At 38.0% G+C, this 70,060-nt stretch overlaps 3 protein-coding genes, 1 long non-coding RNA gene and 1 pseudogene across 4 annotated transcripts in view; all 5 read right to left on the bottom strand.

Moving 5' to 3' along the window:
• LOC131308402 (L-type lectin-domain containing receptor kinase IX.1-like) overlaps nucleotides 1–6,815 on the bottom strand; it is a 20,775-nt gene extending 13,960 nt beyond the window's left edge. Inside the window, exon 1 of the mRNA XM_058335330.1 lies at nucleotides 6,625–6,815. Coding sequence (XP_058191313.1) covers nucleotides 6,625–6,747 — 123 coding nt within the window. The 5' untranslated portion in view covers nucleotides 6,748–6,815. The remainder of the gene's footprint in view (nucleotides 1–6,624) is intronic.
• Nucleotides 3,284–5,037, bottom strand: LOC131308411 (L-type lectin-domain containing receptor kinase IX.1-like). The gene has a single exon (XM_058335338.1). It carries the CDS (start codon nucleotides 4,545–4,547, stop codon nucleotides 3,390–3,392), a length of 1,158 nt encoding a protein of 385 aa, XP_058191321.1. The 5' UTR covers nucleotides 4,548–5,037; the 3' UTR covers nucleotides 3,284–3,389.
• A 3,605-nt stretch (nucleotides 6,816–10,420) lies between the features above and the next one.
• LOC131307128 (L-type lectin-domain containing receptor kinase IX.1-like) lies at nucleotides 10,421–36,619 on the bottom strand. The gene is made up of 5 exons (XM_058333539.1): nucleotides 34,548–36,619; nucleotides 12,589–12,657; nucleotides 12,273–12,341; nucleotides 10,813–10,876; nucleotides 10,421–10,711 (listed from the first exon to the last, which is right to left on the bottom strand). The coding sequence occupies exons 1-5, from the start codon at nucleotides 36,602–36,604 to the stop codon at nucleotides 10,421–10,423; spliced, it is 2,550 nt and encodes an 849-aa protein (XP_058189522.1). The 5' UTR covers nucleotides 36,605–36,619.
• Nucleotides 36,620–44,215: 7,596 nt separating this feature from the next.
• LOC131308412 (L-type lectin-domain containing receptor kinase IX.1-like) lies at nucleotides 44,216–46,075 on the bottom strand (annotated as a pseudogene).
• A 4,809-nt stretch (nucleotides 46,076–50,884) lies between these two features.
• Nucleotides 50,885–54,678, bottom strand: LOC131308416 (uncharacterized). Its single transcript, XR_009194426.1, has 3 exons — nucleotides 54,374–54,678; nucleotides 53,190–53,329; nucleotides 50,885–51,386 (listed from the first exon to the last, which is right to left on the bottom strand). It is a non-coding gene; the product is annotated as an uncharacterized LOC131308416 (long non-coding RNA).
• Between the last annotated feature and the right edge of the window lie 15,382 nt (nucleotides 54,679–70,060).

Raw genomic sequence — 70,060 nt, 5'->3', positions numbered from 1 at the left:
CACTATTTTGACCTTTCTATCCAATTGTCTCTCGACCTCAGTAATGTACACCTCAAGGATGTCAACGGCTTGAGACTTTTCATGAATTAAATATACGTAACCATAACGTGAGAAGTCATCTATAAAGGTGATAAAGTATTTTTGTCCAGTAAAACATGGAATAGGACTTTCGCAAATATCAGTGTGGATTATCTCAAGAAGTGCATTGCTTCTAGTGGCACCTTTCTTTGTGTGTTTGGTTTGCTTTCCCTTAATGCAATCCACACAAATTTCAAAATCAGTGAAATTTAGGTCTTCTAAAATCTCATTCTTCACCAATCTATCAATTCTATCCTTGGAGATATGCCCCAATCGTCTATGCCACAGGGTAAATGATTTTTCATCAATTCGACCACGTTTTAAACCAACATCCGAATGCAGGGTCACTAATGATTGTGCAAACTCATGATTCAAGGCAATTTTATATAAACCATCATATAAATCACCAGAACCAACCATTATTGAATTAAACATCAATTTGAGTTTTCGACAACCAAATGAAACTGAATATCCAGAACAATCTAATCTAGATAAAGAAACAAAATTCCTAGAAATAGAGGGAACATAAAAAGTGTCTTCAAGATCTATCTGATGACCCGTCTCTAAAACCAAGTGATAGGTACCAACAGCTACCACTTCAGCCTTGAGACGGTTCCCCATAAAGACAAATCTCTCACTTTCCTCCGGTTTCCGGGTTGAAAGGTATCCCTACAAGGAATTCGTAATGTGAGTTGTAGCACCAGAATCAATCCACCAAGTATTAGAAGGAACTTCAGCAAGATTTGATTCGTAACATACAAAAGAAAGATTATTACCCTCTTTTCGAACCAAGCCTTACACTTGTTGCAGTCCTCCTTCACATGTCCCTTACTGCCACAAAAGTGACCCTTAACAGTGAAACCATTATGAGCCTGACTACTTTTCTCAGATTCATTGACTTTCATTGGTGAATATTTTCTCACTTTACCCTTTTCCTTCATAGCAACTTGAGTCATAGCCAATGCAATGTGACGCCTTTCCTTTTTTAATCTCACTTCCTCATGAACACACAAGTTTATTAGCTCATTCAAACTCCACTCTTTCTTGTGTGCATTATAGTGAATTTTGAATGGGCAAAACTGTGCTGGAAGTGAATTAAGTATAGCTTGAATAAGGAAAGACTCATCCACTTGAATTCCCAAGGTTGCAAGCATTGCAGCTTTATCATACATGTTCAAAATATGCTTTTGAACTCCACGACTACCATCATATTTCATGGTGCTTAAATCAGCCATAATTGTACCTACAAGTGACTTATCAGCAAATTTAAAGCAATCTTCCCCAGCCTTTAGGTATTCTAGTGCAGTGAAATAAGGAACTGTAACATGAAACAAAATAGGACAATACTTAATAAAAGCTTTGAGAATTTTAAACATTTATAATGATGAACTATTGACATCACCTAGGTCTTCCTTTGGGCAAAACCTAAGTATACCTATTGTTCACTCATTAATTAGGTGCAACATAATCACCTAAGTAGGTCTAAATAATTTATAATGCTTATCAAGTTAGTCATGTTATCTTTGGATATCCAATCCTAACCCGCTAAGTTGCATAAATTACTCATCCTACCCAGTTCATAATTATTTAAATGTGACTCACCTTTGGGCCTAGTCTCATTTTTATAATTATGACTACAATCGAGAATATCATTGACTTAATTGTTACCCTTTTAACAAAACTTTAATGTAATTTAATATTCATAAGTTTTACTAACCTAGGCCACTTTGGTGACTACTAAATTAGTAATTCCTATGAAAATTAAACTAACCAATGATATACTCTATTCTTTTATTCGAGTTATGCCGATGTCATTCTTTAATTCAATCACTACTACCGAAAATAAAATATACAATTAAGTATTCTTTTATGTGATTGATTATCCGTTCAATAACATTCAATATAACCATAACTCTCACGTATGTAGGAAAACAGTAATAGAAAAACTTTCCCAGTTAAGTGCTTCAAAACAATCATGCATTATCGCAGAAAACATAATCTGACAAAATAGATTAATTTATTGTCAGCATGTGATCATGATCTTTATTTCTATTACTGACCACATAAAATAAAATCACGTATACATAAAAGATGGGTACATGTATGTGATTTTTCAGTCCTATAATCATGATCAAAAAACGGTAATTTAATCGGCAAAGATCCAATAAATTTAGCATAAATTGGTTAACCCAATCATCATGTAACTAGTAGCACAGACAGAATGTGAACTACCAATTTATGGGCTAAAACCGACATACTAGTCCATCTACCTATATTAACCCACGGTAGTAGGTTTTTCCAAAAGTTACAGAAGCTAACATTTAGTTGTAAACTTGGAAAACTAGTATACTAACACAAATTACCGATTTTTTTTCTTTACCGAAACATTACCAACCAACAAAATGGATTATGCTTACTATATTAACCCGTGAATCAATAACGGCATAAATGGAACGAAAACTATTTGTTTTTCATCCAAACGAAATAGCGACCCAGATCTTCCATCAATTTAATAATGATCATTTACTGGGTTTAACGTAAATATCGAGATTGACTCAGTAATATGTTATACACTGACTATGAAACATGCAATATGTAAACATAAATATAAGCCAGTAACGTCCAACGATTCGTGTCATTAATTAATCAATAAAATTAATTAACGTGGCAGTACGTTCTACTTCATTAATTCCAAGATGTATTGATTCAGAAAACCATGCTCTGATACCAACTGTAAATCTAAATATCTGTATTGAAACTATTATGCGGAAAACAGATATAACAGGATCTTGAATTCAACACATCTCAAGAACAATAAATAGCGTACCTTTGTTGGCCATCGTGATTAGAGAGAACAAACCCTTTAATTAGAAACACCTTAATTCTTGGCTCACCTTCTTTTCTCTGTCTCTACTTTTCTAAAATACCCCAGTACTTTAATTGATGGAAAAACCGTATGAATAAGGGGTGAGTATTCTACCTTTTATAGAGGAGAGAAGAGGGCCATAGAGATAATTATTAAAAGACACCTAGTCCATCAAGGTCTCTTTTATTATCATGAGTTTTCCTTAATCTATAATTCTAATTAGTTATCGTAATGAACCATATCACTTCATTGGCTTATCTGATAATGGAGTCCCATTTGCACAAAACGTGAAGGCTAGTGGGCCACACTAATGGAAAAAAACTAACATAAAAGGCCAATAGGAAGAAAAGTGAACTACTCATACTATTTAAACAAACTTGCAGACTCTCATTATAATCCAAAAATCTACGATCCACAATCCAGAATCGAAAAGTAATTGAGCCAATTACTCTTTATACAAAAGTGATATAGATGGAGACAAAGCAAGAGAAGATGAGGTGAACTTAGAAGAAACTGCTTTGTAAGTATAGCTTGAATAATGGTTTTGGCTGGTGCTAGGACTATTGGGGGTAGTGCTCAATGGAAGTGGAAAAAATGATAGCACGGGTGGTTTTGGTGGGAGAATGGGCAGTGGGGCTTCAAAATTAAGCATATGAATTGTCTGTCTGATTTTAGGCCGAAAATTGTGATCCGGGTGAGCACACCACAGACCAACAATCATCAATCGTTCGGTTTCTTGGTCATCAAAATCCGAGCCTAATTTTGCATCCACTGCTTCTAGTAACCTTCCCACTCCATAGAGGTCCCAAACCCATTCCACTAGTCTCATTTGAGACTCTGGCATGTTCGAATCAAGGGGTTTTCTCCCGCAAGCTATTTCCAACGCCACAATACCAAAGTTGTAGACATCTGATTCCTTACTAGCTTTACCTGTTACCACGCATTCCGGTGCCAAGTACCCCATGCCCCCCCCCAAAAGGGTTGTTTCGAGCTGTTTCTCGTGATCAAAAAATCTAGCTAACCCAAAATCTCCCAATTTGGCATTGAAGTTCGAGTCCAACATCACATTGCTTGATTTTACATCTCTATGCACTACACATTGCTCACATTCTTCATGTAGATAGAGCAATGCTAAGGCCAAACCTTGGGCAATTTTATACCTTGTTCCCCATGTCAACAGGCTTTTCCCTTGGAAGAGATGGAAATCTAAGCTGGCATTTTCCATGAACTCATAAACAAGGAGTAGTTCTTTCTTTTCATGGCACCAACCAATGAGTTGCACCAAATTCCTATGCCTCAACGGGCTGATGATCTTCACTTCCGTTGCGTACTCCTTTATCCCTTGTTTTGACCCCTTTGATATTCTCTTGACAGCAATATAAGAACTCGATTCGCTCAAGAAACCTCTATAAACCCCACTGAACCCTCCCTCTCCAAGCTTTTGTCCCTCCTTAAAATTATTTGTCGCCCGAGATAATTGGTCGTAGGAAAATTTCTTCAGCCCACTACCGGACTCGAATTCGTTTTCCATGGACATCTCAACTTCAAACTCGTCCTCTTCTTTTGCTCTAGTACTTCTCCTCCAAAAGCCAAATCCAAGCATAACAAACCCACCAACTAAAGCAACCGTACCGACAACCAATCCCACTATAGCTCCAATGGAGATTTTTTAAGATCCTGGTTTCACTGGATCTGTAACACTACTGTTAATTTCCAAACTTGTACTAAATTCCCATGATTTTACAGTAGTTTTCGCAGACCACGGCGACCCTGTTGCAGCTGAGAACCCAAATGTCACCCATTCAGGTAAGTAATCGCTCAGATCAATAATTAAATGAATCGTATCTTGCACTCTGGTAGTATTTGTAGAACTAGTAAAAACTACGGTTAAATTGAATGAACTTGAATCATACCTAATCCAAGCCTCATTCTGGATCCCAGCAGGTATGTTAGGGTACCAAACGGCAGTAACCTTTGATACAACAGAATTGACATCGATACCTACATGAGGATCCTGGCCCATAGTGTCCGGGTCCCTATCCTGATTCCAGAACGTATCAAACTCCACAGCAACAAAAGGGGGGGAGGGTTCTCTCCAATTAGTACCTGGTTTAACTGGGAGGCCCATCCGCCCATTCCACCACCACCATCGGAAAGTGACTCTTTTTGAGCGAGAAAGAAGGTGAAACCATCGGTGATATTGTGACGCTCTTCCGAATCAATCACAAAAACGAAATGGGTAGAGAAATCTGTTAAGTTTCGAGTGGAAGTGGAATTATCTCAAAGATGAAGGCGATCGATGTAAGTTGCTTTACCGACTTGGCCCTCCAGGCTGGTGAGTTGGAGGCCTTGGGTTGAGATATAGGCGTCTCCGAATGTTGTTGTTGGTCCAAAAGCAACCCAAGAAGGAAGTGAATTAGGTATCTCAATTATAACGCGGAATTAAAAACTATTTGTAAGATAAAAATAAAGTAAGCCAAAATGCCCAAAGTAAGATTCAAAGATTATCACATAACACAAGCAATATAAATATGCAAAGCGAAAATTAAAGAGAGTAGGGAAGAGAGAATCGAACGCATGGATTTATAGTGGTTCGGTCCGCAACTTCACGGCCTAGTCCACTCCCCAAATGTCCAACTTGGGATTTGCTGCATTATCTTCAATAGTTACAATCCTCTAGCTTCGCGGTTGCTAGACAACCTTTACAACGAGCAATCTATCCCCAATCGCTCCGACTAATTTTGATTCCGGTGCTAGTCACACCTAACCCAACTAGTTTTGACTCCGGTGCTAGAAACACCTAACTACCAAGTGATTTTCTCTCCAAAACCACTCACAAAAAGTAATCACTCACAAGAGTAGAATAAGGATGTACAATCCCTTTAACAATAAAGATCAAAATAAGAGCTCTCTCACACAAGTGTATGAATATCAGGATATAGAATCGTGTATGAATATCAAGATATAGAATCGTGTATGAAGAGGTCGATCACTGTATGCCTTAGAGTATTTCGGTGAGGCGCCCTTCTCTGTCTTTTTTTCTTCCTCAGTCTTGAATATATGCTTCCACAATTGAACGTTAGATGCATCCCCTGATTTTTGGAAAATTATCCAATACATTATGGCCTTGATTGGATAAATCCTTCATAGCAAAATTCCATTCCTTTTTGTCACTAGCTGTTTGAACCATTTTGGAAGCCATATTCTATTTGACTTGTTTTTTTGAACGAAATCAATCTTCCATTTTTTTTTAATGAGCCCATCATTTAACCGTTGGAACCAATTTAGGTAGGTAGCCAATCAACTCTTGTAGTTTCCATTTCTTTGCCACTGAAATGTGCAAGCCATTTGTAACTTGGGAAGTTCCATTAGCCAATGGAAATATAAGATCATGCGACCAATAATTCATCCATTTGAATCAATCTCTAGCCAATTAAGTTAGGAGAAGATTTGTCCTTAATCCTCCTCATTTCAATTTATCTTAGCTATTGAAGATAGTGATTTGGTGTAGCAATGTTTCCAGTGTACTTCAACCAAATCCTACAAAATAAACATGAATTCAAATGAGTACCAAATATCACAGTATTAATTATATTTCTTCTTCAATAAAATATATTTGTTATCATCAAAATCAACAAGGTATTCATAAAAACCTTTGGGCTAACAGTTGTTATGTTGACCTTTTGATCTGGATCGTTAAAGTTTGGCAGGTTGAAGGTCAGTGAATTTGTTTGAGGAAATAGAATGCAGAAGAAGAACATGGAGAGAGAACATAGCAGGATTTTGAAGTTGAAGATAGCCATGGCTGGGAGGGAGTTTGGGTTTTGAATGCATGAATTTTTGGCATTTAAATAACTGAAGAAATGATGAATTAGTCATTGTGTACTGATTCAAATGCAAGAAGTTTTCTTTGCCGGGTGCTTTCTTTTCTCACTAACTCTTGAAGAAGAAGACTTTTGCATGACTTGAATCTAAAATAACATTGACCGGTATACTAGATATGGACCCATTGTTGAAAAAAAGATAAACAAACTAATAAATTGTGGAAACGTCTCATTGAAACTATAAAACATAATTAAGTAAGTAGGAATACTTTTTTCATGGATAGATAAGTAAGTTTTAATGGATCTTTTAATCCCCGATTTTTTTAATCGTTGTATCTGTTCAATGATTAAAAAAAAAAAAAATTTTGATGGAGCTAAAATGAACCAAAAGAGGATAAGCGTGGAAGAGTTGCTCAACGTCAAGTTCCTCAATTTTGATGGAGCTAAAATGAATCAAAAGACGAGAAGTGGAGAAGAGCTGCTCAACGTCAAGTTACTCTTTTTTTCTTGTACAAATGTGTGTCGATCATGTATCTATCAATGTTCGATGAAGCTAATTTTTCACGTGATTGACAAATTCGACGAGCTCTATAAAATGAACGATTGCAGTCATTTTTGTGGGCTCCGGATGGACCCACAAAGGTCAAAATTGGACACACAAAACTGGATAGGAGCCTGCCGACTTCTTTTGGTGGTAATTGCTGGGAAAGACATAGCAAGAGTTGGGCCAAAAAGAAGATAGGAATGTAAATAGTGGTTACCTTATTCATGGAGGGTCCGTAAAAGAGGTTTCCGCATTGCCCCAACTCGTCGTTCATCTCAGTAATCGACGGTTTGAATTTTAAATAAATTATTCGCATGGATAGTTTATTTAAAATCTAGACCGTCCTAAACACTTTTGAACGGATAAGATTGTTCGCCTCCATGAAAACCTTCTTTATGGAACCTCCGTGAAGAAGTTTTTCTCATGTAAATTACTCGTTTCACAACTGTCAGAACCGCATGAATTCACATTCACTTTCAAGCCTAGACAAGTGCGGGTGGCCTTCAAACAATTTTTTTGGCTAAATATTGTGTTGACGGGAGTAGAGTCACTGCAAGAAAATGTGGCTTTAACGGCATTTTTATTACTGGCATGTGTTAAAGTGCAACTAATACTAGTTATTTTTGGCATTAATAGTAATGCCGAAAAATATTAACTTTAAACGGCATTAGTTATACAATGCCGGTAAAAATTACTCAAAAACAGCATTATTGTGGAAAATGCTGTTTTTAGTTTAGTTATGTCAAGTACAGTTCTTTCCCCAAAAACAGAGTGCTGCCACGCGGCTACGCAGGAGGGCAGATGAGCCGAGCTTTCAAACTCGGTTCGTTTATCAAACGATCTTAAAACTCGGGCTTGTGTGTAAATGAGCCGAGCCTGCTTCAATTACTAAACAAGCCCTTTACAAACGACCCGAGCCAAGCTGAACTTTTGAGCGTTGAGCTCAGCTCGTTAATTTACTACAGGAGCCTAAAATTTGAGCTCAAGCTCGGCTCAATTACTAAATAAGTCGAACCATGCCGAGGCTCAGGCTGCTCGTATTAGTATTATGATCTCGGAATGATCAGTCGGCCATTGCATACTTTTCACTCAAAAGGATTTCCCGATGTTATGTTCTAAGTGTTCGCGTGTTTTTCCGGGCACCATAGTTGTTTTGATTGGAAAGTAGACTTTTTTCCGAGAAAATGGACTCTCTCTCTCTCTCTCTCTCAAAGGAGATGTATTTGTGGCTATGGAACAAGTCTTCGCAACTTTTCCGTAGACCATAGTTTTCTTGATTGGAAAGGTAGGATTTTCTCCGAGAAAATGGACACCAAAGAGTAAAATTCCAATTAAGATGTTTTATTATGGGAATGAAGCAGCAACAACAAATGTTTGCCCATGTATAGAAGCACTGAACATTGTTGGGATGCTACTTTTGTGTTGTGATGCTTTCTTCACTCTTGCCTTCTATCTATCAAACATCAATTCATTTCAATAAAATTATTTTCTTTTGCTGTTCAAATACACACACACGCACAACCAATTAAACACCTAAAAAAAACCAAAAATCTCAATCTCATAGTTTTTGATCAAATTTTTATGATCCGAACCGTTCAATGTGTGCAGAATGTGATTTTAAAGGTGCTAAAGAGAAATTAGCAAAAATTATGATCGAAAAGTGCTTGTTTTGAGTAGTTTTTAATTGAATCGTTCATCAAATTTAAGCTAAAAACTGTTCAGATCAAGCTATTCCCGGTCTTTTTTTTTGCTGATTTCAAGCGTGTACCCTTAAAATCACGTTCTAATCACATTGAGCGGCTCGGATCATTAAAATTTGATCGGAAACTATGAGGTATTTTTTAGGTGTCTAATTAGTTATCCCCGGAACCGCTATATATATATCATGTCAGGGCGACCGGATTTTGTGTTAGGTCCGGTCTATGATCTCAGCCGTTGAATTGTGTTTTCAATGGTCTAGATGCACGGACAATTTGTTTGCGCGAACAAATTTTTCGCGGATCTGAACCATTGAAAATACAATTCAACGGCTAAAAGCAAAAGTCCGGACCTAAGCTTCGGTCAGGTCCCCCTAACCTGATCTGGACTATATATATACATATATATATATATACATATAGAGGAATTTTCAAGTGAGGGATTCCTCATTTTGTTAAAATGAGGAACTTTTATTTTCCGATCAAATTTTGAAAATCCGAACCGTTCATTGTGTGCAGAACGTAATTTTAAGGGTCCCCGCGAGAAATCAGCAAAAAAAATGACAGGGAAGGGCGTCATCCGAGCAATTTTTTTGAACCGTTCAATGAAAACTGCTCGGATGAAGCTCTTCCCGGCCATTTTTTTTGCTGATTTCTCACAGAGACCCTTAAAATCACGTTCTGATCACTTTAAGCGGCTCGGATCATCGAAATTCAATAGAGAAGGGGAGTCCCGCATTTTAATAAAATGAGAGATCCCTCACCTGATAATCTTTTTTGGGGCATCAAATTTTGTCGTGTCCGTATGTAGATGTAGTGCTACATAACCACGTGACCGGTAAAGTTGAAAAGTGGCGCAAAATAGGTGATCTAGCTAGCTAATAACAAGAATGGTGATCGATAAAATCATTGTCTTTACCTTCTCCAAGTATTTTAACCCAATTCATTATTAAGAGTTGAAGTTCATAAATACTGATGATTCCCATGACTGTTTTTCGAGACAGCCAAATGAAATCTTTGAGCACTGGTTGCAACAATGAACGTGTTTCCACCAAGATTGTTGGGATGTTCCTTCATGTGTACAATAAATCTGTTCTATAAAAAATGAGATGTATTTTTTTAGCACTCTGCATGTGGGTGGTTTCTCTTTGAGTTTAGCCATGAAATTGCAAGCCAATTACGTTGCCACAGGAATCTCTCTTGGAAGTGTTGGCGGGTTTTTTGCCCATGAAATTCTGTGGAGCTCTCAATCACCGGCTTTGAATCTTGGGCAAAATTTTAATATAAGTCCCTCTTCTTCACAAACGTAGCACTTCCTTTTGTCAACGCCCTGTGACTCATCACCTCGCAAGTTTGAGCGCCTCTTGGCTTGGACCTATATGGCCTTTCGGTCGTCCGCCCTCTAGCTTGACTACGAAAAGATACAACCATGCATGGCGCGCTCCTCCGATATCCCCTCGTTCTCCTTCCTTCGCATCGACTCGTGGGATGAGAGTTTAGCAATGACCTCATCAAGCCCGAGAGTATCTTTTCCGTACATCAATGTAGTCTGGAGATGCTCATACGACGGCGGCAATGAAACCAACAATATGATTGCCTTATCAGGAAGAACATGCAATAAAGTTTCAAAATTAAGAATATAAATTGCTTGTTTAAGTGAAGGCCGAAATCCACATGCTATTCCCACTGCCACCACTAAAAACTGTAAAACAGTTGACACATTATTCAGAAGACAAGTAGCCCATAGTTCCTACCAACACTGTGGTAGGCGACGTTTTTTCGTGATCAACGAGCCTAGCTAACCCAAAAAGCCGCCAACTTAGCATTGCAATTTGAGTCCAGCATCACGTTGCTGGATTTTATGTCCCTATGAACAAAGCATTGTTCATTATAAAAATTAAAAAAAACACAAAAAACAAAGCATTGTTCCATTATCTGAATGATTTTAGAAATGCTGATGCATGCCAAATCTTGGGCAATTTCATACCTCGCTTCCCATTTCAACATGTTTTTTTCTTCTCCTAGAAAAGATGGGAATTAAAGCACCCCTTTTGTGCGAAACAATTCTCTTTTCACAGGCACCATTCGATGAGTTGCTACAAAAAAAAAATTAAAAAAAATAATCCATAACCATATACTCTTTCCTTTTTTTATAGGCAACTAGATTTTATTGAAAACTCGATATGACCATAAACACATACACAAAAACTCACTTACATCAAGTTTGGGGTCTACTCACTCAATGTGTGTTTAGTGTGTGTAGACCCATGTGAGTTTGTGTGATTATGCGTGTAAGATTTTGTAAAGAGATTTTCAGAAGCCTTTCAAAATCTGAAACTCCTGCTATACTTGCATTAATTCTCACAGTTAAATATTGGTTTTTTTTTTGGTCAACATTGTATATCAACAGAGGTTAGTGGATGGTGTTAGAAATTAATATTACAACAAGAAGCCAAGTTTGGGGAGGTCGAGGTTGGCGTTGGGGTTGGAGAGGGAGATTTTGGTGACGTTATCGTCTAAGGAGATGATGGGCCAGTCGTCGGATAGGATGTCGGGATCTCGGCCATGGAAAGAGAAAATGTGAGAGAGAGAGAAAGGAGGAAGAGAGAGGAAGGGAACGCCATGGATGGGCAGATGTCAGATCTAAGAGAGAGAGAGAGAGAGAGAGAGAGAGGGAGAGGGAGAGGGAGAGGGAGAGGGAGAGGGAGAGAGCTGTGAATTGTGTCGTCTTCTTCTTTTGGATTAATAAGAAGGTTGATTATGATCACTTGATGTGGTAGCATTTGTAGTACCAGTGAAAACTATGCTTAAAATTGTATGAACTTGAATCATACCTAATCCTGTTAAGATATTGAATCCCACATTCCTTGGGAGTGGAATGGGTGATCACTTAATAACATCTGGGGACCTCTCCACTCATTGCCAATTGGTCTTGAGTTGGATATAAAGTTTCTACATGGTATCAAAGCAGGGCCCGTTCCACCCTACATTTTATAAAATTCACAATCCACACTCCACGATGACAGACCAGCAAAAAGGCTGCACGATGATAGGACCCAAAAGTGGCAACACGTGACAGACCTCAAACGCGGCTGCACGTGAGGGGGCATGTTAAGATATTGAATCCCACATTCCTTGGGAGTGGAATGGGTGATCACTTAATAACATCTGGGGACCTCTCCACTCATTGCCAATTGGTCTTGAGTTGGATATAAAGTTTCTACAAATCCAACCCTCATTCTCAATCCCATGAGTTATATTACAGTGTCAAACAGTAGTAAAAATTGAATTTGACATTGATTCCTGGACCTGCTAGTACGTACAAAGATTTTCTATAAACAATAAAAAGCAAACGTTACAACAACGGAAGTGCCAGTTAATCCCCTACCTGGAGATTAAAAAGCCAATTTACACAACCTCCAACAATAGAATCCGGAAATCTACAAAACCATCTAGGCCAATTGGAAGAAAAGTCAACTACGATCCACAATCATTATAATCTAAAAAACTACGATCCACATTCCACAACCCAGAATCCAGAATCTAAAAAACTTACATACGCTATTTGAACAAACTTACAGACACTCATTATAATCTAAAAAACTACGATCCACAATCCAGAATCTAAAAGTAATTGAGCCAATTACTCTTTACTCTAAAGTGATAGATGGAGGCGAAGAAACTGTGTTCGAAGTATAGCTTAAATAATGGTTTTGGCTGGTGCTAGAACTATTAGGGGTAGTGTTCAATGGAAGAGAAAAAAATGATAGCACGGGTTGTTTTTGCTGGGAGAGTGGGCAGTGCGGTTTCAAAATTAAGCACATGAATTACCTGTCTGATTTTAGGCCGGGAATTGTGATCCGGGTGAGCACACCAAAGACCAACAATCATCAATCGTTCGGTTTCTTGCTCATCAAAATCCGAGCCTAATTTTGCGTCCACTGCTTCGAGTAATCTTCCCACTCCATAGAGGTCCCAAACCCATTCCACCAGTCTCATTTGAGACTCTGGCACATTCGAATCAAGGGTTTTTCTCCCGCAAGCTATTTCCAATGCCACGATACCAAAGCTGTAGACATCTGATTCTTTACTAACTTTACCTGTTACCACACATTCTGGTGCCAAGTACCCCATGGTCCCCGCCAAAAGAGTTGTTTCGGGCTGTTTCTCGTGATCAACGAATCTAGCTAACCCAAAATCTCCCAATTTGGCATTGAAGTTCCAGTCCAACATCACATTGCTTGATTTTACATCTCTATGCACTACGCATTGCTCCCATTCTTCGTGTAGATAGAGCAACGCTATGGCCAAACCTTGGGCAATTTTATACCTCGTTCCCCATGTTAACAGGCTTTTCCCTTGGAAGAGATGGAAATCTAAGCTGCCGTTTTCCATGAACTCATAAACAAGGAGTAGTTCTTTCTTTTCATGGCACCAACCAAAAAGTTGCACCGAATTCCTATGCCTCAACTGGCTGATGATTTTCACTTCCGTTGCGTACTCCTTAATCCCTTGTTTTGAACCCTTCGATATCCTCTTGACAGCAATATAAGTATTCGATTCGCTCAAGAAACCTCTATAAACCCCACCGAACCCTCCCTCTCCAAGCTTTTGTCCTTCCTCAAAGTTATTTGTTGCCCGAGATAATTGGTGGTAGGAAAATTTCTTCGGCCCACTACCGGACTCGAATTCGTTTTCCATGGACATTTTAACTAGTTCAACCTCATCCTCTTCTTTTGGTCTAGTACTTCTCCTCCAAAAGCCAAATCCAACCAAAACAAGCCCACCAACTAAAACAACCATACCGACAATCAATCCCACCACAGCTCTAATGGAGATTTTTTTCGATCCTGATTTCACTGGATCTGTAACATTCCTGTTAATTTCCAAACTTGTATTAAATTCCCATGATTTTACAGTAGTTTTCGCAGACCACGGCGACCCTGTTGCAGCTGAGAACCCAAATGTCACCCATTCAGGTAAGTAATTGCTCAGATCAATAATTAAATGAATGGTATCTTGCACTCTGGTACGATTTTTAGAACTAGTAAAAACTACGCTTAAATTGAATGAACTCGAATCATACCTAATCCAAGCCTCATTCTGGATCCCAGCAGGTATGTCAGGGTACCAAACGGCTGTAACCTTTGATACAACAGAATTGACATCGATACCTACATGAGGATCCTGGCCCATAGTGTCCGGGTCAGTATATTGATTCCAGAACGTATCAAACTCCACAGCAACAAAAGGGCTAGAGGGTTCTCTCCATTTAGTACCTGGTTTAACTGGGAGGCCCATTGCACCACCACCATCTGAAAGTGACCCATTTGGAGTGAGAAGGAAGGTGAAACCATCGGCGATATTGTGACGCCCTTCCGAATCAATCACAAAAACGAAATGGGTAGAGAAATCTATTAAGTTTCGAGTGGAAGTGGAACTATCCCAAAGGTGAAGGCGATCGATGTAAGTTGCTTTACCGACTTGGCCCTCCAGGCTTGTGAGTTGGAGGCCCTGGGTTGAGATATAGGCTTCTCCGGATGTGGTTATGTTGACCTTTTGATCTGGATCGTTAAAGTTTGTCAGGTTGAAGGTCAGTGAATTCGTTTGAGGAAATAGAATGCAGAAGAAGAACATGGAGAGAGAATATAGCAGGATATTGAAGTTGAAGATAGCCATGGCTGGGAGCGAGTTTGGGTCATAAATAAATGAATTATTGGCATTTAAATAACTGAAGAAATGATGAATTAGTCATTGTGTACTGATTCAAATGCAAAAAGTTTTCTTTGCCGGGTGCTTTCTTTCTCACTAACTCTTGATGAAGAAGACTTTTGCATGAATTGAATCTAAAAAGTACTCCTACTAGATGGACCCATTGTTGAAAAAAAGATAAACAAATTTATAAATTGTGGAAACGTGTCATTGAAACAATAAAATATAACTAAGTAGGTAGGAGTACTTTTTCAATGGATAGATAAGTAATGGATAGATAAACAAATTTATAATCGTTGTATCTCTTCAATTATTAATGAAATCTTTCGTTGCCAAGCCAAAAAAAAAAAAAAATTTGATGGAGCTAAAATGAACCAAAAGAAGAGAAGTGTAGAAGAGCTGCTCAACGTCAAGTTCCTCAATTTTGATGGAGCTAAAATGAATCAAAAGACGAGAAATGGAGAAGGGCTGCTCTTTATTTCTGTCGTCAGGCTTAATTGTCACTTGAACGGGAGTAGCATCTATGTGCAGAATCCAATGCCTTTACGCACGCGGAGTGGTGTTACCAAATTTTCTGTTTTCTATCCAATCGATGGGGAATGGTTTTGTGATTTGCTGGAATGTGGGTATGAAAAGTGGAGTTTGGTTCCTTGCCGTTTTGAGGACTTCTTTAGAAACAAACAATAAAGTGGATGGATTTGTGGAAGAAGAATAATAAAATAGGCTTTATTAAACTTCAAAGTTGAAGAACAATTGACTAAGATAGCCGAGTGAATAATTACAAGTTATAATTACTCCTAAAAAAGAAAAAGATAAAGGCCTGTTGGCGTTATTTTTGTGTATCTTTTACAATGAGGCCTAAAAAGACTATTTATAGGAAAACAAAGATATGTAGGAAATAACTTTCTAACTTCTTCAATACTCTTCATTCTCCCTTGCTTCTACTTGTCCAAATAACTTCCCACTAACATCAAAGTGTGTAGAAGTATGCCAAGTATTCTTTTCAACCTCCAAGTGTGTAGAACAATGCTATGTGTCTTTTTAACCTCCAAGTAAATAGAGATACGCCAAGTGTCCTACACATGTTATTAAAATACAAATACAAATACAAATACTAATAATAATAAAATAGGTTGTATTTCCATAATCGCCATCTTTCGGTCGATCATCAACAGGCGATGAATATAGGGTGTAAACAATGCCCCCCTTATTCATTTCGATGAAGTGCTAATGTAACTCAAGTGAATAATTTAATTAGTTTTAAATCACTCTTCTGTCAATATCGACGGGTGATAATCTTTTACGGAGTAAATATTTATGCCCCCCGTTCATTTGGCAAAACCAAATAAAACCGGTACCAGAAGCCCTGTCCGTTATCGACACAAGGATTTTCCAATCGACGGAGGTCATGGATTTTCCAATCGACGGGGATCATTACCTGGCATCCACGGCCAAACAAATTGATTTCTTTTCCCGTCGATATCCAAACAAATTGGATAAACTTCAGCCTTGGATATCTGGAAAATTCAGAGCAAAAGGCATTAACATATTGGTTACTTTACTGCCATTGGTTGTTGTAAGGCCAATTTCCTTCCAAAACCAACACGTATCAGTACATTGGTCCTTTTGGTGGCCATATTTTTTAACAAATGGCTTAATTTGGCCAAACGAAGTGAATGGGTACTGGATCCATTTATTTTGTTTGTCCTTCTCATTAATCGACAGAGATTTTTTATTTTTTTTTAGAATTGTTCCAAAACTTGGCCAACAAATGGCCGGCCTTCCATTTGATAACCGTTTCTGATACCGTAAAGGAACCATGCATGGCCAACAAATGGACAAAGGAAAGCCATAACAAATGGCCAACAAAAATGACAGACAGCCAACAAAGCCGTGTTGGAACCTTTTTTAATTTTAATTTTTAATTTTGTTCCACATGTAAATCACGCCATGTGGTTTTGCTACAAACAACGGTGATTTGTAGAATCGACAGACAGTCGCTTCTTCTTCTTTTTTTTCCAGAAAATTCAAGAGTTGGCCAACAAATGGCCGTTATTCCATTTCCGCAAAATATTCAAGCCTTACATGCACGCAAGGCTTTCATTTCCACATTTGATTTTTGCCATCACTTCCAATTTAGTGATGATGCGGACAAAACTGTGACCAATTTGGCCACTTATATTTGCCCAAAATTGTAGAAAAGCAATGAACATTATCTACACGTCTTAATCAAAATTGGGCATATTTCAACCAAAACCAATCCTGATACCAATACAGATGGCTTCTGAAAAATCCATACCTCTTACAAATACTGTCGATCAACAATTGAACAAATAATTCTAGGGTCCTTGTGGTTGACATGTAGTGTGCCATAGGAGGCATATATTGGCATTGACTAGTACCAAATCTAGGCAGTACATTGAAACCAATGGGAATGTTTCCATTTTGGCCATTACCATATTGACTTCCAATTCCAATAAGTTCCACTACTATTTGGAACTGGTTGATAAATTAAAATTCGTTGGCCTTGCTGGGTTAGGATTCATATATACCTGTTGAGGATGCTCCCCAGGAATATCTGAAGTTTCTGGAATTTTCCTGTCGTTAGGCAAACCACTAGAAGAAGGAATTTCTCCTTGTACGTAATAGAGCCAAAAATTCTTGGGCAAAGTTATCTTGTGGAATTGCCGAAGTGTGAGCCAAAACCAGAACGAATTGTCTGATTAGGTGTGCCATTACTTCCAAATTAGTAAGAGCCCTTCTTCTAGCGCCAAAATTATTACCAATTTTTCTGTTTTCTATCCAATTGACGGGGAATGGTATTGTGATTTGCTAGAATGTGGGTGTGAAAATTGGAGTTTGGTTCCTTGCCGTTTTCAGGACTTCTTTGGAAACAAACAATGAAGTGGATGGATTTGTGGAAGAAGAATAATAAAACAGGATTTATTAAACTTCAAAGTTGAAGAACAACTGACTAAGATAGCCGAGTGAATAATTACAAGTTATAACTATTCCTAGAAAAGAAAAAGATAAAGGCCTGTTGGCGTTGTTTTTGTGTGTCTTTTACAATGAGGCCTAAAAAGGCTATTTACACGAAAACAAAGATGTGGAGGAAATAACTTCCTTACTTCTTCAATACTCTTCATTCTCCTTTGCTTCCATTTGTCCAAATAACTTCCCACTAGCATCAAAGTATGTAGGAGCATGCCAAGTGTTCTTTTCAACCTCCAAGTGTGTAGGACAATGCCATGTGTCTTTTCAACCTCCAAGTAAATAGAGACACGTCAAGTGTCCTGCACATGTTATTAAAATACAAATACAAATACTAATAATAATAAAATAGGTTGCATTTCCATAATCGCCACATTCGGTTGATCATCGACAGACGGTGAATATATGTTGTAGAAATAATAAAATAGTAAGCATTCTCATAATTGTCACCTTTCGGTCGGTCATCGACAGGCGGTGAAATATGGTGTAAACAAATGGGTAAACACGTACTCCCTCCGTCCCAATTTACTTGTCAATTTTGGAAGTTTGTGTCACTTTTCAATTAATTATATCTTGTAATTAATAATATTTTAGGTGATTTCAAAAACATTGAGTTATAGAACAAATTGAGATCTATCAAACAAGATTCATATTGAATATAAAATTTATTACCACTTTAAAGATATAACTAATTTTTTAATCTAGTTAGAATAGAACTGGAACAAATAAATTGGAACGGAGGGAGTAGTATTTTTGTCGTCTTCCCACCAAAAGTAATTCTAATTCTTTTCATATTAATATAATATTGAGGTTAAAGGTATGTTTGGAACCATGGAAAGTACGAGGAAAGAGGAGGAAAATAAAAAGAATTCCCTTCTCTTGCTTGATTGGTAATGAAAAAGAGAAGAAACATGAAAAAGCATAAAAGAACAAATTAAATTTTCTGTGGAAAGCAATGTTATCGATATCGTTCCGTACCGATCGGTACGTACCGTTTTTACACATAACCAGTACCCTAACCGTCCGGTATTTTGCAGGGCAGGATTATTTTATTTTTTTCCCGTTTCTGGGTAGTTTGCAGACTGGGTAGTTTGAAACAAAGGGACAGGAAAAAAGGAAAAACAAACGTTGTGTATTTTGAAACAAAGGGGCAGGAAAAAAGAAAAAAAAAACGTTGCGTATTTTAGCAAAATGTGGGCTTAACTATATTACGTGCGCGAGACTCATATCTGGGATTTGCACCCCACTACGCGCGAATTACGGGGAAATTCTTGGCCGGTCCCATTTTTTGTTTAGAGTTCCATGCAAACCCTTTTTTATAGAGCTATCCCATTCAGCCCCTTTTTAAATATGCTTTTACTATTTTACCCTTGTCACTTTTCAACAGCCCACAAAATTCACACCCCAAAAATTCACACCTCACAGAATTCACACCCCACAGAATTCACACCCCCACAAATTCACACCCCACCCACAGAATTCACACCCCAAGAATTCACACCTTCAAGATTTCACACCCCACAAAATTCACACTTTCACGAATTCACACCGCTTTTAAGAATTCACACCCTTTTGTACTATTCACACCTCTAGAATTTTTGCCCATTCAAATTACACAAATTCACAACCCTAAATTCAGAATTCACACCCCTCTAAAATAATTCACAAACAAACACTTAATCTGGATAAAAACAAAAACACAGGTAGTACTCAACTTCTCACATCATCGCCTTCATTCACAATATTCTTAAATTACTCCTACATACAAAAAATTCGAGAGGAGGTGTCAAAGAATTCACGGAAAAAATGAGGAAGACAGAATTCACATCCCCAAATGAGGGTTCACACGCTTGAAAAAACAAAATTCAAACGCAAATGAAGAATTCATATCTTCAAAAAAAACATATTTCACATCTTTAAAAAGGACACAATTCACCTCCAAATGAAGAATTCATATTTTCAAAAAAGACAGATTTCACATCTTTAAAAAGACACAATTCACATGTTCAAAAAAGATACAATTCACACTCAAATGAAGAATTCACACATTGAAAAAAAAACAGATTTCACATTCCAACTACACTTTTCACATGTTTGAAAAAGACACAATTAACATCCAAATAAAGAATTCACACCAAAAGACAAAATTTACATCCCATCCATACATTTCACATCCCAAAATTAAGAATTCACACATAAATTCTCTTTGCTTTTAGAGGTCAATAGAACTTGGCCAAACTCTCTCCTCTTCGTCTTTGTCTAAGATACCCAGGAAAAAAAAAAACCAACCATCTGCACAATTTACTCCAGTCTTTAAGCCAATTGCAGGAAAATAATTTTGTTTTAAGTCTCTTACTTTTCTGGCATGGCTCTGTACCGTTGAACGATATGTGACAACGGACGAAGCGTGTTTTTTTCCAAACCGAACAGGAAGTCCGGATTCGTCCCCGCATCCGCCGGCGGCGGCGAAGAAGCATCTAGAGGCTGGATTTGAATGGAGTTCAAGGCATCCACGAACCACCGCCGCTTCGACTTGGTCTTGCTTGTACCGAAACTCGTCGGCAGCTTGTTCGAAGCACATCCAAGATCGCCGGCTTGGTGGAGCCACGGTGTCGATTGGAAGTCGCCGGTGAGCCTCGCATTTCAGATCAGGACTCCCACCTCCATTAATCTGTTCGAGCGGAAGATCGTGAAGCTTGGAAGCGTTCCGGTGCATTGTGTTCATGGGCGAGGCGAGGATATTGGGGATATTTTGCGTACGTTACTTAAAACAGGGCTTAGATGGGTAGGGTTTGACATTGTGTGGGGCTAGACGGGAACAGGAAGACAAAATAGGGCCGGCCTGGAAGAACCCCGCGAATTACCCGTGAGGCACACCCAGTTAATTAGTTTCTGAATTAGTTTTCCAAATTGCCCTCGGCCACGGCTCATTTTCCTGAGCGCGCGAGACCTCTTCTTGGATCCTCATTCACAAGCTCACTAGTGTGCAAATTCATTTAAGATGGAAAATAGTTTTGTAACTAAGCAATGTGGGATAAGAGACAAACACATAAGTATTTTATGATGAATTGCATGGTACGAGGGATTTTTTTGAATTATAATTATATATAATTATTATATATATTGTAGTTGCGGTAAATCTAAAACGATACTCGGCAGTTGACCGGTACCGGTACATAGCGTACCAATAGAAAAATCGGTACCCTGGCCGGTACGGTATTCATAACAGTGAAAAGTAGGAGGAAAGAGGAGGAATTTAAAAGACTCCCTTCCATAGTTTGATTGGTAGTGAAAAAAGAGAAGAAACATGGAAAAGCAGAGAAGAACAAATAAAATTATCTTCCAGCTTTCTCCATCTTTTCCTTCTTTCCTCTCTTTCCTCAATTTTTTAAACAGACCCTCCTAGCCTAAGATTCTCGAACAAGGGAAAGGATCTAATCACTTTCAAAGAACTGAACGAGTAGCAACCGTACGAGGTGAATATTTCATGTGCAGTTTTGCAGAGTGGCACGTAAGGGGGGAAAGCTCTGCGTTTCTTGATTCTCTTATCGTTGGTTCTTCCTAAACTATAAAAATTAAAAATCCTTAGTTAGAACGAAATTCCAACTTCGTACCCCTTGAGTGAGATTCGGTCCGTTCGTATTCACTTTGATGAGTTCAACTGAGATGCGATTGTTGTTAGCTTTAACCGTTCATTTAATAGACTTTGATGAAAGTTATTAGTACTCAAACTAAAACTGGTCGAGATTGATGGTTGAATTTATCTTCAGATAATTTTGTTTAGTCAACAAGTCATCTATTATCTTTGACACATGTTATCCAATCATGTGGCTAACGATATTAGATCAATATATTTCTTTTTTGGATAATTTTTGAATGAACTCTATAATTTGAACTATTTGTATTATGATGGTAAGATCTCGGTGAAGTCCGCTAAACCTCCGTCATGTGTTTGCACATTACACGAGGCCCATGTCCTTGCAAGGCTAAAGTAAGCCCTTAATTTCCAAGGTTTCACAATAATTTTGATAACTCCATAAATCCTTTAATGTGCCCTTATTTTAGGGTCTGTAGTCTGTGTCCTAGCTTAATGCCAATTTTTGTTCCTTAGTCAAAGCTATAATTCTACTGATCAGAAGATAATCTAGTTAAGCACAGTTGACTTTATGCAGTCCCTGTGCAAGTTGGCATGATTTATTAGCTTGAGCTACGGCATCCGCTTTAGGAGTTTCTGTTGCTTCTCCTGATTTTTTCTTTCCTTGTTTTACCTAATGAAAAATAAATTTAGGGCCCGTGTGCCATGACCTGTACCAGTTTCTTGCTCCTGGTATTGTCATCGCCGAATGAAAGATTCACTCTTTCTTGATGGTTAGCCTAATATTTTGTCAGGCTGAAGGTGAGTGAAGTTGTTGGAGGCCGAGTCCCTGCAGTGAGACCAAGTCACTGCAACTTACAGCCACACGAAACGACGCCGTTTTGTGCCAATTTGGTAATTCGTTGAATGGTTTCCCGTGAACACTTCTCTCTCTCTACATGATCTACAAGATCCCTTTGTCCTTTTCTTCAACTTTTCTTCAACTTTTCTTCCTCTATTTCTCTCCCATGGCCCCTCCCTCTACCGTCCACCGTTCTCGCTTCTCCCGCACGATCACCAACTCACTCAATATTTTCCAACCCCGCTTCAGTTTTAATTTCTCAATCCCAAACTTATTCATTATATGTGGAGACCCCTTCATCGGAAATGGTTTCAGTGTAGGTGGGAAAACGATAGCAAACTGGGGCTTTGATTTCGGTAGTGTTCCAATACAATTCAGCTATCCATCTAACTCAATTGTAGAGTTAGAATTGCTCTGTAGAGGGACCAGTTGCAGAAACTACTTTGTCGGCATCCAACTTTTGATGCAACTCGATTAATCAACGACTTGGGTGGACTTGTGAACCAATTTGTAGTTGATGAAAATTTCCTTATCCTCCCCTGAATCTTTACTTCTTGATATCTTTTGTCCCGTTGATGTAAATTAGTTGGTTGATTTTAATGTTGCTTGCCAAATGTGGGATAAATTCGACAGTCGCAGGTCAATGATGGAGGGAAGAGGGTTTGAATCTAAAGGAAATGGTTGTGTGAGTGAGTCGGTGGAGAAGGAGTTGGGTTGTCAAGAGAAGGAAGAGGGTTTTAATCCAATTTACGCAAGTTATCTTGGTTTTAGATCCTTCAATTCACCAACGCAAGTTTTTTTTTTTTGGGAACCAACGATATACTGAAGTTGGAAAAATCTAAGTCTTGCATCGAAGAGTGGACAGCCTTGATGAAAGAGGGGCAAAGTGATTCAATTTCTCACATAAAACAGAGGGGGGGGGGGGGGGGGGTGGCCTTGCTTCAGCAAATTACCATTTTGGCACAAAACGGCGTCGTTTCGTGTGGTTGTAAGTTGCAGTGACTTGGCCTCACTGTAGGGACTCGGCCTCTTTGAGGAAATAGAATGCAGAAGAAGAACATGGGGAGAGAATATAGCAGGATTTGGAAGTTGAAGAAAGGGTGCTCGGATCAAGCACCCTATACACCTTAGATGCCGTGATTCTCGCGTGGACCCCATCGGTTTTTTTTTTTAGAATTTTTGGACGGCTCGGATCGGTCGTCCGGTGGCCGGAGAGGGCCCGCCGGCGGCCGTCGGTACGATTTCCCTCCCCCATGGTCGGTACTCATAGCTTTTTTGTTAATTCACAGGGAGCGTTGGGAAACTTCCCTAGTCAACTTTGTTTTTTTTTTTTTTTTTTTGATTTGTTTAATTCTAGAAGAAGAGACTTTTGCATGGTTTGGTCACGTGAATTGAATCTCAAAGTATCATTGACCGGTTAAAAAATTGGTCTATGATCCACTATAAAGAACTTGTAACCCAGTTAGCCCACTTCTAATGTTTGTAACCCCTCTAAGACATACACAATAAGGCAGTTGATAAGTTTCATTAAATGAGGTCAATTAAACCCCACTATTGTAGAAAGTAGTGAAAGTAGTTAGAATATTGGATGAAGAGTAAAATTTGTTTTGGAGACCAAAATACCCGTTAATTTTTTTTCTCCACTCCATTTTCTACAAGAATAAAAGGGCAATTTTAAAGACTCTGGGCTCTTTAAAATGAACAATAATTTAGATCATTGAAAAAATCAAAACATGGATAAATAAAATGGGACGATGGAGAGAGTAATGGTGTTGCATGAGTGCAAAATTCAAGGGTTTGGTGGTTCAACTAAGTAATGGGCCGCAGGTGCATTTGCTACTAGTAAAGTTGTTCATTAATCTTGATCGGTTGGTTCCAAAAATGCCTTTTCCAAGATATAAAACAAGGAAATCAATAGTTATAATTAATTCATATTTTATGACAAATTTTTACGTGGATGCCAAAAGATAAAAAGGTGAAAGGGCAAAATAAAAAAGGAGGGAAAACAAATTAAATGGAGTGGAGGAAAAATTTAAGGGATAGTTTGGTCTCCAAAACAAATTTTACTCTTCATCTAATATTCCAATTACTTTCATGGCTTTCTACAGTAGTGGGGTTAAATAAACACTATCGAGTGCTTTATCATATGCCTTAGGGGCACACATTAACAAAACTCATATAGTTTAGTAAGACCATAAGTCCATTTCTTTTAAAAATAAAATTAAATCAAGACAAAAATGACCTCCTATATAATTTGTCATATAGAGAGAAATCCTAGACCACAAACAAATCTAGAGCACAGTCTCCTCTCTCTCTCTTGGCTTCATCTTCATCATATCTATCCACTTTGTCTTGTCCTGATCGTACAACTCGTCGCATTCTTCGTCTTCTATATCTATTTCCACTGCATCGGCTTTGCTCTCTTCAAAAACGTAGCACTCCTTTGTACAGTATAAACTCTGGAAAAGTCGTGGATTGTTCGTGGGGTCCGTGGGCGGCCACCCTGCTTAGTGCAGAGATTAGCATTTTCCTTAATAAATCATGGAGACGTCTCATTTTTTTTTATAAGCAACATATTTTATTATAAACTCAACAAATAGTACATTGAGAAGGCCCAAACACAAGTTACAAGAAGGACTTTGAAACAAAAGAGAAGGCCAGGAGGAAAGAAAAACGAAAAGATAACATCCAACGGAAGTTGGAACTAATCACACCAATGACAGGTAGTAACCATGGTCCTATCTGATTCGTGATACCATAACAGCTAGTAACCATGGCCCAACAGCAGCATCAGATTTTTGGTACTCTTAAGTAGTGTCAGAGTATCAAAACCAGCAACAAAAAATCCATCAAGTGCAACAGCAACCGTATCCATATTCATAGTTCGAGATTCAGCATCAGGTTCAGCACATTATAGCAGCAGCATAAACTCATCTAACCAATTCCAGCCTAAAGGCCAACCAGATTCAGCCCGAAGGCCCACCAAAATCATATCCAGTAGTATCAACTAATCTCCGCAGATTGGTAAGTATATTTTTCATGGATTAGCAAGTAAGTTTTTAGTTTTGATGGACCAAATTAAAGAGGAGAAGCGGAGAAGAGGAACGTGAAGCTCCTCCTCTTGCCTCTGTCCGATAAGAGCATCCACATCTGTATTTTCAAATTAATCTGTGGACCAAAGTACAGAGCCAAACCCACCAAAATTGCATTCATCAGACTCGCCTTCTTCTTCCCTTCAAAGTAACTTTGCTACAGTTCCTCGTGGGAAGAAACGAGGAACTGTTCACTCGTGTTGACATATTTTACTAGTTTTATTGTATATTTAGTTCCAACTCTCTTAGGGTGCTCATTGAAAGACTTTAGAGCAAAAAATTCATTGTCAAATTTGGACTACTCATACTATTTGAACCAACTTACAAACTCTCATTATAATCCAAAAATCTACAATCTAAAAAATCCACAATGCAAAATCCAACACTCCAAACACCCTCTTACTCTTTAATCAAAAGTGATATAGATGGAGATGAAGCAGTAGAAGATGAGGTGAACTTATTAAAAGAATCTGTTATGTAAGTACAACTTTATTATTGGTTTTGGCTGGTGCAAGAACTAGTGGTGGAAGTGTTCAATGGAGGAGAAAAAAATGATAGCGCGGGCAGTTTTGGTGGGAGAATTGGCAATATTGGGGCTTCAAAATTAAGTACATGAATTGCCTGTCTAATTTTTGGCCGGAAATTGAGATCCGGGTAAGCCCACCAAAGACTGACAATCATCAATTGTTTTGTTTCTTGCTCATCAAAATCCGAGCATACTTTTGCATCCACTACTTCGAGCAACCTTCCAATTCCATAGAGGTCCGAACCCATTCCACCAGTCTCATTTGAGGCTCTGGCACCTTCTAAATCAAAGGGTTTTCTCCCACAAGCTATTTCCAACACCACAACACAAAAGCTGTAAACATCTGATTCCTTACTAGCTTTACTTGTTATCACACATTCCGGAGCCAAGTACCCCATGGTCCTCGCCAAAGCAGTTGTTTGGGGCTCTTTCTCGTAATCGACAAATCTAGCTAATTCGAAATCTCTCAATTTGGCATTGAAATTCGAGTCCAACATCACATTGCTTGATTTTACATCTCTATGTACTACACATTGCTCCCATTCTTCTTGTAGATAGAGCAACGCCGAGGCCAAACCTAGGGCGATTTTATACCTTGTTCCCCATGTCAACATGTTTTCCCTTTGAAAAGATGGAAATCTAAGCTGGCATTTTCCATGAACTCGTAAACAAGGAGTAGTTCTTTCTTTCGTGGCACCAATCAATGAGTTGCACCAAATTCCTATGCCTCAACCGGCTAATGATATTCACTTCCATTGCGTACTCCCTTATCCCTTGTTTTGACCCCTTTGATATCCTTTTGATAGCAATATTGACAACCAATCCCACCACAGCTCCAAGGGAGATTTTTTTCGATCTTGGTTTCACTGGATCTGTAACATTCCTGTTAATTTCCAAACTTGTACTAAATTCTCATGATTTTACAATATTTTTTGATTTTTTTATCGGTAAGTGGTCATTAGTTTATTGGGTACATTATATCCCCATTATATCCCAATGGCAATTTTGTTTCCATGTAGAGAAGGACTATTTTCGTTGCAACAACATTTTGAAAACCTCACATTTTATCCCATAAACTCAAAAAACAGTTTTTTCATTTGTAAATTGGGCCCAAATATATATTCCTCCAATTTCATCTTTGTTTCCAGCCAAAAAAGGAAGTTGCTTTTTTTAACATCATTTTGAAACCTCACATTATCACAGAAAATCGGAAAAGTGTTTTTGTATTAGAAAATTGGGCCCACAAAATTTAATGAGTACATAAACGGGTGGCTAAATGTATAGAGTGATAAGTTTATGGACCAACTTATATAGTCGATTGGAGCTAATTTCTACACATTCACTAGGTAAAATTTTAACCATTCACTCTATTTAGTAGAGGTGGCAAATGGGCCGGTTGGGTTGGGTTTGGACGGGTTGAAACGGGTCATGGGTTGAATATGTGCGGGTCAAATATGGGTCGAATAATAAACGGGTTGAAACGAGTCGAGTCGAAAACAGGTCAAGTCAAACCCAAACCCGCATGACCCGACCCATTTTTCTTTCCTTTTTTTTGAAAAAATAATAATAATTTCCTTTCCTTCTTTTTCCCCTTTCTTCTCCTCTATTCTTCCCCCGGTATGGGTTGAATATGAGTCCGCTTTGTGAATGCTTCAAAAAGCAACACGGCTAACAAATAGCAATGAGCCGAATTGAAGGTCGAGTTGGCTTGAAATGCCAAAATTCGTAAAAAATATATACTCCTATATACGAGTAGTACATAAGGTTAATCTCAAAGAATCCTAATCTATTTTTCTATCAAAATTTTGAACGGGTGTTGGAATTAGTAAACATGATCTAATCTCTCTTCTCTTTTAAAAAAGCGTCATATGAGTGTAGCCGGATTGGTCGCACTACACGTATAGTGCGGGGGGTGCACTACAGCACCTCCAAATTCCTATTACAAGCCCAAAAATAAAATTTAGCTTCTCTAGCATTATTTTAAGCCCTTTGGCAGCTAAAGCCTGTTCCAGTTTCTTATTAAACCTTCTTTTTAAAAAAAAAATTAATTTCAAGTTCAAAAATTATGTATTTACTTAAATAATTTTTCTATCAATATGGATCTTGTTTTATAGATCTCGTTGAGATCTTTCAAACGGTGAAAAAAAAAAATCAAAAAACTATTTTTTATTTTTATTATATTTAAGTTTGAAATTATCTTCTTTTTGAAAGATAAAGTTTACAAAGAAACTAAAGCACCGCCTAACCCTGTTTCTATAATTTATTTTATTTATCTTTTCGTCAACAATGGGTCCATCTAGTATAGTGGTCAATTATATTTTAATTTGAATTCACTTGCCGAAAACATGAAAAAGACTGCTCTATTAGAATCAAACCAATGAAAGTTAATCCAAAAAAACTGAAAAAAGCAAACGGCAACGCAAATTCTTGCATTTGAATAAGTACACAAGAACTAATTCATCATTTCACATCCTAAGCGCATCTTCAATGGACCCCTATAAAACACTAAATAGTAGAGGTGTCAATTTCAACTCATATTTCTTAACCCGTCCAAATCTGTCCACTTGTAATCCAACCCAACCCGCCCATATTGTGTAATGGGTTGATATGGATTCAACCCATATCAACCCATATTTTTATGGGTTTAGACAGAGCCGGCCCTAGGCTAAAGCCCAAGGTGCCGGCGCTTTAGGCCTCCGAAATTTCAGAAAAACGAGGGCCTCATTTTTCAAAAAAAAAATCAACTATATTATATACAAAAATGTTTCATGTTTCAACACAAATGTCAATTCTAGCACAAGTGGATTGTGTGAGGTACATGAAATTGGGATAAGAGATTCCTGGTTCAACTCTTAGGGAGGTTATTTTTTGACAAAGGTTTTTTTCCCCTTATTTTTCTTTTGGATCTAGAAATAAATAATATACAGCTCTTACACCTTTTGCATTATAAATTAGTTATGTTTTAGTAGTTGTAGGTATTTCTCAAGACCAAGAGGTTCAAATCTTTTACACACCATCAATGTTTTGATAAGTTTTTTTTTTCTTTTGTTTGTTTAATTTTATGTCTAACTTTTAATATCAAATTCACAAAATAAGCCACTTTTGTTTATAAATAAACCTAAATAATTTATTCTCATTCAACAAACTTTGATAAAAAAAAGAGTTAAAAATAGATAATTCTGTTATTGTTAAAGATAGTATTCTTACAATTAAAGTTAATAACATGAATAGTAAGAGAAAATGCAGTGTATGACCGGTATAACGGTACTGCATTAAAGATAGTATTCTAACAATTAAAGTTAATAACATGAATAGTAAGAGAAAATGCAGTGTATGACCGGTATAACGGTACTGTATTACGTTTGATTCTTTTTTCAATGGTATAAAAAAATTATTTAGTTAAATTACAAAGCTAAACCATCATATATATTTAATCTTTTTACTCTCTATATTTAGCAACTTATATTGGCTTGTTTTGTTAAATAAATCCGAGGGCCCAATCTTTTAAATTCGCTTTAGGCCTTCAAAATTTCAGGGCCGGCCCTGGGTTTAGATGGGTTGAGAGTGAGTTTAATATGTGTTAGAATTAAAAATTGGTCCAACACCTCTTTTTCTCTCTCATCCGCAGTTACTCCTGTCTATTTCAGTCAATGTTATCAATATCGTTCCGTATCGGTCGATACGTACCGTTTTTGACAGAATCTGGTATCTTACACCTCTAATTCCATTCCGGCCCAAATACCGGCCGTACCGATCGGTATCGGCCGGTACCGGACATACCGGTCAGTACCAGCCAATACCGGATAGTACCGGACTACTTTTAAATTTATTTTTTTCTTCAAGTACCGGGCAAATACCTGACGGTACCGGGCAAATACCGGACGGTACCGGACATGCAACGCCCCTAATTTTGGGTACGTTAAATAAGACATTTTATTATAAAAATGAAGTGAGTCTGTCTCATTATTACATCATAAACCGTACAAAAGTACTTTTATTCAAATAACGGAGGGAACTAGGGTTCCTATCTACTGCTCCGCTTCTTCCTCCATCCTGGCTAGCTCCTCTGCTCCGAAGGCCTCCAATGTGTACATCTCACCCTGTTCATCTATGAGGTCTGACACATTATACCGGCGTCACCACCAATATAATATGTCAGGGTCACCAAAAGGTAACACCGTGAGCTACAACGCTCAATAGGAAATCCTTACCCACCAACCTTACAATAGTAAATCATTTACAGCAACACTAGCAATCACACATCCACATTCGTTAATCATCTATCCTTGGTGTCCAAGATTTCCGTGTTTCTCCTACGCGACTCATCGTAGACCGTGTCAACATTTTCACATACAAATCAACCTTTCAAAATCATTTGTTTAACTCACCCAACCTCGGTTCCGCCGCGCCGGGTTCCCGAGTATCCTCACAATGGTTCCGCCGCGCCGGGTTTCCATTGGCACACAATTGCATTGGCTCCGTACCGCGGATAACCAAGCCATTCCTCACCATGGTTCCGCCGCTCCGGGTTCCCATGAGAACGCACACAACCTCACAATGGTTCCGCTATTCTGGATTCGCATTGGAACACACATACATCTCACATAATGCCACCAAAACCGGTCATTATGTCATTTCAAAAACATTCCTATCCTCGGTCCTCAGAATACATTTCCTTTCATTAACTACACCCTAGGTGCCATGTTTCTACTTTCTCAGTTCTCGTGTCTCGTTTACATGCAAAGACTCCGCGGTAGGACAAAGTAAGCATGAATCATTCATTGGAATCTAACAAGATCATCCAACTCCAAACTACTTAGTATGCTTGAAACACCATGAGCGAACATAAATCATGCATTTCCAACATTTTCAACAAAAGATAACCTTATCTACTTTAGAAAGAATGATCAAAGTTTACTTCTTAATGACGTTCTATTCTCCAACATACGATTTTATACAATACATAGAGTGAATGGGCTAGGATTCCTACCTTACTTCTTGGCGGTTGGTCGGTTTTGCGATTCGGCGGCGTAACGTCTCCGGATTGCTTCGAAAGGAAGAGAGATGATCTTTTCTTTTCCTAGAAACAACTTACTAACTAAACTAAGCTACTTTAGAGATCTAGAGGTGGTTTTGGAAGTGGTTTGGTGGTTTCTCTAAAAAACTCTCAAGAAACACAAGAAAACAATAACTTTAGAACTAAGAACACTTGAAATTTATAGAGAGAAGGAAGAGCAAAGCTTGAAGGTGTGAGTTTGAAGTTTGGAATGGCTTCTATTTATAGGCCAAGACTCCTCTCTCTCTCTCCCTCTCTCTCTCTCTCTAGCCGATTCTCTCTCTTTCTCTCTACATCTCACTTTTCTTTCACTTGTCATGGTTGATTGATAGGTTGATGGGTGGAGTTAAGGCTTGCTTGCACACTAACCACCTAGTTTTAGGCTTGCATGGCTAGTTTAGTACTTTGGATGGGACTATGGAAGATATGGAGGTAGAGTTGTACAAGATTTGGTGTTTAAATAACAATTCAAGGACAAAAGGTGATAGATTTGGAAGATATTCATCCCAAAAGTTGAAAGGATGAAAGAACAACAAGGTACAAGTTAAATCTTCTAGTCTTTCAAGTACAAGTCAATTAAAGAATGACTAATGATATTAACCAATGGGTAATAATTTCCCTAGCGGGTAAAGACCAATGGATAAAAGAAGTACAAGTACTTTTATACTTAAAATAAGATTTCTTAAAAGACTACATGTCTTATATGTACTTTAAACAAAATATAATAATGAAAAGATTATTAACCAATGGACAAAAGTTACCCTAACAATATGGACCAATGGATAAAGAATCAAGTAAGAAAATTGAAGTGACAAGGTTGACTTCTAGGAAATAAGGTACAAGATTCCTTTATTATAACTAGTCAAATCAAATAAGCACATGTGTACAAATATAATATTCACATAGGTACTAATGTAATCTAGGGAGATCATCTTCCCATTAAATTAATCCAACTGGGTACAAAACCTCAATATAAAATAATATAGGAGTACTTAGGAAATCTTAGAGTTTTAAATACCATAATAAAATATTGGTACATCATCACATGGGGATTTAGAAAATGATTTGTTTTATCCAATCCTTGTACTTAGTTGAAAGACTAACCTATTACCCAATGGATAATAAAGTCTCTAGTATTTATTGTCCAATGGACAAAGGTAATAAGGAAATTTTTATATTAAAATAACCAAAATGTCCTTTTAAATAATTATAAAATTCTATTTATAATTATATATATGAGTACTTGATATCCTAGCAAAGAATATCTTGAATATAAAATCTAGAGTTTCTATTATTTAATGGATAAAAGTTCTCCTAACTTTTATCGTTTAATGGACAAAGAAGAAAACCAAAATAAATAAAAAATAGTAATTAATAAATTTTCAAGTCTAGGGTTGAAAAAGTTCACAAGGTTCAAAGATGAGCAAAAAAGGTCCATTTATGGTTAGGAAAATGTAACTAGGTGATTTCCTAGTTTAGTTACTCCAACTAGCCGGATAGAAATGAATTATACACACCAAGTATGACATTTAGTTAAGAAACGAATTTCAAGGGGCTAAAATGTAATTTTGACAAATTATAGGAATTTAAAAGCAATTCAAGTAATAAAATTCAAATATTTAATAAAATTTTTATTGACTGAAAATCAGGGCCGTTACAGGACAACTACCGGATTTTTTATTTATTTTAAAAAAGTGTATATTATACTATAAACTCTTTTAAGTATGAAAATAACATTGATAGTGATCAATCCGAAACGGTACCCGGTATTTGATCGATACCGGTACGTACCGTACCAGTAGAAAAATCGATACCTTGACCGGTATGGTATTCAGAACATTGATCTCAGTTTCTCTGATTCTCTCACTACAGTCCAATTCACCCATCTCTCTCTCTCTCTCTCCCTTTCTCTCTAACTGTTTCTGCCAATTCACCCATCCATCTCCATATCTCTCTCTCTCTCTCTCTCTCTCTCTCTCTCTCTCTCTCTCTCTCTCTCTCTCTCTCTCTCTCTCTCTCTCTCTCTCTCTCTCTCTCTCTCTCACTGTATATACAACAAAACTCAAAAAGTAACACACTATATGGGTTTGAATTTAAGAGATAAGTGGCTTATTTTTGTCCTTATTTAATTTTTTTTTGCATTTGTTAATTTTTCTTTAAACTTTTGTGATTTAATGATTCGTCTCAATGAGAGAAATCAGAAAAGTAAAAAATTTTGATCGAAACTCATAATTTTTTGAATAAAGACAAAAATACGTCAATAAATCAACTTATTTTACTTATTCTAGTCTTTTTGTAAAAAATTATGAGTTTTGATCAAAATTTTTAATTTTCCGATTCTTCTTGCCGAGATGAATCACTAAGTCACAAAATTTAAACGCAAAATTATCAAATACGAATTTTTTTTGAATAAAGACAAAAAAATGTTATTGTTTCAGTTTTAAAGCCAAATGAGCCCTAATACAGGAGTATAACAAATACAAGTACTGTGACTGCTTTATCTTGTCCGTCAAAATTTACCAACAGTAGGGATCAACTGACATTGGGACCAAATGCACGGCACAACAAAAATTTGATCGAACTACACGTGTAGTGCGGGAGTGCACTACAGCACCCTCGAGTCCTTGTAATAGACAAGTTAGGTTGACTTTGATCATGAGTTTCCAACGTCTCATTGAAACTATGTATATATAAAAGATGAGTAAATTATTTCAATGTTTCTGAAGAGAAGAAGAAAAAGCATAAACCTCCAAGACATGAAATCTTGAACCAGCTAGGAAACTCTCAGATTTATAATTGGTCATTCCTTGATGTATCATTTGTCGAGTTCTAATAAAATTTTGTTTCCTATCAAAAACAAAATATCGATGACTTAATTTGTCCTCTTTACAAGAGTGATGCAGATGCAAAAGAAGTGGCAGAAGATGTGGTGCTCAGCTTTCCGTAACTCCTACCAGTGTTGTAAGTTTGCAACTATGTCTCCAAGATGTGGTGGGTGAGCTTGAGTAACCACTACAAGACTACCAGTGTCGTAATTATGGCTCAAAGATGCAGGGCCAGCCCTGAGGTCAAGTCTGAGGTGCGGTCGTTTTAGGCCGCCAAAATTCAAGCGAAAATTGGGCCTCATTTTTCTTATAAGACAACAATATATTAAATGTAAAAAGATATTATTGCAAGAGTTTTTGAAGAAAATAAGATCCAATTGTGTTTTTATTTAGAAATATTCTAACATTAATATGTAAATTACATTACAGTGGGACCTTAATTTTGGACCAAAATTCGGAGGCCGGAAGCGGCCGCTTATCCCATGAGCTGGCCTTGACCTGAACCGATAACCAATCCCACCAAAACTCCGACGGATATTTTAGTCTAGAGAGACAGAATCCAACCACAAAAAGTGAATGGAGCAAGAAAGAAGGCGAGACCTTTAGTCTAGAGAGAAAGAATCCAGCCACAAAAAGTGAATGGATGATAGAATTTTCAAAAGTGGCCGGGTTGAAATCCAAATTCTCCTATGGGAAGAATAAAGAGATTTATCCCACATTAATCACGGCCAGTTCAAAAAGCAAACGTCACAACGGATGTGCAAGTTAATCCCCAACCTGGAGATTAAAAGGCCAATAGGAAGAAAAGTAAACTACTCATACTATTTAAACAAACTTGCAGACTCTCATTATAATCCAGAAATCTACGATCCAGAATCTAAAAGTAATTGAGCCAATTACTCTTTATACAAAAGTGATATAGATGGAGACGAAGCAGGAGAAGATGAGGTGAACTTAGAAGAAACTGTGTTGTAAGTATAGCTTGAATAATGGTTTTGGCTGGTGCTAGGACTATTGGGGGTAGTGTTCAATGGAAGAGGAAAAAATGATAGCACGGGTGGTTTTGGTGGGAGAGTGGGCAGTGGGGCTTCAAAATTAAGCACATGAATTGCCTGTCTGATTTTAGGCCGGAAATTGTGATCCGGGTGAGCACACCAAAGACCAACAATCATCAATCGTTCGGTTTCTTGCTCATCATAATCTGAGCCTAATTTTGTGTCCACTGCATCGAGTAACCTTCCCACTCCATAATGGTCCCAAACCCATTCCACTAGTCTCATTTGAGACTCTGGCATGTTCGAATCAAGGGGTTTTCTTCCGCAAGCTATTTCCAACGCCACGATACCAAAGCTGTAGACATCTGATTCCTTACTAGCTTTACCTGTTACCACACATTCCGGTGCCAAGTACCCCATGGTCCCCGCCAAAAGAGTTGTTTTGGGCTGTTTTTCGTGGTCAACGAATCTAGCTAACCCGAAATCTCCCAATTTGGCGTTGAAGTTCGAGTCCAACATAACATTGCTTGATTTTACATCTCTATGCACTACACATTGCTCCCACTCTTCGTGTAGATAGAGCAATGCTAAGGCCAAACCTTGGGCGATTTTATACCTTGTTCTCCATGTCAACAGGCTTTTCCCTTGGAAGAGATGGAAATCTAAGCTGGCATTTTCCATGAACTCATAAACAAGGAGTAGTTCTTTCTTTTCATGGCACCAACCAATGAGTTGCACCAAATTCCTATGCCTCAACTGGCTGATGATCTTCACTTCCGTTGCGTACTCCTTTATCCCTTGTTTTGACCCCTTTGATATCCTCTTGACAGCAATATAAGAATTTGATTCACTCAAGAAACCTCGATAAACCCCACCGAACCCTCCTTCTCCAAGCTTTTGTCCCTCCTCAAAGTTATTTGTCGCCCGAGATAATTGGTCGTAGGAAAATTTCTTCGGCCCACTACCGAACTCGAATTCGTTTTCCATGGACATCTCAACTTCAAACTCATCCTCTTCTTTTGCTCTAGTACTTCTCCTCCAAAAGAGAAATCCAACCAAAACAAACCCACCAACTAAAACAATCGTACCGACAACCAATCCCACTACGACTCCAATGGAGATTTTTTTCGATCCTGGTTTCACTGGATCTGTAACATTCCTGTTCATTTCCAAACTTGTACTAAATTCCCATGATTTTACAATAGTTTTCGCAGACCTTGGCGACCCTGTTGCAGCTGAGAACCCAAATGTCACCCATTCAGGTAAGTAATCGCTCAGATCAATAATTAAATGAATGGTATCTTGCACTCTGGTAGTATTTGTAGAACTAGTAAAAACCACGCTTAAATTGAATGAATTTGAATCATACCTAATCCAAGCCTCATTCTTGATCCCAGCAGGTATGTTAGGGTACCAAACGGCAGTAACCTTTGATACAACAGAATTGACATCGATACCTACATGAGGATCCTGGCCCATAGTGTCCGGGTCCGTATCCTGATTCCAGAACGTATCAAACTCCACAGCAACAAAAGTGCCAGAGGGTTCTCTCAAATCAGTACCTGTTTTAACTGGGAGGCCCATTCCACTGCGACCTTCCGAATGTGACCCATTTGGAGCAAGAAAGAAGGCGAAACCATCGGCGATAGTGTGACGCTCTTCCGAATCAATCACAAAAACGAAATGGGTAGAGAAATTTGTTAAGTTTCGAGTGGAAGTGGAATTATCCCAAAGGTGAAGGCGATCGATGTAAGTTGCTTTACCGACCTGGTTCTCCAGGCTGGTGAGTTGGAGGCCTTGGGTTGAGAAATAGGCATCTCCGAATGTTGTTATGTTGGCATTTTGATCTTGAAGGGCTAAGTTAGTCAATTTGAAGGTGAGTGAAGTTGTTCGAGGAAATAGAATGCAGAAGGATGTGGAGAGAGAAGAATATAGCAGGATTTGGAAGTTGAAGATAGCCATGGCTGGAAGGGAGTTTGGGTTTTGAATGAATGAATATTTGGCATTTAAATAACTGAAGAATTGATGAATTAGTCCTTGTGTACTGATTCAAATGCAAAAAGTTTTCTTTGCAGGGTGCTTTCTTTCCTCGTTAATTCTTGAAGAAGAGACTTTTGCATGAGTTGAATCTAAAATAACATTGACCGGTATACTAGATGGACAAATTGTTGACCAAAAAATAAAAAAAAAATTAGACAAATAAATTATGGAAACGTCATATTGAAACTATAAAAGCTACGTAAGTAGGAGTACTTTTTTCATGGATAGATTAGATTCATATTTCATTTTTTTTAAGATTCACACTAAAAAATATATGCAAAAGACATAAAAGAGACAAACTGAATAATGAGATGGAGGGAGTACTTTTTTTCTTGTACAAATGTGAGTCAATCATGTATCTATCAATGTTCGATGAAGGTAATTTTTCACGTTATTGAAAAATTCTATGAGTTCTACAAAATGAACGATTGCAATCATTTTTTAGGATTCTGAATGGGCCCACAAAGGCCAAAACTAGATGGGAGCCTGCCGTGACTTCTTTTATTAGGTGGTAATAGCTGGGAAAGAAATAGCAAGAGTTGGGCAAAAAGAAGATAGGAATGTAAATTGAGGTTGCCTTATTGACGTACAATCCGTAAAAGAGGTTTTTGTGCCGCCACATCTCGTCATTCGTTTCGGTAATCGACGGTTCGAATTTTAAATATACACTATTCGCACAAATAGTTTATTTAAAATTTGGACCGCCCTAAACACTTTTGAACGGATGAGATTGTTCACGTCCATGAAAACCTTCTTTACGGAGCCTCCGTAAAGAAGTTTTTCTCATGTAAATTACTCTTTTCACAACTATCAGAACCGCATGCATTAACTGTCACTTTCAAGCCTAGACAAGTGCGGGTGGCCTTCTAACAATTTTTTTTGGCTAAATATTGTGCTGACGGGACTAGAGTCACTACAAGAAAATGTGGCTTTAACGGCATTTTTATTATTGGCATGTGTTAAAGTGCAACTAATACTAGCTATTTCTGGCATTAATAGTAATGCTGAAAAATGTTAACTTTAAATGGCATTAGTTATAATGCCGGTAAAAATTACTCAAAAATAGCATTATTTTGGAAAATGCAGTTTTTTGTTTAGTTATGTTAAGTACAGTTCTCTCCTGAAAAATAGAGTGCTGTCACGTGGCTACGCAGGAGTGCAAATGAGCCGAGCTTTCGAACTCGGTTCGTTTGTCAAACGATCCTAAAACTCGGGCTTGTGTGTAAATGAGCTGGGCCCACTTCAATTACTAAACGAGCCCTCTACAAATGACCCGAGCCAAGCCGAACTTTTGAGTGTTGAGCTCAACTAGTTTACCACATGAAGTCTAAAGTTTGAGCTCAAGTTCGGCTTGATTACTAAACAAGTCGAAGCTGCTCGCATTAGTATTATGATCTCGGAATGATCAGTCGGTCATGTTATCTAAATTTCTGGTTTCGTTCCAATCGACGAGAAATCATATTGTAGTTTGCTGGAATGTGGGGTGTAAAAGTGGAGTTTGGTTCCTTGTCGTTTTTAGGACTTCTTTAGAAACAAACAATGAAGTGGATGAAATATGGGAAAAGATTAACAAAATAAACTTTATTAATCCTCAAAGTAGAAGAATAATCGATCAAGATAATCAAGTGAATAATTACAAGTTAAAACTACTCCTAGAAAAGAAAAGATAAAGGCCTGTTGGCGTTATTTGTGTGTCCTTGAAACCGTCTTGAACTCGATAATAAATAGAGGCCCTCTCAAGTTTGAATTCAAACTTCCCTCCGGGCTGGCAGTTGAAATTCTTTCGAATTCTCTGGCAAAATAACTTCCTCAACTGTAGAACGAACCCACGTCTGAAAAACTGCTTCTCTAATCGTGGTTAACCGCCCCTTTGATCGTGAAGTAATGGGATTTAGTCCCTTTTGACATCTGTCACTTGATCGATGGGCCAAATAACCTCCAAAATATTCGACGTATAAAGAAAACACGCCATGTAATGGCCAATCGACAGGTAAAATGACATTTAAAACTTTCCGTAGTTTCATCATCATTAACCGACTTATTTTAGTTAAATTTTACTTAATCACGGTAAATCACTGTTACCTTTCACCTTTCCAATTTTACCCTTGCCACGTGTTGTCCAATCGACGGGTAAAAGCAAATCACAGTTATGGAACAAACAATGCCCCCCTTATTTACTTGAGTTAAATACGTAACCCAAGTGAATAAGGGGGGCATTGTTTGTACCATATTTCACCGTCTGTCGATCGACCGAAAGGTGGCATTTATCATAATGCTTCCTATTTTATTATTTCGTATTAATAATATAACTAGTTTTTATTTCTTCTAATAAAATGCAGGACATTTGGCATGCTCTTACACATTTGGAAGTTAAAAAGATACTTGTCATTGTCCTACACACTTTGAAGTTGAAGGGAAGTTATTTGGACACTTGGAAGCAAATTAGAAGAATGAAGAGTAGTGGGAAGTTAGGAAGTTATTTCCTACACATTTGTTGTTTCCTATAAATAGCCTCTTTTGGCTTCATTGTAATCCGCCCAATCGATGGCTCGATTCCGTTCTTGAAGATTGGCGGGTGATGGTCTTCTTTTACGAGTCAATTCATCACCACCAAAAAATAGCAGTTGAATCATTCGCCATTTCTTTTCCGGTGAAGTCCTGAAACACGGTAAGGAGCCTCAAATCCGTTTGTGGAGATAAGCCATATTTCGCATTTATTTTTGTTGTTGACATGGTTTTCCGAAATCTCCATCGATTTTGATCGAGAGAAAAATTGGTAAACAGGTCATTGCATACTTTTCACTCAAAAGGATTTCCCGATGTTATGTTCAAGTCTTTGCTTGTTTTTCCGGGCACTATAGTTGTCTTTATTGGAAAGGTAGACTTTTTCCCGAGAAAATGGACGCCAAAGAGTGAAATTCCAAGATGATGTATTATGGGATCGATGACCGCTGCCACTTCTTACGTTAAAAGTTTGTTACGTTAAAAGTCTCGCTAGCCCCCTGATCTCTCTCTCTCTCAACAATGACAAATCGACGCATCCACAGGTTGTCAATATGATAAGAGCGAACCTGCGCTTGTAACATAGCAAAGTTTGATTCCCCCTAGAGACAAACCATGATTTAAGTGGGGGGCCATGGCGGTGGATTTCTGTGCTAGTCTCCCCCGAGGTTTGATTGCACAGTCGGATCCAATAATGGCTTGGCTGCAGAGTTGTTCTTCGGTTAAGAAAAAAAAAATTCGATTGGTAATAGAATTATTCATGACCACTGCCACTTGTTACGTTAAGAGTCTCGCTAGCCCACTGTTTGTACCATATTTCACCGCCTGTCGATCGACCGAAAGGTGGCGTTTATGGGAATGCTTCCTATTTTATTATTTCGTATTAATAATATAACTAGTTTTTATTTGTTTGTATTTTAATAAAGTGCAGGACACTTGGCATGCTCATATACATTTGGAAGTTAAAAAGATACTTGTCATAGCCCTACACACTTTGAAGTTGAAGAGAAGTTATTTAGACAAGTGGCATGCTCCTACACACTTTCGAGTTTGTGGGAAGTTATTTGGACACTTGGAAGATGATGAAGAGTAGTAAGAAGTTAGAAAGTTATTTCCTACACATTGTATTTTCTATAAATAGCCTCTTTTGTCTTCATTGTAAACTCCTTCAACAAATCAACTTTGTTATTAATTTTTGTCTACCAACCCATTCGGGTTATAACTAGGAGTAGGAGTAGAATTAACTTAATTTTCTTACTTTCGATGCGGATCCGTCCTTTTTGATTGTAAATCTATCTTGGATAAATAACAAAGTCCATTTGTTATTTTTCTTCCGCTCCACCCCACTTCACTAAACCATCAATCCACTCCGCCCAATCGATGGGTCGATTCCGTTCTTGAAGATTGGCGGGTGGCGGTCTTCTTTTACGAGTCAATTCATCACCACCAAAAAATAGCATTTGATTCATTCGCCATTTCTTTTCCGGTGAACTCCTGAAATACGGCAAGGAACCTCAAATCCGTTTGTGTAGACAAGCCGCATTCGCCTTTATTTTTGTTGTTGGCTTTGTTTCCCGAAATCTCCGTCGATTTTGATCGAGGGAAAAATTGGTAAACACCCACTCAATCTCTCTCTCTCTCAACAATGACAAATCGATTGGTAATAGAATTATTCAGTGGCGGCTCCAGGAATTCTTCCAAGGGTGTTCAGAAATTGCACTATACTATCTCAAAAAACCATAACTATAGATATAAACAAAAAGTCATACATAACATCTAAAATGCAACCCAAAAATAGCAAAATATATAAACTATATATATAAACCGTTGCATGATATCATCGTTATCAACGGTATCAAATACATCACTCTCTATATAAGTAATTAAGCAATCATTCATCCATTGACCTCTCATTCGATTGCGCAGATTGCTATTAAGGGTGGGTGTTCAATAACATTTGGATTGGGTGTTCAAACAATTGGATTGAGTGTTCATTGACAATTACATTGGGTGTTCAAAATAAGGCTAGTCCAAAATTTTTACATGTATTCTAAGCAAAAAAAAAAATTTGGGTGGTCAGTTGACCATGGTTTCATGTGAATGGAGCCGCCACTGGAATTATTCATGACTGTTGCCACTTGTTACGTACGTTAAAAGTCTCGGTAGCCCACTCACTCTCTCTCTCTCTCTCTCTTAACAATGACAAATCGATTGGTAATAGAATTAGTCATGACCGCTGCCACTTGTTACATTAAAAGTCTCGCTAGCCCACTCACACACTCTCTCTCTCTCTCCTCAATGACAAATCGATTGGTGGTAATAGAATTATTCATGGGCGTTGCCACCTGTTACATTAAAAGTCTCACTAGCCCCCCCTCTCTCTCTCTCTCTCTCAGGAGATGTATTTTTTTTTTTTTTTCTCGGCAAAAAGGAGGAAAAAGTCTTCCAAGTCTTCGCAACTTTTCCGTAGACCATAGTTTTCTTGATTGGAAAGGTAGGATTTTCTCCAAGAAATTGAACACCAAAGAGTAAAATTCCAATTAAGATGTTTTATCGTGGGATGAAGCAGCAACAACAAATGTTTGCCCATGTATAGATGTACTGTAACATTGTTTGGATGCTATCTTTGTGTTGTGATGCTTTCTTCAATCACTTTTGCCCTCTATCTATCAAACATCATTTCATTTTACTAAAATTATTTTCTTTCGCCGTTCAAATATAAATATATAGCACCTGCTAATCACTTTTGGGGCATCACATTTTGTCCGTGTCCGTGTCCGTATGTAGATATAGTGCTACATATATACATAACCAGTAATGTTGTAAAGTAGAGCAAAATATCTAGCTAGCTAATAACAAGAATGGTGATCAATAAAATCGTTGTATTTAGGTTATCCAAGTATTTCAACCCAATTCATTATTCAAGTATTTCACCTCCATGAAAACCTTCTATACGAAGAAGTTTTTCTCATGTAAATTACTCTTTTAACAATTGTCAGAACCGCATGCATTCACAGTCACTTTCAAGCCTAGACAAGTGCGGGTGGCCTTCTAACACTTTTTTTGGCTAAATATTGTGCTGACGGGAGTAGAGTCACTACAAGAAAATGTGGTTTAAACGGCATTTTTATTGCTAGCATGTGTTAAAGGTGCATCTAATACTAGTTATTTCTGGCATTAATAGTAATGCCAAAAAATATTAACTTTAAACGGCATTAGTCATAAAATGTCGGTAAAAATTACTCATTGTATTTACCTTATCCAAGTATTTCAACCCAATTCATTATTGAGAGTTGAAGTTCATGAATACTGATGATTCCTGGCCATGACTGTTTTTCAAGACCGCCAAATGATATCTTTGAGCACTGGTTGCAACAATGAACATGTTTCCTCCAAGATTGTTGGGACGTTCCTTCATGTGTACAACAAATTTGTATGAACTTGAATCATACCTAATCCAAGCCTCATTCTCAATCCCATGAGTTATAGTATTACAGTGCCAAACAGTAGTAAAAATTGATTTAAGAGGATTCACATATTGATTCCTACATGAGTATTGAGTGGGTTCAAATCCTTATTTTGAAGCGTATCAAACTCTAGGGCTAGAGAGTACTTGTCGTAACTGGGTCATGTTGGAGGCCTATTGCATCACCAGCTATGAAATCCGATCCATCTGGAGCAAGAAAGAAGGCGAGACCTTTAGTCTAGAGAGACAGAATCCAGCCACAAAAAGTGAATGGATGATAGAATTTTCAAAAGTGGCCGGGTTGAAATCCAAATTTTCTCCTTTGGGAAGATTAAAGAGATTTATCCGACATTAATCACGACTTGTTCAAAAAGATTACACTTTGGAATCCCCAAACTAGTGGCAAAAGAAGTCCAAGTTTAGATTTACAGTACTTCCACTTCCTAACAACAGTATCACATATTATACGAAAGGGATTGTACTCATGAGGTAACTTCCCAACAATCTTGGAGGAAACTGTTGGGAAACGATTTCTAAAACTCAGTAATGATGCGTAAGATTAGATGATAAAAAAAATGCAAAACCCTACAAGACAGAATTAGGGTTTTACCACAACTCCTACATCACGAATGTTGGTTGAATTACTTACGATCTTCTACCATATTCTCTGCGCGTCTAGAACACGAATCGAGTGTGGACTTTAGTCTCTCTATATTTTGTGAATAATAGAAAAAACGTGTAACTGACCTAGAGAGTATAACGTGTATATATAGAGCTACGATAGGGGACCTAAGGAGTAATAAGTCCGGGCTCACAGTGTAAATAAGAAATCCTAATCCTATCAAGATTCTATTTCTTAGGGCGCTGCTATTTGCAGCACTTTATTTTCTCTCATAGCCCACTATATTTCTGTAAATGGTTGTTGAAAATCATACATAACATTTCGGTAAATAGATGTTGAAAATAAGATTATATTTCAGTAACTACATGTCGAAAATATGTTCAACTTTTGGTAAACAACTACCGAACATACATTTTCGGTAAATAACTATTGAAAAAAATATTATATTTCGGTAATTGGATGCTGAAAATATATCTCAATTTCGATAACTAACTGTCGAGTATAATTGAAAATTTTTAACGGGCTATGGGAGAAAATAAAGGGCTGCGAATAGCAGCGCCCATTTCTTATTTCACTAATTATACATCTCTCCACTACAGAATTATAATTGCACTCTGATCCTTATCTCAATTATATTATGAGCTCCATTATATTAAATACTTAAATATCTTTCCACGTTAAGATTACAGATATCCGTTGATTAAAGTAAATTACTGATAGAAACGCGTTCGTCATTGTAACAAGAGCTCAAAGATTGCATTTGGCTACCTCGAAAAAACATTGGGAATCATCGGTGCATAATGGAAAAGGTGAAGATTTAGCCATGTTTATATACAAAATCTATTGCATAATTAATTGTTGAAACTCCTACTCTACGTACATCAATTCTCAAGGTGGAATGGGTATTAACTTCACTCAAGTCCTGGACCTGGTAGTAAGTACAAAGATTTTCTATAAACGATAAAAAGCAAACGTTACAACAACGGAAGTGCAAGTTAATCCCCAACTTGGAGATTAAAAAGCCAATTTACACAACCACCAACAATAGAATCCTGAAATCTAAAAACCATCTAGGCCAATAGGAAGAAAAGTGAACTACTCATACTATTTGAACAAACTTAGATACTCTCATTATAATCTAAAAATCTACGATCCACAATCCAGAATCTAAAAGTAATAGAGCCAATTACTCTTTATTCTAAAGTGATAGATGCAGGCGAAGCAGTAGAAGATGAGGTGAACTTAAAAGAAACTGTGTTGTAAGTATAGCTTGAATAATGGTTTTGGCTGGTGCTAGAACTATTAGGGGTAGTGTTCAATGGAAGAGGAAAAAATGATAACACGGGTAGTTTTGGTGGGAGAGTGGGCAGTGGGGCTTCAAAATTAAGCACATGAATTGCATGTCTGATTTTAGGCCGCAAAATTGTGATCTGGGTGAGCACACCAAAGACCAACAGTCATCAATTGTTCGGATTCTTGCTCATCAAAATTCAAGTCTTGTTTTGCGTCCACTGCTTCGAGTAACCTTCCCACTCCATAGAGGTCCCAAACCCATTCCACCAGTCTCGTTTGAGACTCTAGCACCTTTGAATCTAGGGGTTTTCTCCCAGAAGCTATTTCCAATGCCATGATACCAAAACTGTAGACATCTGATTCCTTACTAGCTTTACCTGTTACCACACATTCCGGCGCAAAGTACCCCATAGTCCCTGCCAAAAGAGTTGTTTCGGGCTATTTGTCGTGATCAACAAATCTAGCTAACCCAAAATCTCCCAATTTGGCGTTGAAGTTCGAGTCCAACATAACATTGCTTGATTTTACGTCTCTATGCACTACACAATGCTCCCACTCTTCGTGTAGATAGAGCAATGCTGAGGCCAAACCTTGGGCGATTTTATACTTTGTTCCCCATGTCAACAAGCTTTTCCCTTGGAAGAGATGGAAATCTAAGCTGCCATTTTCCATGAACTTGTAAACAAGGGGTAGTTTTCTTTTCGTGGCACCAACCGATGAGTTGCACCAAATTCCTATATATGCCTCAACTGGCTAATGATCTTCACTTCCATTGCATACTCCTTTATCCCTTGTTTTGACCCCTTTGATATCCTCTTGGCAGCAAAATAAGAATTCAATTCCCTCAAGAAACCCGTATAAACTCCACCAAACCCTCCCTCTCCAAGCTTTAGTCCCTCCTCAGAGTTATTTGTCGCCCGTGATAATTGGCTGTAGGAAAATTTCTTCGGCCCACTACCGGACTCGAATTCGTTATCCATGGACATCTCAACTTCAAACTCATCCTCTTCTTTTGCTCTCCTCCTCCAAAAGCCAAATCCAACCAAAACAAACACACCAACTAAAACACCTGAGCCGACAACCGATCCCACCACAGCCCCCAGTGAGATTTTTTTCGATCCTGGTATAATCACTGGATCTGTAACATTCCTATTTCCTGTATTTACTGTAACAGTTGTATTGGTCTCACTAATTACCAAACTTGAATTAAAATCCCATGATTTTATAGTATATATGTGTCTCAAAATACGTTCCTGTTGAAGCTGAGAACCCAGTTGTTACCCGGTTAGGTAAGTAATCCCTTAGATTAATAATGGAATGAATGGTATCATACACTCTGGAATTATTAATAGAACCAGTAACGACTACACTTAAATTGAATGAGCTTGAATCATACGTAATCCAGGCCTCATTCTCTATCCCCTGACGTATATCACAGCGCCATAATGAAAAAATAGTTGGGTTAAGAGAATTGACATTGATACCTACATGAGTAACAGGGCTGATATCGACTGGGGGCCGAGTTGATCTGCACATAATTCAAATAAGCTTTATTAGATACCACCATTGTCTTACCAAATTATTCAAGGGGAGGCTTATGTAACAACAAGAATGGACTTATATATATAAATACTAGAGGTTGGGGCACATTCGATGTGTGTGCAAGTCAGATTTTCTCAACATTTGTGAAAATTTGATCAAATAATAAATGGGAAGTATTTTTACAAAAATGTTGTGAAAATCTGATTTGCACTCGCATCGCGTATACCCCGACCTCTAGTTTAGTATAAAACCACATGTTAAAAGAATAGCCCAATAATATGAAATTTAAAATATAAGTGTTTTTATTTTATTAAGAAGTTTCAAAGAGAGAAATGAAAGATTTAAAAATTTGTGTCAAAAATATTTTTTATTTTTTATTTACTGAAAACGTGAGATGTCACAGCTTTCTTTCCTCGTTAGTTCACAGTTGTTGGGGGAACTTTCCTAGTCATTCAGAGGAGACTGGAGATGTATAAGTCAAGAAGTCCTAGTCATTCAGAGGAGACTGGAGAGGTAAGTCCTAGTCATTCAGATGCTACGTGTACGATAATTCATGCCTGTAAATATCATGTGTGGTATAATTGTTGGCTGTAATATAGGAGTATGTAATAATTTAGAGAAATTTATATCCAAAGTATTTTGAGCAACTGATCCGACAACTTTAGCTAAGTCAATTAAGATATCAGAAATGCTAGGGACAAAGAAAATTTACCTCAAAAGTACCCCGAAAAGATCAACTAGTGGTTGAGATTCACTTTGATGTGTGTGACATAATCATCAAAGTGATTCTCAACCATTGATTGCTGTTTTCGGGATACTTTAACGTTTTCCATTTCAAGAGAAACATCATTTCTCCAATAGCAAGTGCACATGGTTTAAGGTACACCTCCAACCAAGCAATTGATCGACTTGTGTCTCTAATTATATTGATAAACATTTCAGCATGTGCAAAAAAAAATACTACTCCCTCCGTCCCTTATTTAGAGTCTAGTATTTCATTTTGGGCTGTCCCTGAATAAGTGTCCATTTTGTAAAGTTAGTGGGAAAAATTTGGTGTATTGTCTATTTTGTCCCTAAAAGTAGATTCCATTTTGAAAAGTGAGTAAGTAAAAGTGTAATGATGATGGGTAAGTAAGAAAAGTAGAGGAAAAATTTGATATGAAAGGTACAATAATGACGTCTTTTTAATAAGTTGGAATTACGAAGCAGAACACTTAAAAATGAACAGAGGGAGTAACTCATGCAAATGACCCATAAAGTATTCTAAGAGGTTTTCCTATTCTTCCAACTCCCCAGACAAAAAAACTTTACCTTCAAAAATAAAAGAACATTTGAACCCATGAGAAAACATTAAATTGCAAATTTTTTTTTTATAGGCAACAAGATTTTATTATTAGACTATAGTCACAAAGTCAAGAATTACACGCCAAGTCAAGAATTACGGCCGGAAGTTCGGTTAGACGGAAATACCCCCACAAAGAACGGGAAATTCCTTGCACAAAAAGACAAAATAGAAGTATATTTGCGAGAACATGGACGGAATTCCTCAAAAGTCCAAAAATCCGTTAAAGTAAATTTTAATTCGAGTGAATATTGCATCAAAACAGCGCAAAATGACACAAACGACCTCGTATTGACCCAACATATTCCACGAATATGCCGAATCAAATGAACTAATTGGAAAAATTGACCCGATTGGAAAAATTGGCCAATTGGAATTTAAGCATCAACATATTCATATTAGGCCAGGGGCATGGACATATTCATATTAGGCTAGGGGCCTGGATATATACGACAACAGTGGGATAAATGATGAAACCCTAACTAAATTATGTGTATATACAACGGGGATAATCGGGGCGGGGACTAAGTCATACCCATCCCTTCTACCTGTTCCTCACTTTTTTTTAAAACTATTCTCATAGCCTACCTGAACCCCAAAAATCCCCGACTCCACTACCCGTTTGGGGTGGGGAACGGATCGAGTTTGTCTTTGCAAAATAAAAAATAAAATTTTGAAATAGTCCCTCTTGTTCGTATTTTGTCTCGGTTCCGTCCCTCTAGGAATGAAATGTTAATTTCGCCCATGAGTTTCGCTAGTTCTAATAACTCCGTTAGTGAGAATGATCAAATTGAGAAAAAATTTAAATTATATGGTCACAATTTCCTCCTTTCTCGAAGTAATCGTTGCTACTGTAAACAGATTTCAGAAGCGTTTCAAAATCTGAAGCTCCTACTGTATTTACATTAATTCTCCTTCTGGAATATTGGTTATTAACTCAAGTCCTGGATCTTGTAGTACAAAGATTTTCTATTGACGATAAAAAGCAAACTTTACAGTAGCAGATCCAAGAGCAAGTTAATCTCCAACCTAGAGATTAAAAAGCCAATCTCCACAACCTCTAACAATAGAATCAAGAAATCAAAAACAATAAGGAGAAATAGGAAGAAAAATGGACTACTCATACTATTTGAACCAACATACAGACTATCACCATAATTCAAAAATGTACAATCCACAATCTAGAATCTAAAAACTCATTTAATCTTTATTCAAGACTCTCATTGATGAAGACGAAGCAGTAGAAGATGGGGTGAACTTAGAAGAACCTGTGTTGCTTGAATATTAGTTTTGGCAGGTGTCAGAACTGGTGGTGAAAGTGTTCGATGGAGAAGGAAAAAACGACAGCACGGGCTGTTTTTTTGGAAGAATAGGCAGTGGAGCTTCAAAATTCAGCACATGAATCACCTGTCTAGCTGTAGGCCAGAATTTGTGATCCGGGTGAGCACACCAAAGACCAACAATCATCAATTGTTTCATTTCTCGCTCATTGAAATCCGGGCCCAATTTCGGGTCTGCTGCTTCGAATAACCTTCCCATTCCATAAGATCCCAAACCCATTCCACCATTCCCATTTGACCTTCCGGCACCTTCATGTCAAAGGGTTATACGTACGGGCTTGATATGCTATGTTAGATGCGAATGGGTAAACCAGTGAAAATGCATGAACATGTACATTTGTGGAGTCACGTAATGATTAATTAAAATTCAGTGGTATAACCGTCAAAGGGATGATGAAATTGATTGCGAAATGATGTCGATTGTGAAAAGTGTGAAAGGTGACCCAAGTGGTCGTTATTGAGGGAAAAGACTCGGGGTGACCCTACGCTCGAGGGAACTAGACCCGAGGTGACCCAACTGACTCATATTATTGGAGGAAAAGACTCGGGGTGACCCTACGCTCGAGGGAACTAGACCCGAGGTGACCCCAACTGATTACTATTGTTAAGGGAAAAGACTTGGGGTGACCCTGCGCTCGAGGGAACTAGACCCGAGGTGCCCCTAGTGACTATTGATGGGAAATACCGGATTAAAGGAAAAGAAAGGTTTTGTAATAAAGGGATTTGATGAAGATCAATGTGGACACGAGAACAATTGTTGTACTGTACTACGAATAATAAGATGTTTTTAAATTGATAATAGATAAATGTGGAACGACGTGAGTTTGTTGATGTATTTAGTGGAAGAAGTAAATGGCTAATGACATTGATGTGAAGTCTAGGGCTCTTAGGCGATAATTTGCAGCTTATTGGTAGTCACTTGTACTATAGGCATATCTGTCCATACCTATTCATTCTCGGTGTATGATTCATTCAAACGACATATAGCTTGAGCTTAGAATTCTCTACTGGGCTAGTGTAGCTCAACCAAATCTTTCTTTTCAGGTTCTGATGCCGGGCAATAGACTGCATGCATTGTGTGCTTGACAGTAAAAGATTTTTGGAAGCTGACATCTCTGGTTATTTCGTCATCGTTGTGAAGATCTCACTTTGTTAAAGATGGTTTTGTAACTAATTACTACTGAATTTTCCTTGACTAAAGTTGTAATTATCTAAACTTAAGGACTTGTTTGTAAATTAAACTGGTAGGAAACTCTTTTGGGGTAACGTAAATGATATGCGAGATTTCTCTTTTATTGAAATGTATTACTTAATTATGTTGAAAATCGAGGGCGTGACAACCCACTTTTCTCTCTCTTTCTTTCTCTCTCTAAAACTCCATTGATTGGAGCTTGGGTTTCTTTTGTTTTTCTCTTTTTTTTTTCTGGTCGGCGCGTGGGGAATATTGTGATGTAAATTTCGTGGGTCAATGGGGTGGGGTATTTATAGGAGAATTTTGGTGGAAGAGGATAATGGTGAATTTAATGGGGTTGGATTCATGGGATTTGAAATAGACGAATAGGGCTTGATTTTAGGGTTAGGGAGGTAGTAGAGACTGAGTAGGAGACGGAGAGACGGAAGGAGTTTGTATTTGTGAATGCATGTAATTTGTGTGTAGGAAAATTTTAAAAAGAATACATGTATATATTACATGCATAATTGTATTTTTAAAAAAAAGAATTGCATTAAGGAAAATAATTCTAAATAATATTATATTTAGGAAAAAAAATTAGGTCAAAAATCCGGGTCGTTACAACCTACTCCCCTTAGAATAATTTTGTCCTCGAAATTAGGGTGTAAGTTCTGGTGGAAACAGACGAAGGTAGTTGGCGTTCAAAGTTTATGCTCGTTTCCAAGTTAATTCCTCAATTCCTCGATGTTGCCAAAAGATTCGGACGGATTGAATGGTTTTGCGTTGGATGCACTTCTCACTATAATCATGGATCTCTATGGGCTGTTTTCTCGAGAGTGACGTCTTCGTTGAGTTCAACATTTTCTTTTCGAAAGGTCAGCGGTCTGGTCCTTTTATTGGCACTAGTAAAGTTGCACGTTTTGCATTCATTATTGAAACCAAATAAGATGACAAAGAAAACAACGCATCATTTCTTTTTCTTTTTGGGATTACAGGGTAGAAGTAAGATAAACTAAAGTCAACGATTACAAATTTTGGTGAAATTCAGCTCAAAGAAGCTCTCTAACTTCCTTAAGACAAATTAACACAATTTCCACAAGTGTATCCTGCTAGAGGCCCATCTTTCCCTCCCGCGGAATATAGCCAACAGTCCAATTCCTTCTTGCCATGCTTTCTTTACATTCATCCTCCAGCACCTTATGAGGGGGAATTTGAAGGAGCTCCACCCTTGATCAAGTTCACTCTTCAATCTGCAGACCAGGAAATATGCCCCTAAGTTTGGCATTCAAGGTCATGACATTAGCCAACCTTCTAAGAAGTTAAAACATCCAGCAGCCCCTCTCGTCCCTAAAGACAAATCCAAGACCAGCCAACCCAAGGTTACCTTGCAAACTGTCATCAGTGTTCAACCTCAACTTGTATCTACCTAGAAATTTGCAACCAACATGTAAATATGCGAGGTTTTGTTCGGTTTTTGTTGGTTAAGTCTCAGTTTTGTGCTTAGCGCTATCCAGATTGTCAAACACTTTACTTTTGTTTCTACTCAACCGTATCTATCATAGAAGAACAAAACATAAAAAAACATTCCAAGGCTTCCCTCTAATCATTGGTTCTGGCTTCCTGTAATTGTTTAGTGTCCCCTGAAGCTGAAACTGTGAAGTTAGTCCAAAAGTCTCAAATCAAAGCACCAATCAATGAATAAATGGTGCATATCCTCTACATGCATCTGGCATCTAGAACACTCGCTATCCTGACGTATATTTCTAAAGGTATGCTAAAGCCAAGTGAGGATTTTACCATTTATACAAATCCATACAGTCGACGAACAAAACGTGGCTTATATTAAGCGAAAGGGAAGTTTCAGAAGTTTGATAGTAACATAGTGCTAAAGAGACATCGCCGCCTTGATATCTGTAACCAACAGTTGTAACATTCAAAAAGTGGACAAAAAAATAGCAAGTTACCATTTACGGCTTACATTGTTCTTGTTCCATCTTAGCTAACTCATCAGTTGCAATGTTAATCTCACTTGTAAGCCAAAAACGTCGCTTTGCAGAACTTAAATGCAGCAGATGCTGACTATCCTCCGGAAGGTCAAGCGCTTTAGTGATCTCTTCATGGCACTGGAAAATTATATGCCTAAGCGAATAAAGTAATAAAAATCCAAGTAGCAATTCAGAGATAGCTCAACCACATTATTTTTTCTTAAAGAACCAAAGAATAAAAGAATGGTGAGAAGAAAGGAACTTGTGTAACCTCATAATTCAGAAAATTCCAGCTACACCGGCAAGACCTAGCTGGGAGAAGATCCAGCGACATTAAATCTAAACAAACCAAGCAGAATAGGTTTCCATTTTGAAGGTGAAGTGTTGCATCTGACAATCAGAAGGGTAGGATAGCTTAGGCTCCTACCCTTAGGCCCTCAGTTGCGGATCCTCTGTCATGATTTTCCCCGTAATGATCATGTCAAGATTTGGATGAAGGGCGACAACACACAAACTAACTCATCCAAGGGTAGAAAACCAGGCACGTCTTGCAGCCTGTATATAAACTTTAAATCCAATGGTGTCATTTGAACAAAACCAACTAAATGGCGACCCTATATAGACCACATCCCTTTTCATTTTTTTCCCAATTAATCATTCTCATATCTCTTTCTCTGACTACAGACCCAGTTCCCACCTTCTCTCCCTCTCTCGTCAAACTTCATTTCTCTCCCAACAAACCCATCTCTCCAAAAAAAAAAAAATCATCTGCTTCTATAGCCCAATTTATAGCAAAATCAATCAAAATAGTGATGTTTGTTTGAATGGATCATTGACACAGCATATCAAGTCCAATGTAAAATTGAACCAAAACCATATTAATCTTAGAAATATTTTATGAGGTCACAAAGAAGAGAGGCTAAAGAAAATGAATGTTCCTGTCTCAATATAAACGACTAAATATGTCGCCAAGGGAACCTCTCCCTCTCCTCTGTCTCTGTGGACAGTAATTTTATATTCGGTTTGTTATTTGGGAGTAAACAGAGGTTTTTTTTTTTTTTGTTCTTGGTACCATGACTGTTTTAGTGTACCCCTTCCAAATGGTTGGGAAGTGGGGATTGGCCTAAGCTATGGCTTCTCATTTGTTGGAGATGTAGAGTCCATAGCATTTGATTTATAATTTAGGGGAATCCAAACTTCCAAACAAAGTCTGGGGGAAAATGAAATGGAGGAAGAAACAGTACCTAGCAGACATTGTCTCTCCATTTGGTTGTTTTTTTTTCCAAACGACGTCGTTGTGTTGAAAATCTATGAACTGGTAGATGTGGCTGGTTTTCTGCCCTTCAATATGTAATTTTGTGAGCAATTGTCCTTCCATTCAAACCTTGACATGATCATTACAGGAAAAATCGTGTCAAAGCTAAAAAGATTATGAAGTTTTGGAATTAATTAATTCAACTTTTGAAGAAGACAACAATAATACATTAATAAGGAAAAATCCACCCCTCAGTGATCTCAGTTTCGGTGCTTATGCATCATGCTTGGGGGACCAAGTGTGTAACAAGAACAAGACATTAAAACTATGAAACAACTAATATATTAAAGTTCCTTAACCAGTTTATGCATAGATTGACGGTTGGCGAAGGAGTTTTAAGATAACTGTTTTAGCCACCCCTCACAATTAGAATAATCTTAGAATGATTTGTTCACAATGTTAACGAAACCATTTGAGTGTGACATGAAACATAATCTAAAGAACAAAAATCCTAAAGAGCGGAGGAAGAAACATATACATACATACAGGGGGAAAGTCACTTCAGATTATATTTCCTTAAGAGATGGTAAAAATCTCACACCTCTAACAGGCATTTTGTCGAACACCTTGCACATACTTTCTGAAAAATTACGTCCAGGTCATTGGTAAGTTCATGAAACGTAATCTGAAGAACAAAACTCCTAAAGAGTGGAGGACGAAACATATACATACATACAGGGGGGGGGGGGGGGGGGGGGGGGAAATCACTTCAAATTATATTTCCTTCAGAGATGTTAAAAATCTCACACCTCTAACAGGCATTTTGTCGAACACTTTGCACATATTTTCTGAAAAATTAAGTCCAGATCATTGGTAGGTTTCGTGCAATCTCTACAAAGTGCCTGAATTCTCAAATTCAAAAGAAGTATAATAAACTAATTTTCATTCTCGCTGGAAAAAAAAATGAAGAATGACACCCAAACCAAAGGAAGAGAAATGGAGTCACACGGAGACATCTTCGTTGCACTTGCCTGTACCCATTTGCTATGACAAATGTGAACTCGTTTTCATGAGAAACAGAGTGATGGAGGCCATTGTTATCCTACTGTCGATGTTGTTAGGATGAGATGGAAGAGCAATAACAAGATGAAGAACCACATCAAATTACCTAACCTAATCACAAACAACTATTTGTGGCGTGTGAATTGCGTATGGCATCAGACGGTGTTACCATAGAAATGCTCCCTTGTTTCCCTCAATGTTGCTAATCCAAGAGTCGCGTATGCAACCTTTATGTTCGAAGGCTGTGGTGATTCCCGAAGAGGCGCATGTCATTCAACAGACGCGGTCTTCCGTTATAACACGACCTTCGGTATTCCGGTAGGATTGTAGTGGAGTAATTGTTACTTTTAGCAGGGGTATTTTTGACATGAAAAAAAAGGAGGAAACACCTTCGTACATTTAAAAGAGAGTAGTATAGATAGGTCCTTTGCCAATTCTGCACAACTAGAAGTTGCTAGCGAATGATTTTGACCTTTTCTGTTAACTCTCTGGTCCTAATAGGCTTGCTTCTCTCAATTTAGTCCAATCGAATCAGTGATTGACAAGGTCGCTTCTACAAGCTTTGCATGGTGTTATCTCTATGCTGGATTGATAGTTATTAATGTAGGCAATCTTGACTAGAGGCAAATGTCGTTCTCAGCTTCTTTTAAAGTCCAATACACTGGCACAAAGTATGTCTTTTAAGATCTGGATCGTCTTTTAGGATTGTTTGTCTGTTTGCGGATGGAAGACAATGCAGAGGCGAAGATCGGTTCTCAATGCTTCTGCAGGCTTTTCTGAAAAGGTCAACGTGAATCATGAATCATGATCACATATATACAATACACCGTGTAATCGTATGATTTCTCGAATGTAGAGTCAGCTGAGAGTTTCCATTTCCATTCGAGTATAGGTAGGTTGTAGGGTTCCATCGGTTTCTGATATATTCTACTTTTACTTGTTGGTATGTGAGATATGTCAGAACGCATTTGGCTATATCCTTTGTTCTACCCCACCAGTATTGTCGGCGGAGATCTTGGTATGTCTTGGTGCTCTCTTGGTGGACGGTGAAATTGAAAGGATGGAACTCCTTAAGTACTGCTTTCCGAAGGGTACTAATGTCTAGTACAAAAATTCTTTCCTGGAGGCGAAGACTTTTATCAACATGGATTGTCTATCTGGCTGCTGTTTTTTTTTTTTTTTTAGTTGATATCTTCTGTGGTTGGCTGCAGCTTGAATCCGCTGATGGCTTTTTATCATCTCCCATTCTCTGGTAGCTAAACTAGCCACTTGTCCTCAATTTTTGTGACTCAGTGCATCAGCGACCTCGTTTGTCTTTCCTCGAACTGCTCTCCGTATAGATAATGTCGTCAAGATCTTAGGACGAACACTACTGTTGTCCGCTCCAAATCGTGAGTTAGATAATTTTTTTTTCATGCGGTCTCAATTGTCAGAATCTGTAAGCAATGACCTTTCCATCTTGCATGCGTACAGCTCCCAATTCGTCTTTGGATGTGTCGTAGTACACTGTATTTCCTATGTCTCATTCGGGAATGATTGATACAAGGGCACTAGTTAATCTTTTCTCAAGTTCTTGGAATGATTTCTGACATACCTCGTTCTATTCGAACTTAACCTCTTTTTTTTTGATTAGTCGAGTCAATGGTTTATCCAATGATGGAGAAATTTTGAATGAATCTTCTATAGTAACCAGCTAATCCCAAGAAACTTCTTATCTTGAACACCGTTGAGGGTCTTTTCCAGTCCATGACTGCTTCTACCTTGCCGTTGTAAACTGAGATTCCTTTCTCTGACACTACGTGTCCTAGGAATTCGACTTCTTCTATCCATACTTCGTACTTGCTGGCCTTTGCATACAATGATTATTTCGGAGTACTTGTAGGACAATTCTCAAGTGGTCTTCGTGTTCTTTCTCCATTGGAGAATATTCACGGATGTCATCAATGAACACTACCACAAACTTGTCCAAGTAACGCATGGAAATCTAGTTCATCAAACTCGTGAAAACGGCAAAAGTATTGGTTAAACCAACGGCATAACTATGGACTCATAGTGTCCGTAACGGACGCGGAACGTTGTCTTAGATATGTCACAATATTTGATTCATGAATTGGTGGTATCCGGATCTTAGATCAATCATCGAGAATCATGTTGACCCTCTCAATTGGTCAAACACGTCTTCTATTCTCGGAAGAGGGTACCGTTTTTTTATCGTGGCTTTGTTGAGTTGACGGTAGTCGATGTAAGGTCGCAGCATTCTCTCTTTCCTCTTGGCAAATAGGGCAGGGGCTTCCCATGGTGAGGTACTGGGTCGGATAAAACCCTTTTCTGAAAGATCCTGCAGCTGTGTTCTCAACTTTTGTAGTTCTATCGGAGCCATCTGATACGGGGCCATGGAGATTGGGGTCGTACCAGGTTGTAGCTTGACGGTGAATTCCATTTCTCTTGGTGCGGTAATCCTGGCGATTTCCAAGGGAACATGTCCTTGTATTTGCAGATGATGTGAGGAAGGCCCAACTCCATACGATCTATTTCTTTCAACTTGAAGCTCGCTAACCATCCAAGGAGCTTATTATGCCACATCATTTTGTGCGTGTTAGGTGCAGAAGGGTCTTGTCTACCCCCCCTTAAATGGGTAAAACCTCACTGGCGGAAAATGACTTTTCGCTTCTCCTATCACTTTCGATAGTAGTGCGATCGACTAATAGTCGAACCTTGACATCAAAGTCAAATTTCTTTTGTGACCTAAGGATCACAAGCCAAACGTAAGCCTAAGATTCCTTCTACTATAATCTATCCATCGGAAGGCATACGGAACTTAAGGTTGGAGTTTAGGTGTAGTTATGGCGGTAATCGCCCGTATGAGTTGCGCATCCTTGTTGATACTCCATATTGTGTTGAGGGTTGAGTTGGCATGGATCTCGGGATTCATGTAAGCATTGTCATCGACGCAGGCAACGTTGTCGTTGGCATTAGGGTTACGCGTATTGTCCTTACTGGTGGGATTGACAAAATAACCGTCGAAAGTGACGTTGTTGACCCTTTTATCCCAATCTTGTAACGACTACTCCACGAAGTTAGGTTTAGGGTCTTGAGGGTTTCTAAATATCTGGTTCTTAAAAGGAAGTGCATGCAATAACCTTCTCTCACTGATCTTACTCTACTTTCGATCGTTATCCGTCTAGAGAAAGGAAATTCTTCTTCGACAGGTACTCTATTTATTGAGTAGCCTCTTTCGACAGTACCTTATCCTCCATTGTCGAGATTTGTCTCTTTGCCTTCTTCGTACTGGAATTCTTCGTCTCGTTTGATCAACTAACAAATGATAAAAGGGAAACGGCTCATCTGTCACTTCCTTCCGATCGAAGTCAACATCGATTTCATCACTTCTCGGAGTTTGAATTGCGACAGGTAAATAAAAAAAATTTATATAATATAATCAGGTAAGATATATCGTAGTTTAGGGAAGTAATAGATACAGTAAACGTTTAGCTATTCGGATTTACGCTCTTAGAATGTGGTCTACCCAATCTACCCAAGGCCGAGTGTTGAACCTATGCTCTGATACCATTTGTAACGCCCCGACTTTTCAGAAGCAATATAAAGTAAAATCTTAAGAAAATTTGCTAAATAAATATAATTTTTTAAAATAAAGTTTAACTATTACAATCACAAGATAAATTTAATGATTCAAAATACATTAACTTCAGAGCTGACTTTAGGCTTGATACAAATCCGAAGAATACTCGATCTTTGTTCTTGATATTCTTTCCGTGTTGAACCGCAACATCTTTGAATCCTCTCCATTGAATCCTGCGCCCACTGGCAAATTGATCGCCGAAGCAAACAATTTGCCAGGATATAGACGTATCCGTGAGTGATAAATCACCCAGTAGAATAATCCAACCCAACCACCCCTCTTACTTTACAATTAGCAGGTAACAAGATAATATTGAATCGTAGAAGCCAAACAAATATTCTCCACATAAGCTAGTTCATTACTATCCATAACCTAATGTGAAATCTAAGATCTCTCCGCGAGATCTTTCCTCCCCAACCGCTAGCTATGTCCTATCCTGTAGAGACCTCTTTTTTTTAGGCCGTATTTTTATTTTTCTTTTGCAATAGTACGACTTGTCAAAATAGACGGTGTGGATTTACGGTGTGACGTGTTCGTGAAAGGATATAAGGATATGATTAGGTGAGAGGTGCATGTGTGCGTTTGTGAAGTGAGAGCATGGGATAATTTTTCCCATCTTTTCCTCTCTTTTATTTCCCAGGAGATATTCTCTCCTTTATTTCTCCTCTCTCTCGGCCGACACTCTCTCTCTCTAGCTCTCACCTCTCCCTCATCTTCTCTCCTCAATTTCACCTCCATGGAGTATGATTCCGAACAAAGTCCGAGAATTAAAGTTGTTCTACGGAACAGGGCTACCTATCCATCCAAGAAAAATTACGATCGGATCACGTAGGAGTTTCGGTTTCGCTCGGATCTTTGGGGTTTTGCTCAAAACCCATGAGGTAGGGATTTCTTACTCTCTCTATGTGTTTATGGGCTGATTATGTGCCTTGATCGTGCTGGGTTCGTTGTTTGTTGTTGAAATTTCGTTGTTGAAAAGCTGAAAATCTGCAGAAAAACTCCGCGGTATTGATACCCTAAAAAAGGGGTATCGATACCCCACTCTTCTCTGGACTAGACGCTGGCCAGGTATTGATACCTCGATCAGGGGTATCAATACCCCCATTCTGTTTCGGACAGATTTGGTTCATTTGTTTCTTCTCGTGCCCGTTTGAACTCCAGACACCTCCAACATCTTTTGAATAGCTTCAAATGACTTCCAAACTTGATTGTTCGTACCTCGAAAGATTCATTGACCAATCGATCTCTTTGGGCTCATGCTGTGGCTTAGAGAATGTAAAAATAAATGATTAGGATACCCGTACGTTATTTACGCTTTTAGTTGATTCAACTTGATGTTGTAGCATGTCTCAATGATCGATATAAACTTGTTAAGCGTTATAACATGGCGTGATGATTGGTAAATTGAGAAACATACTATAGAGTCATCATTGAACATCGTAGGCCGAAAGTAAATCGTAGGGCGCATGGTTGGTTGATGAAGGCCTATCACATAGTCTAAGCGACAATAGAGTAATCCGTAACTTCCCTATTCATCGTGTTAGTCTTACAAAGTTCCTTTGGGTGCTCGTTCTATGGGATTTTTAGTGTAGAACCCGATGAGTGGTGCGTTGTAAAGTCATTAGTGGGTTCGATGCATGATGCGGGGTGTCGTGATAGACGTAGAGGTATAACGTGAACCAAAGGTATTTAATGATGTACAAAAGGACATGTTTATGAGTTTTTAATACATTGAATGATAATGAATGAAAGCATGTGACCTTGGGAAGTGTTATCCCCTTGTATCGGATTGTTAATGCTTATGTGTTTATGTGAGTTGTGAATTTTGAATTGAGGGTCCTGCAACGCAAGGTGTGGTAATGCAGAGCCTCTAGAGGGCCCGTTACGCAAGGTGTGGTAAGACGGAAACCCGGGTAGAAAGAGAGTTCACTGTCACGCATGGGGTGGTAAAACAGTTGAATTTCTCATAAAATGAAGAATGTTGAAGTTGATGTCAGAAGTATACGTTGTTACTTGAACTGTTTGCTGCTTGAGATGATGACCGTTAAAGAAAGAGATAAACAACTGACTCTACTAAAGATTTGAAAAGAAAGGAACTTGTTTTTTTGAAAAAGGATTTTTATTAAAATCCTCCGGTATTCCTAAGCGAATCAACGGTTCCGGTATTTGGGCACAAATCAATGGATTCCGGTATTCAAGCGAATCAACGGAGCTTGACTCGTGAAGGTCAAGAGTTTTCTCAAAGTTATTTTGGCAATCAAAAGGAAATGTTCTCCTTTTTATAAAAGAAGTTTGTGATAAATGGTAAAAAATGAGGAAGTTAATGGTGACATTCATTTGAGGAGTCTTAAATTAGTTCAAGAAACTGTTGGTGGTTATTTAGATTGATATATGTTTAATGCTGCTCCTAGTTAGTGCACAAATGGCTAGGGATATCCATAAGGCGTATTGAACTCCATAGTCGTCGTCTGTCGGTTCATAGTGGTATCCTTTGTATCTTTGTTCGTTTATTGAAAACCATTCATTCCCTTCGCATGTTTCATCGCATTTATATATAGCTTGAGTATAGAAGTTTCTACTGGGCTAGTGTAGCTCAACCTATCATTTTCAGGTGTATCTCAAGGACCTTGATGCGGAGTGCATGGTGTGCCTGCATGATCTCATCTATTTTGAAAGACGTCTTTGTGAAGTGATTCTATCATCTTTTGGGTGATCTCTTTGAAAAATGAAAATGTAGAATTCATTTGAAGTCTTTTAATTTCAGATATTATGTAACCTCTTAAATTTACTATCTTTAACTAACTACGGTATTCGGGCCGTAGTGCCAATGTTGTAAATCTTTAAACTTGGAAATTTGGTTTGTAAGTGATCATTTGGAACTCTCTCTTTTGGGTATTATCTATACTATGCGGGGATCATTTAATGAAATGGATTATTTATTTATGTTACAAATCGAGGGCGTGACATGTCCCATGAGCTCACTTTCTTTTGTTGTCGCGGATTGCACTTCAGTTATGTACCTAGCGTGTATCCCTCTCATTACAACAAAAGAAAGCTTATCATGCCCGAATCATAACTAAGGTTCGCTTATCTTGTATACCACTTCACAATCATCACTGGGCTTACTTTGCCAGTATCAATACATCATTCATCATTGGGCTTACTTTGCCAATCATCATTCATCAATCAACACTGGGCTTACTTTGCCAGTTTCAAACCATCACATCCAACTCATCACATCACAAAATCCCGCCTGCAGGCAATCTAAAAATAAAACTTTTCAATTTATCCATTATCTAGCATCGTCTAGATGAGTTCTATTTCGCAACACCATCCCATGTCTCTAGGGTTCAATCTAGCATTCAAATCAAGTATCGGCACAATATGCAATTAATCAATAATAATTAAAACAATTAATAGATAATGAAATCACGCAACTTCTTATGGATGGGCCGTTGCCCTTAATCTTGTATGGTCACAATTTCAATAATAAAGCAAAAGTTTTAAAATAATTTAAAAGGAAAGTTTTCTGGGTTCTTATTAATTAATTCTAAGATAATAGATTAATTAAAAACTAATTTAAATACATTAATTAGATAAAAATATTAGAATATTTATCAGGACTTTAATAAGAGTCCTAAAGGTCTTATGCAACCAGTTGAGTGTCAAAAATTGGGTTCGGAGGGTCACGGAATTAATTTAAATAAAGACGTTAAATAAAGTGGCCGAAAGTGAAGTAAATAGATAATAAATAATTTACAAATTAAAATATGTCACGGTTAACAAAATTTCATCTTCAGAATGTAGAGAGTCTAAATAAAATTATTCGAACATTTATAATAACGTTTATAAGGTCGCAAAGAATTTTTGATCGGAAACGCTATAGAAATAACAATAAATAGTAAATTAATAAAAAAAAATATCAATTTAACAAGATATCATCTTTGAGATGCAAGAAGTCTAGGAAAAATTAGTTTGGGTGTTAAAACGTTGTTTGGAAGGTCGCAAAGATTTTTCGTTTGTAAACTTTGATAGATAACGAATAAATAATTTAATAAATAGATAATTAAATAAAAAAATATGATCTTAACAAGTTATGATCTTTGGGGTGTGAAAAGTCTAGGAAAAATAGTTTGGGGGTCAAAAATAGTGTTCGAGAGGTCGCAAAGTTGTTTCGAAACGTTTAAAACCAACTTAATCTATCAGATAAATTAAACTGATATAATTAATACGTTTTATACTAAGTTGATATTATATTGTAAGAAAATAATACCAAGTCAGTAGTTTTTTATAATATTAATATCAGACAGGTTATAAAATAAATATCAGAAGGGTCATCTTCTTTATAAATAATTACAAATAAATTGTCGAGCTCAAAAATAAAATCAGACTGGTGAATACGGCAGAAAACGCGCATTGAACTATATTTTTTCGTTCGGGACATAGGGTTAAGCATATAAACACTTAATATACTTAGAGAAGAGGTTGGAAATGATTATAGTACCTTTAATCGGATCGAATTGATTTAAAAACGAATCTTGAATTTTGAGGAAGAAAACTTCGGGTTCTTTGATCGGGAGACTTTGGAATCGGATTGAGGCTTGTTTGGGGATGCTCTGGGTTGTGGGAAGAGTTTGGAACGATCGAATTGGATTTCGGTCGGGTCTTGGTACAAAATCCACTTTTCTCTCTCTTTCTTTCTCTCTCTAAAACTCCATTGATTGGAGCTTGGGTTTCTTTTGTTTTTCTGGTCGGCGCGTGGGGAATATTGTGATGTAAATTTCGTGGGTCAATAGGGTGGGGTATTTATAGGAGAATTTTGGTGGAAGAGGATAATGGTGAATTTAATGGGGTTGGGTTCATGAAATTTGGAATAGACGAATATGGCTTGATTTTAGGGTTAGGGAGGAAGTAGAGACTGAGTAGGAGACGGAGAGACGGAAGGAGTTTGTATTTGTGAATGCATGTAATTTGTGTGTAGGAAAATTTTTTAAAAAATACATGTATATATTACATGCATAATTGTATTTTTAAAAAAAAGAATTGCATTAAGGAAAATAATTCTAAATAATATTATATTTAGGAAAAAAAATTAGGTCAAAAATCCGGGTCGTTACACTAATCCACCCCTCTAGTGTTATTTTTCGCTTTCTGATGTTAATTAGACTCCGTTTTCACTAACAAAAATTATAAAAAATTTAACGTATTTTACCATTTTATTATCTTATTTCCACTAACAAAAAAATTTGTTAACAAACACTTGCTTTGTTTGGCTTACATTTCAGAAAGTTATTTTTGAGAGTTTGAGTGGTAATTAGTGCAGAGAGATAGAGAGAAAAATTTATTAAAAACTGTGCCGAAAGTTAAAAGTAAAGGGTTGTTCTGACAAAAAATCCCATTTGGCTTATTGGCTTATTCCCAAAAAAGCTACCCCTTCTGACACACACACTTGACCCCGACCCCACCCTGGTGTTCCAAAAATACCCCGCAAGGAAAAGAGATTGTTGGGAAGTCAGAGCAAGACAAATAGCTAGGGCATTTTGGTAATTTCACTCCTTTGCAGTCCAACTTTTTGAGGTTGCCTTTTTTTAGCCGTGTTGCGGTGGCATTTTTGGCGGGAAAGCCAGCTCAATTCTTTGTCCAAACAACCCCTAACTCTCAAAATATTAAATCAAATAGAGTGACTATTTTTACTACAGTAACTCTACTTGCAAAGCATCAACAACTTATTTACTACCAAAAACATCCAATAATTTCTCAATCACAAATAAAAATTTATAAAGTTTTCTTCACCTGAAAACACCTTGTTTAGTTGTCAAAAAAAAGTTTCCTCGGATCCAAGAAAAAAAGAAAGAAAGAATGATTACATAATTGACTACGAGGTCCTACGTACTGTTGCCAAAATTCTCTGTTTTCTTTCCAATCGACGGGAAATCATATCGTAAGCTTGCTGGAATGTGGGTGTGAAAAGTGAAATTTGGTTCTTTATCGTAATTCAGGACTTTTTTGAAAACAAACAATGAAGTGGATGAAGTATGAGAGAAGATTAACAAAATGGACTTTATTAACCCTCAAAGTAGAAGAGCAATCAACCAAGATGATTGAGTGAACAATTACAAGTTAACTCTACTCATATAAAAGAAAAGATAAAGGCCTGATTGACGTTGTTTGTGTGTGTGTCCTTACAATGAGGCCTAAAAAGGCTATTTATAGAAAAACAAAGATACACACGGAAATAACTTCCTAACTTTCAACTACTCTTCATTCTTTTCTTTACTTTCACTTGTCCAAATAACTTCCCACTTTCCTTCAAATGTGTAGGAGCATGACAAGTGTCATTTTAACTTCCAAATGTGTAAGAATAAGCCAAGTGTCTTTTCAACCTCCAAATAAATAGAGATACGCCAAGTGTCCTGCACATGTTATTAAAATACAGATACCAATACTAATAATAATAAAATAGATTGCATTCCCATAATCGCCACCTTTCGATCGATCATCGACGGGCAGTGAATATGTGGTCCAAACAATGCCCCCCTTATTCATTTGGGTGAAGTGCTAACATAACCCAAGTGAATAACTAAATTAGTTTTAAACCACCTCTTTGTCGATATCGACTTGTGATAGCCTTTTACGGTGTAAACATTTATGCCCCCAATTTTCGAAGAGTTTTAGATAAATTTTACATCAATCTTTTCACTTCTCGACTGGTACAACAAAGCCTTCCTTACTGTTGAAAAGCCATGTGTTGGCTTATTATATGCAATATTCCCTCTGTCGATAGAATTGCCTCTGTCGAGAAATTAATCTTTGTCGATGACTTTCCTTGAACTATAATTCCCGTCGAGAGGTATCCCTTTTGCTCCTAAACTCCTCCAGTAGGATTTGATGCCTTTCAAGATTATTATGGGCAACAGAAACCAATGAATGAGGGGAAACAAATCAATCGATCCAACCGCCTTCCAATTTAATCCTTTGTCCAATTTTCTAGCTGGAAGGCATTAAAATTAACGTGGCAATCAATCCTTTCTGGCAAAGCCTAAGAAAAGATTAGGCTATTAATTCTTTCTGGCAAAGTGTTTACCAATTTTTCCCTCGATCAAAATCGACGGAGATTTCGGGAAACAAAGCCAACAACAAAAGTAAAGGCGAATGCGGCTTGTCTCCACAAACGGATTTGAGGTTCTTTGCCGTATTTCAGGACTTCACCGGAAAAGAAATGGTGAATGAATCAAATGCTATTTTTGGTGGTGATGAATTGACTCGTAAAAGAAGACCGTCACCCGCCAATCTTCAAGAACGGAATCGACCCATCGATTGGGCGGAGTGGATTGATGGTTTAGTGAAGTGGGGTGTAGCGGAAAAAAAATAACAAATGGACTTTGTTATTTTTCCAAGGTAGATTTACAATCAAAAAGGACGGATCGTCATTGAAAGCAAGAGAGTTAAGTTAATCCTACTCCTAGGAAGACAAAAATAAGAACAAAGTGTAGACTTTGATTTGTTGAAGGGGTTTACAATGAAGCCAAAAGAGGCTATTTATAGAAAATAAAATGTGCAGGAAATAACTTCCTAACTTCTCACTACTCTTCATCATCTTCCAAGTGTCCAAATAACTTTCCACAAACTCCAAAGTGTGTAGGAGCATGCCACTTGTCAAAATAACTTCTCTTCAACTTCAAAGTGTGTAGGACGATGACAAGTGTCTTTTTAACTTCCAAATGTATAGGAGCATGCCAAGTGTCCTGCACTTTATTAAAATACAAACAAATAAAAACTAGTTATATTATTAATACGAAATAATAAAATAGGAAGCATTCCCATAAACGCCACCTTTCGGTCGATCGACAGGCGGTGAAATATGGTACAAACAATGCCCCCCTTATTCATTTGGGTGAAGTGCTAACGTAACCCAAGTGAATAATGAAACTAGTTTTAAATCACCCCTCTGTCGATATCAACGGGTGATAATTTATTGTGGTATAAACATTTGCCCCCCAACTCTCGAAGAATTTTAGATAAATTTCACACCAACCCTTTTACTTTTCGACGGATGTAGCAAAGCCTTCAAGGCTTAATTAAAACCCACAGTCGAGAAAAACGTTGCCCCCGTCGATTAGTTCCTTGAAGGAAACTTTGGCCAAACAAATATCAAAGGCTACACTGTGAGCCATTTTAAACACTTATAGATTATAGTTGGCCATTTGTATAGTCCTCGACGGAAAAATCTTGTGCCAGCAAGTGGCATTAGGACGTACACTTTCTGTATACAGAAAGCCAAAGGCCTAACATCCAAAGATGACAAATGGCCTGTCGATATCCATGCCAATCGACTGGCCCAAAAATAATCGACTGGCCCAAAAACAAAACGGCTTCTGTCTTCTATATATTAGTAAATTCGTGGCTTCTCTGTCGATTCGACAAGGCCAAATCACGTCAAACAAGAAACAACAAAACATGGCCTATCGAATAAAGGCCTATCGATCAAAACTCTAAGAATGGCCTATCGATAAAAGGATTTAATGCCATGAGCCTTAATCAAGCACAAGCATTTGCTTACTTAATTTCTCCTCCAACATTTGATAAAAAAATGGCCAAACCCATGCGCGCAGCAATACGACAAACATTCCCTTGTCAAATTATGGGAGTTGAGATTCTTTCGATAAAGAAAAGGCCAAAACATGCGCGTAGCAAACGACAAACATTCCCTTTATCGAATTCATCCGAGATTTCGGAAAACAAAGTCGAAACAAGAATAAGGGCCAAAAGCAATAATTTCTTTTGAATCTGGAGGCCAATGGAGTTCAACCTCCAATAGTAATGGTATGAACATCCTTTACGTCGAAGATCGACAGGTTGCATAATTTGGCCAAAAGAAAGATGAGTTTGCCCCCCAAGCAAATTTGACATCAAAAGAGGGCTATTTCTCATTCATAATTGGCCACATATGTTCTGATTTTCTTGTAAAATCAGGAACGAAAAATTTAATGAGTAGCCATTGGCCTATTATTGGCTTCTGTTTCTCCTCCACATCCTTAAACAATATGGACGTGTGTATAAATATAATTCTCAGTGTGCCTCCGTCGATTTGTTTCTTTTCTGACGTAAACCACTGAGAATTAGCCAACGAATGGCTTTCTTTGCATCAATAAATTGTCAAGCCTTGCTAGGCTTTTTTTTTTAATATTTGATCTTGTTTCTTCCAGAAATCATCCATATATGCAAACAGAGTCAAGAATTGGCCATTATGGACATTATCCATTTCTGTCCGTTCTCTTCTCTTTTTTCCAAAAGATTTAAGAGTTGGCCAACTAATGGCCGTTATTTCATTGTCACAAATTGTTCAAGTCTTACATGTAAGGCTTGTATTTTCACATTTAATCTTTGTCATTACTTCCGATTTAGTAATGATGCCCTCCTTCTAGCGCCAAAATTGTTTACCAATTTTTCCCTCGATCGAAATCGACGGAGATTTTGGGAAACAAAGCCAACAACAAAAGTAAAGGCGAATGCGGCTTGTCTCCACAAACGGATTTGAGGTTCCTTGCCGTATTTCAAGACTTCACCGGAAAAGAAATGGCGAATGAATCAAATGCTATTTTTGGTGGTGATGAATTGACTCGTAAAAGAAGACCGTCACCCGCCAATCTTCAAGAACGGAATCGACCCATCGATTAGGCGGAGTGGATTGTGTTGAAATAAACAGTAAGCTTGATTGGGTTTGTGGATTTAATCTTAATTATTGGCAGCCTTTGTGGACTTTGTGGAATGGATGAGGCTCAGCCGAATTCGTGGAATTGGCAGCCCACGCTTGAAGACTTGGCTCAGCCGAATTCGTGGAATTGGCAGCCCACGCTTGAAGACTTGGAAGCCTCGCATGGCTATGAACAATTGTATGAGTTCCTCTATAAAATACAGGTTGTATTGAGAGAGAAAGTGTGAGTGGAGTAAGAGAATAAGAGAGTTACAGAGAGAGAAATTCCTCCTCTTTATATGTTATTTTCAGATTGAACAGTTCAATATATGTGAGTGTGTTTGTGCAATTCTCTTGTGAGTTTCATACATTATAAGTGTGTGATCAATACTCCTCCACCCAACAAAGTGGTATCAGAGCCCCAGGCTCATCCGTAAAAAAAAAAATCTCTCACAAAAGAAAATACCTTCGGTATTCTACTGCTTGTGTAGCCCGCCCAGAAAGCAATTCACTCAAAATCATATTTTTGAGTTCAAGATCGTCTCAGCCACACCAGTCGGTCGCCATAAAATCCAGCAACAAAAACGAGCCGCCTCTTGTCCAGTCGAAACAACCACTGGGTTGAAGGCCAAAATTTCGAATTAATCGAAAACTTGTTTTGACACATAAACGAGTTCTTTGGACTCAGAAGTTCACCAGGGATTTTTCCGTCGCCGAAAAAATTCCGGTGTGGCCCTCACGCGCTGCTCGAAGAGCTGTTATCCAAAATTGCAGAAACAAAAATCTTATCCAAGACTCAAATTGATACCTGAGTCTCGTGCATCTCGACGATACGAAGAGATTTGTGCAAGACCCATCTTGAACGGAGGTGTACAGAGGTTGCAATTGCCGTTCGACGGAGTTGCGGCAAACACGCGTCTCTGTTTTTTCCTTGAGAAGAAGACGGAAGAAACAGAAAAGTTATAAAGGGAAAAAGAGGTGGTTGATTGGGATCTCAATTATTACAAACCAAAGAGGTAGTTGGTTGTCTGATCCCATTACTCCTACCGAGCTACTTTCCATAAAAGCTGGTCCACCGAAGGTTCAATTGCAGTCTAACTCCTGTACTTTTGAAGTTATCTAGTCAAAGTTCAAAAGTTGCAAAGATTTCACTTTGACCCCAGTAAACTAGATTCCATCATTTCTAGTTTCGATGGCTAATGGAACATCCCAAGCTGTTATTCCAAAGCTCACCAAGGACAATTATGATAATTGGTCCATCCAAATGAGAGCACTGCTGGGTGCTCAAGATGTTATGGAGATGGTAGAAGAAGGTTACGATGAACCCGCCTCAAAAGAAGCTGAAACAGCTTTAAAGGAGGAACAGAAGACCACACTTCGTGCCGAGCGAAAGAAGGATTGCAAAGCCAAGTCCATCATCTATCAAGGACTTGACGAAGCCACATTCGAGATCATCGCTTCCGCCAAAACTTCCAAAGAAATTTGGGAGAAGCTGCAGAAGACCTACAGAGGTGCTGACAAAGTAAAGAGGATTCGCCTTCAAACACTACGAGGTGAATTCGAGTCTTTACGAATGAAATCCTCAGAATCTATTTCTGAGTATTATGCTCGAATTATGGTGGTTTCAAATCAAATGAGGAGAAATGGCGAAACTCTCACCGACACGAGAGTTATAGAAAAGATCTTGCGATCTTTGGATCGCAGATTCGACTTCATCGTTGTTACGTTAGAAGAACTTAAAGACGTTTCAACCATGTCTATTGAAGAGCTCGTGGGTTCGCTGCAAGCCCACGAACAGAAGTTGCACAGAGACGATGATAGAGCCCCGGAACAAGCTCTACAAATGAAGTTATCCCTCAACGAAGGAAGGTACGAGCAAGGGGGGACATCTCAGAGGGGACGAGGCTATGGTTCCCATGGAAGAGGCTCTAGAAATTCAAATTCCAGAGGCAGAGGTGGCAGAGGATTCTCCAGAGGAGGGAATCAAAATCATGCTCCAAGAGGAGGTGGTCGAGGACAACAAAATTATGCTCCAAGAGGAGGTGGACGAGGACAACAAGGTCATAATCCACGAGGAGGAGGACAAGGCAGAAGAGGCAGTTACAACAATCGTTCGAACGTTGACAAAAGTAACGTTCAGTGTTACAATTGCGAAAAGTATGGCCACTATAGCAACGAGTGCCGGGGAAGATCAGCATCAGATCAAGTTGGCGAAATAGCCAACTATGCAGACAAGGAGCCATCAGGAGGAGATTCAATGAGTCTCATGGCACACAACCCAATCGAGCAGGATCAAGGTACATGGTTTCTTGATTCTGGAGCCAGTAATCATATGACTGGCTCAAGGCAGCTTTTTACTGAACTTGATGAAAAGGTTCAGGGAGATATTTCTTTTGGTGACCTCTCTAAAGTACCAGTTCGAGGGAGAGGTGATATTATAATCAAAAGGAAAAATGGAGATCAT

This window comes from Rhododendron vialii, chromosome 11a (assembly GCF_030253575.1).
Source record: "Rhododendron vialii isolate Sample 1 chromosome 11a, ASM3025357v1".
NCBI lineage: Eukaryota > Viridiplantae > Streptophyta > Magnoliopsida > Ericales > Ericaceae > Rhododendron > Rhododendron vialii.
Note: the sequence above shows the minus strand (reverse complement) of the source record. Positions and strands in the feature narration are given on the sequence as shown.

What these genes read in the sequence shown, in the direction of transcription:
- LOC131307128 (XM_058333539.1), bottom strand. Translation starts at nt 36,604, where the DNA reads ATGGCTATCTTCAACTTCCAAATCCTGCTATATTCTTCTCTCTCCACA. An exon ending in TTAGATTATAATGAGTGTCT is followed by an intron (nt 12,342 to 12,588) that starts GTAAGTTTGTTC and finishes TATTGTTTATAG; the next exon opens with AAAATCTTTGTACGTACTAG. An exon ending in TTTTACTACTGTTTGACACT is followed by an intron (nt 10,877 to 12,272) that starts GTAATATAACTC and finishes CTTTGTTCATAG; the next exon opens with GGACATAAAATCCAGCAACG.
- LOC131308411 (XM_058335338.1), bottom strand. Translation starts at nt 4,547, where the DNA reads ATGCTTGGATTTGGCTTTTGGAGGAGAAGTACTAGAGCAAAAGAAGAG.